Raw genomic sequence first — 72089 nt, 5'->3', positions numbered from 1 at the left:
CAAAGATCATTTGGCTTATAAGTGTGTGGACACTATTTTTAATTAATGGATGAAGGCAGTTGGGAAGGAGGCCTATGCCTCCAATGGGGTCAACAATTGACACACTGAAGAAAAGTGAATAATAAACGGACAAGAAAAAAAAGAATGTTAGCAAATGGCAACAAATGAGTAAAATGACAAGTGGTCCCAACACCTCATCAAAGATATTATGATCAGCAATTTTGTCAGGTTCATAAACCCTAATACCATAGCAATGATGGCTTCATATTCAGGCAATGGCTGCATTGGAATTCTGAGCCATGGATGAAAGGAAAAAGGCAAAAAAAAAACAATGAATCTTTTGAGTACACTATTTAAAAAAATATATGTTTTCAAAGATATAATAGTTACATGGAATCAGGGTCTTCTTTCAAGAGATGTAAGAAGATATAAAGCTAGAAAGTCAAAAAGGGGCCTAAGCTTTCGATCCTAGCAGAATCTTCGTCGGAGGCAAAATGACCATATAAAGCTACTATGTAATAAGAGAGTCATTAACCATCACAAGGTACTCTAATACCGTGTTTACATGTGATCGGCTTTTGGTTCAGAACCAAATTAAAGCCGATGCAGAATTGATTTTTTGTTTTATCTTGCACCGCGTTTACACGCTCATCGGCTCGCGGTGCTTACAAGTAGTACGTCATAATAATAAAGTAAATGAAATGCGCGCCAATTGCCGATGCAAAATCGGCTTTCTGTTTACACATAGAAAAAAGCCGATTCTGCATCGGCTCGCGGTTCTGAACCTACAACTTTGGAGGTGCAAAATTGCTGGTCACCGAGAGCCGATGCAAGTTTATCGCGTTTACACGCAACAAAAAAGCCGATTCTGCATCAGCTCGCTGTTCAGAACCGCGAGCAGATGCAGCGTGTAAATATGGGAGCTGTTGGGAGATCTGGGGAGTGTTTCATCAACATTTTTGTCCGACATGTTGTCAGGTCTGACATCTTTCCTTGATGTTGATTGGCTAAGAAGCACTGTTACTATGGCAACTGTCGGATAAAATGGGACTTGTCGGATAAAACGTCTGACAAGTCCTTTCATGAAACGCTCCCCAGGTAGTCATGCCAACTACCATGGTCACTTGGACACAATTATTAAGAGAGAAGACGAGAAGTTCAGTTGCCCCAAAACAATGTACATGCACTCTGGTGAGAAAAATCAACACTATATAAAAACACTTGGGCAAGTAATTTTGGTGACACACCCACATGTAATAAATAACCAATTTTCATATTCATACTTGATATTTCTATTGGCAAGGAAAAGGTCAATCATTAAATCTAAATTATGAATAAAAATGTCAATAATTAACAAAGGAGTTAATACCACTGATTTTATGAAAAACAAATCAGGTTTAATAATAACTGAGCAAGCATAATTTTCATTTTCAGATAATCTTCATATACTATGATAGATATCCAATCATAATCAAATCTTGTAATGTTAATGAAAAATATGATTGTATTACATAACAATTATCTTTTCTCCTTTTCTCCTTTGACTTCTAATCTCAGAATGAGAACCAAACGTCTGCCCAGTAACACCAGGGCGCTGGTGTCCTTTCTGTCCGAATAGACGACGGCAATCGTTTTCATTTCCAAACTGAAGAATGGGGGAAATGCAGGAATTTTTTCCATAGGTGAGGTAGTAGAAGTAGTCGAAGCGAAGAAAACCCATCAGGCAGAAGTAATCGCCATTTCTGGTAAGAATATGGGAATTTTATTCATTTTGTAGAATCTGTCTTCTACGGGATGGTTGGCAATTGACCAACGCTTAGAAAATTCATTGAATAAATAAATAGAAATAAAAGACATGAACTAACAAAGACAGGAGAAACCTTACAGTGTAATTTCAACTAAACTTGTTAGAGGTGAGAATACAATACTACTCATCAGCTGATACCCAGCTCAGACAATGTAGTGAGTATGACAAGCAATATGATCGCAGTTTGTTATTAAAGGTCAAGTCCACCCCAGAAAAAAATGTTGATTTGCATTTGTTGATTTTTTTGTGTATCTTTTGTAAACATGTATATCAGTAATTTGGTTATTTACACCAACTGTTTCATATTTTTTGTTTGTTTGGTCTCAAAGGTTTTGAATGATTGATAATATGAGTTTATAACATTCTAGTGGCCTATGGCCTACAAGCTAAGCTTCTTAGTAGGTCACCATGATTCATTTCCATCTTGTCTCATGGATGTTGCCCTGTTCCATAATAATGTAGTGCATGTATTATATTATTCTGTAATTATTTACTTTTGTTCTTTGCTATTTACTATTATTGCAATGATTTACTGTTGATGTTGTTTAATCTCGGAAATAAAAAAAATACAGATTCATTCATTCAATAGAGAAAAATCATACAGTCAAGCATAACGTCTGAAAATGTCATCTACTATGTTCTACATGATATATGGACAAGCAATCGCATCATTTTAGGCCTATAAATATAAAAGCCATAGATACTGTAAATACTGATTAACACTATTTTTTCAACAACCAGAGAGTGAACGTGAAATACAGAGGAGGATAAAAGAGGGACTAAGGATGGTGATCCCAAAATCAGAGATTCTTTTGTAGAGAAGACAGAACATGAGGATGCCCCTGAACTTGCAGCGGCCAAGCTAAATGCAACAGTCATTGCCAAGAAGAAGGTTATATTTTTTTATTTTTTTTATAAAACGGTTCATGGATCCTCTTTTTTCTTTATTTCTATTTTTTCTGTCAGCTCCGTGCGGAGCAGATCATGAACTTTCAAGCTTTGGTGTATGTGTCCGGGCTTCAATCATTAACAGGAGGCATTTTGTAATGTAATAGATGTAATGTTTACATTTGTGTTTCATTGTAATGCATATATCTAGATGCTTGCAAAATTCACTCCTTTAGGAACTACATTATTAAAATTCCACATACCAGGATCCATTTGTGCATACTGTAACTTTTACTCAGTTTTGAATAATGGAATATTTCTTCTATTTTAAAATGTTAATTACTTGGGGGGAGGAAATGGGTGGGAGTATTCTCCATAGTACCTCTAGTACAGTGTACATGTGAGGGGATTTGAGTTGGGAACATAAATTTGTGGATGTTGTCATAGCAATTATTCTTTTTGTCCAAGACACATGAGTAGAATACCCCCTTTTTGTTAAAGGTGCAATGAGAGTGATATTTAAAGGGTGTTTCAAAATAAGTTAAGCATACTATGCTACAGCATTCAGTGACTACTGAAGCTATATGGAGAATAATACGAACCACGTTCCTACGAAAAGAGGCAAACACAGTGCAATATCCTGCCAAAGGAAAACTTATCTGTATTGATGCATCAGATGATGATGGAAGTCTTGGACGACTAGTAAACGACAACCATGTTAGTCCAAACAGCAAGATGCAACTAGATGAACCCCATGGAAGAACAGTGGTATTTTATTAATACCGCTGAAATGGGCCATCCTCCATATGATCTGTATGTTATGTTATGTTAAATTGAGCATGTATATATTTTATCTTTTTATATGGAAATAAATACAAACAAACAAACAGACATAACTGGACTCAGATTGGTCTCTTAAATTTGTCTTTTCTGATCGAGGAAAGTGTTATAATTTTGAGATTTTAAACAATTCATATTCTTTGTGGAAACCTGCTGGAGATGCATATGTAGTGAGAAACATATATCAAAACTGTCTATTCTGCCTATTTTTAAGAGTAATTTGTGCTGCTAAATTTGCCATCACAGACAGATAGTGTTTACATAGTCCCATGTACTCTTGTTTTTGCTGTCTTCACATTTATATCACCAAGTCGACTAACGAAGAAAGGAGAAACCTAACTGTGGTCATTTAAACCAAACCTGAAAAAAAATTAGAAACAACTGGAAAGCCAAGTGAAGAAAGAATATATGACAAATGGCAACGAAAGAGGAAAATGACCCGAAGTGGTCCTACTTGGTGAAGCAAATCTTGTTATCAAAGAGATTATCAACCGTCACAAGAACGGCTTTCACATTCAGGCAATGACTCTGGTGAGAAAAATCAACACTACATAACAACACTTGGGCAAGTAATTTTGGTGACACACCAAAATTAATTACCAATTTTCAATTTCGTACTTGATGCTTCTCTTGGCAAGGAATACATGTAGGTCAATTATTCAATCTAAATCATGAATAAAAATGTCAATAAATAACAAAGTAGTTAATACCACTGATTTTATGAAAAAATATAGTACATGTAAAACAAATTAGGTTTAATAATAACAGAGCAAGCATAATTTTCATTTCAGATAATCTTCATACTATGATAGATATCCAATCATAATCAAATCTTGTAATGTTAATGAAAAATATGATTGTATTACATAACAATTTCCTTTTCCCCTTTTCTCCTTTGACTTCCAATCTCAGAATAAGAACAAAACATCTGCCAAGCAACACCAGGGCGCTGGTGTCCTTTCTGTCCGAAAAGACGACGGCAATCGTTTTCATTTCCAAACTGGAGAATGGGGGAAATGCAGGAATTTTTTCCATAGGTGAGGTAGTTGAAGTAGTCGAAGTGAAGAAAACCCATCAGGCAGAAATAATCGCCATTTCTGGTAAGAATATGGGAATTTTATTCATTTTGTAGAATCTGTGGTCTGGGGGATGGGTGGCAATTCACCAACGCCTAGAAATGAATAAATTCATTGAGTAAATAAATAGAAATAAAAGACATGAACTAACAAAGACAGGAGAAACCTAACAGTGTAATTTCAACTAAACTTGTTAGAGGTGAGAATACAATACTACTCATCAGCTGATACCCAGCTCAGACAATGTAGTGAGTATGACAAGCATTACGATCGCAGTTTGTTATTAAAGGTCAAGTCCACCCCAGAAAAAAATGTTGATTTGCATTTGTCAATTTTTAGTGTATCTTTTGTAAACATGTATATCAGTATTCTGGTTATTTACTCCAATTGTTTCATATTTGTTCTCGTAGGTGTTTAAATGATATGATAATGTAAGTTTATAACATTCTGGTGGCCTATGGCCTATAAGCTAAGCTTCTTAGTAGGTCACCACGTTTCATTTCCATCTTGTCTCATGGATGTTGCTATGTTCCATAAAAAGTAGTGCATGTATAATGTATAGTATTGTATATATGTATATAGTATGTTGTTTTATATCAGAATTGAAACAAAATAAAGATTCATTCATTCAATAGAAAAAAAATCATACAAGCATAACGCTGAAAGTTTCATCTACCATGTTCTACATAATAAATGGACAAGCAATCGCATAATTTCAGGCCTATAAATATAAATACACATGTACTGTAAATACTGATTAACACTATTTTTTCAACAACCAGAGAGTGAACATGAAATCCAGATGAGGATCACCAAGGATGGTGATCCCAAAATCAGAGATTCTTCCGTAGAGGAAACTGAAGATGAGGATGCCCCTGAACTTGCCACATCCAAGCGTAATGCAACTGCCATTGCTAAGGAGAAGGTAATAGTTTTTTTTTTTGGGGGGGGGGGTTATGTGTTTTTAATTGCTAGCAAGGTTAAAATAAGAGAGCTATGTCTTATCAAACAATTGGATCCTTTTTCCTTGGTTCTATTTTTTCTGTCAGCTCTGTTACAGCAGTTCTGTGCTGATCAGATGATGAACTTTCAAGTTTTGATGTATGTCCAGGCTTCTATTAACTGGGGGCATTTTGTATTGTAATAGATGTAATGTTTACATTTGTGTTTCATTGTTATGCATATACATGTATCTAGATGCTTGCAAAATTCACTCCTTTTAGGCCCTACACTTTTAAAATTCCACATACCGTGATCAACTTGTACATACTGTCACTTTAACTCAGTTTTGAATAATGGAATGTTTCTTTTATTTCAAAATATTAATTACTTGGGGAGAGGAAATGGGTGGGAGTATTCTCCATAGTACCTCTAGTACAGTGTACATGTGAGGGGATTTGAGTTGGGAACATAAATTTGTGGATGTTGTCATAGCAATTAGTCTTTTTGTCCAAGACACATGAGTAGAATACCCCCCTTTTTGTAAGGTGCAAATGAGTGATATTTAAAGGATGTTTCAAAATAAGTTAAGCATACTATGCTACAGCATTCAGTGACTACTGAAGCTATATGGAGAATAATACGAATCACGTTCCTGTCAAAAGAGGCAAACACAGTGCAATATCCTGCCAAAGGAAAACTTATCTGTATTGATGCGTCAGATGATGATGGAAGTCTTGGACAACTACAACCACGTTAGTCCAAACAGCAAGATGCGACTAGATGAACCTCACTTGTTTACACTCGACACAACTGGACTCAGGTTGGTCTCTTAAATTTGTCTTTTGAGTGATATTTAAAGGATGTTTCAAAATAAATTAAGCATATTTTGCTACATATTTTGCACCCCTACCATCCTTTAAAAAATATAAGTTCCACAATTTCAAATGGTCAAACTTAATTTATTTTTTCATTCCACTTCGCAAGAGTAGTTTCAGTATTTTCTTTTAAATTTACAGGCTTGGCAGCTTGGCATGCTTTGTCAGATTAAATATATCAGGACACCTCCCCCCAAAAAATAAAAATGAAAAATAAATAAATGCAGATTTGGTAAAGTTATATAATTCCATTGCCAAGGAGAAGGTAATAGTTAAAAATAAAAACACATTTGGTAAAGTTATATAATTCAATACTATTATATTCATTGTAACTCAATTTCAGAAAGAACAAAATTCTACAACCCAGAAAGCAACAAAATCTGTGTCAAATGCGATCATTTAACGCAAAAGTTGGCTGCAAAGAGAAAGACCGTGTCGGTAGAAGCATCAGAACTTTCTGCAAATGCCGGACCATCGGTTGAAAAAAAGCTCCGCCTCGAGATTGCAAAGTTGAGAAAGGAAAATCAAGCACTTCATGATCTGAACAGACGATTACAGGAAGATGTACTCAATAAAATTTCAGAAGGTAAAATGAGCAAGAGGACATGTAGCAAAGAATATGTCCCCATGAATTGTTTGATATAAAGCCATGTCACTGATTTCATGATTACTAAAGACATGTTAAGAAAGAAACAGTTTACACAAAATTGCAATATTACAGAGAAGCAGGATTTCAATGTCTTTTAATTCAAGAATCCTTTTTTCACATGTATGACAATAACTATTATTGAAAGAGTGTTCTGTAGAGTCTTGATAATTGTGTTAAACATAAATGGAATCTGATTTGTCTTGTAGATTCTGGTGAAAAAATGGGGGGGGGGGGGTGGGTGACAATAGTCCCACCCCTCCAATTGAATGAATAAATAAATAGAAATAAAAACATCGACTAACGAAGAAAGGAGACACCTAACTGTGGTCATTTCAACCAAACCTGAAGAAAAATGGAAACAAATAGAGAGTCAATTGAAGACAGAATATTATGACAATTGGCAACGAAAGAGGAAAATGACCCGAAGTGGTCCTACTTGGTGTCAGGAAAGAAATTTAGTTTTAGAGTATTTCAGTTAAGTTCGGACATGTGTTTAAAATATTTACTTGGTCCAGCTTATGGTAGGCCTATAGACAATTGTATATGTACATATGTTTTGAATGTTTCAAAAGCAAGCGTTCGAAACGTTTGATACCCCCCCCCCTAGAGTACAAGATCAGGTGGATGCCATTTTTGTTCAAGTGTTAGAAATATTTCGTACTAGCTAAGCATCTTCATACGGGTGTCATAAATAGTTGATACTAGATGTACAGATGCACAGGAAGTCTTTTGTTATTAAGAATGTGTTGCTTTATGCACTCATCTGCTATTAAAATTCTTTGAATTACGTTATAGAAATTGTACAGTTATTCCTAGTAACGGTAGGGTATATTAGGAGGTTAATTTAGGTAATTCAGGGAGAACCACCTAAGCTAGAATATACTACAGATGTTCGTATAGGCAGTCTAAGTTAAAACTGAGGGACTACGTCGGTGACGAGATAACGACCCCAGCTGCCACCAGTTCTCCACCGACATGATTCGACACAATTCATGTCATCATTGGGGGCTCGATCTCGTCCACTAATTCGTTGAAGCCACATCTTTGATCCGAGGGCTACTCATCGAGGGGCAACACAGTCTGCGGAGGCCGAGGCCGAGTGGAAGAGACATCGCTAGCTGCGGAGGCCAGGAACTGGACCGACCACCAGGGCCGAGTGGGGCATGTCAGGCCAGATGAGATGATGGGGGCTAGAATCAACGATTAAGTTTTTTGTTATATCTGTGTATATTTTCATGTACAAATTATTGTAAAACCATCAAAAGAGAACATCAGAAAGATTGAAGAGATATGATTAAATCTTTTTAATAACTGTATTCATCAGTTCTACGTATTCTTTATTTGGTGTCAAGCAGCAGTAAGTAAATAATTAAAAAAAGTCACTTCCCACGTGACACTTGGTGAAGCAAGTCTTGTTATCAAAGAGATTATCAACCCTTACAAGAACGGCTTTCTCATTCAGGCAATGACTCTGGTGAGAAAAATCAACACTATATAAAAACACTTGGGCAAAAAAATTAGGTTTAATAATAACAGAGCAAGCATAATGTTCATTTTCAGATAATCTTCTTACTATGATAGATATCCAATCATAATCAAATCTTGTAATGTTAATGAAAAATATGATTGTATTAATTAACAATTATCTTTTCTCCTTTTCTCCTTTGACTTCTAATCGCGGAATAAGAATGAGAACCAAACGTCTGCCCAGTAACACCAGGGCGCTGGTGTCCTTTCTGTCCGAAAAGACGACGGCGATCGTTTTCATTTCCAAACTGGAGAATGGGGGAAATGCAGGAATTTTTTCTGTAGGTGAAGTAGTTGAAGTAGTCGAAGCGAAGAAAACCCATCAGGCAGAAATAATCGCCATTTCTGATAATATGGGAATTTAATTTATCATGTAGAATCTGTCTTCTACGGGATGGGTGGCAATTGACCAACGCCTAGAAATGAATAAATTCATTGAATAAATAAATAGAAATAAAAGACATGAACTAACAAAGACAGGAGAAACCTAACAGTGTAATTTCAACTAAACTTGTTAGAGGTGAGAATACAATACTACTCATTAGCTGATACCCAGCTCAGACAATGTAGTGAGTATGACAAGCAATATGATGGCAGCTTGATATTGAAGGTCAAGTCCATCCCAGAAAAATGTTGATTTGCATTTGTTGATTTTTTTGTGTATCTTTTGTAAACATGTATATCAGTAATTTGGTTATTTACACCAACTGTTTCATATTTTTTGTTTGTTTGTTCTCATAGGTCACATGATTGATAATGTAAGTTTATAACATTCTGGTGGCCTATGGCCTACAAGCGAAGCTCCTAAGTAGATCACCACATTTCATTTCCATCTTGTCTCATGGATGTTGCTATGTTCCATAAAAAGTAGTGCATGTATTCTGTATATTATTCTGTAATTATTTACTTTTGTTCTTTGCTATTTACTATTATTGCAATGATTTACTGTTGATGTTGTTTAAGCTCGGAATTGAAACAAAATAAAGATTCATTCATTCAATAGAGAAAAATCTTTCAAGCATAACGGCTGAAAATTTAACCTACATCTATACCATGTTCTACAAATATGGACAAGCAAATTACATTATTTTGGGCCTGTAAATATAAATACTGTAAATACTGAACAGAGAGTGAACATGAAATACAGATGAGGATAAAAGAAGGACCAAGGATGGTGATCCCCAAAATAAGAGATTCTTCCGTAGAGGAAACAGAAGATGAGGATGCCCCTGAACTTGGTGCAGCCAAGGTCAATGTAACTGACATTGCCAAGAACAAGGTAATAATTATGGGGGCTTATGCCTTTTCCAATGCTATAGCTAGCAAGGTTAGAATAAGAGAGATATATCTTATAAAACGGTTGATGGATCTGTAGTGATTTGACTTGTCTATTTTTATGCATAACCGTGTAGTTCTTCTGTGTCGTATATTGACCAATCACCATCAACAATTATTGTCAGGCGAACTTTTCACTCGATCGACCAATCAGAGACTTTCTACCATGAAACTCTGTTTTTACACACTCTCTGATTTGGATTCGCAGAACACACACACGATCTGCCACTGATATTCTTTTCGGAACAAATGAAGCATTTTTATCGACTGTTTGCATTTTTTTAGTATTCAATGTTTTGTACGGAACACTGATTCTTTCCTTCACCAAAGCTCTGGCGTTTGGAGCCTCAGTCACCTGTTCACCACTACTGATTTCTTGATAGCTGATGATTGAGCTTCTTCTTCTTCGCCCCGAGCACTAACTTACTTTAGCACTGCCGCTGCACAGTTCCCTATTTATGTTTCGATGGGAATTTTCAATGTTTTTTTAACGATAGTCAGAAAATCGTTGATTTAGTTTGTTCCCAGCTTTCGACATTGTTTTCAATGATAATTTGAGAACCATTGATTTAGTTGCCTTGAACCTTCAACGTTATCTTCTGTAATCATTTGAGGACTGTTGAATTTTACTCATATTCTGAACTTCGCAGTTGTGATTCTACATTTTCTCAACATTAACTTTGGCTTCAAGCGACAGCTCATTTATCGAACCTAACTTGTTTCCATCACCGTTGACCGTTGGTGGGACTACAGTAGTATCAGCCTAACGTTTTAGCTGTGCTCTGCCGGACATCGTTGATCCGTAGGAACGTTCTGGATTCCACAGCGAACGATATTAACACTTATTCATCATTGCATCGAAATACTCTTGAACATTTGGACATTCATCGACCACCATTATGTTGACATAAGATACTGAATTGATATTGTTTTGTGCATTGTTTTTCTGTCATTGCTATGTATCAATCGCTACTTTATTTCATGTCCGCTTATTGAAAGTAGACCTAGATCTTTTGCAGACCTTTGCCATTAGCCTAACCATTGTTTACAAAGAAGGTTTTATCATAGTACAACTTGATATCTTAATTCTTATGCTGATATTTTTTGTTGATTTTAGCTGATTGTGGTAATTTATCGTGTGAATGCTGGTTGTAAAGGATTTCTAGATATTATAGACCAGGATCATTTTAAATCATATCCACTTTCTCTTGCATGTGTTCATTCGTCTGTATGGGAAGAGTAAAAAATAGGAGGTCTCACGTGACAACCCCACCGTTGACGTGACACCCACCAAAGTGGTGACCCCGACGTGATTCACGTGAACGAGTGAACACATACGCTAATATTTTAACACCTTACATTATCACTTAGTTCTATCGCCACCTGCTATTTTATATAGACCCAGCAGGTTTAAACTATCTGACCATTTCTGTATCCGATGTGATATTATTTCTTTTTATTTGTAATTTGTGAGCTTATTTCCAAACACATTTCGCCATTCAACTTTCGGCCAGTGGTCGCGACGTGCCACCATGTCCAATACCGATAATGGGGCTGACTCGAGGCCTGTGGAGAGTAAACCCCAGCTTGCGCAAGGGACTGCGCCGGATTGTCCCTCATCCGTAGGTGAGAGTGCAGTCGGGATCAAGCTCCCGCCTTTCTGGAAGGGTGACCCATAAGTATGGTTTGCGCAAACAGACACGCAGTTTGTTACGCACGGGATAACCAGCGAACATACCAAGTATGCTCACGTAATTGCTTCACTCCCATCCGATGTGGCATTAGAGATCAGAGACATTTTGATCAATCCGCCAGCCATTAATCAATACACGGAGCTGCGAGCAAAGGTGATAAGTCGCATGTCTTCGTCCGAGCAACGAAGAGTACAGATGCTACTTAACGAAGAAGAGCTGGGCGATCGCAAACCATCGCAACTATTGCAAAGGTAGGAACCATCGTGGACTTTCCAGTTCCGGAGGATAAGCAAGCCCTACGTAGCTTTCTGGGGATGTCCGGATTTTATCAGAAATTCTGCAAAAACTTTGCTACTGTTTCTGCACCTCTGACAAACCTGCCGAAGAAAGATGTGCCATAATTTTCATAAGTCTGATACTTTTATTCCTCAATAACCACATTTATTATGTACTATTTGTCATGAAAATTCCTTTATAACTTTCGTGGAGGTGTGACACAACTGAGTCTTGATTGAGACTAGTAATTAAAAGGTGTTCGCGGCTAGAGATTGGAAACACAAGCAAGACCTCTCTGTCTCTGAAATTATGTGTCATCTATTGTGATGGTTGGGGTTGACGTTGGATTTGGAAAGATTCGAGGATGTTGTGTAGTGAGATTTAGAGATGTTTTTGGCCACGTAACAACTTTCTATTTCTAAATATTTGATTGAGAATTATACTACATTTTGGAATTGATTTTTATTTTTTTTGGGGGGAGACTCTCTGTATAGGTTATAAAGAAGATGTGGTTTAATCAGGTCAATATCACTCTTTCCATCAGCCAAGCAAGAACACTGCACTCTTAATGATCAATGTGACCACACATCCACTTAAAATCCAAGGTTTCCATTCTGGGCCCCAACAAAGGTCACATTCTGCATACATGTGGCAATCTTGTCCAGCATCTGTTTTCAAACTTATTCAGCCAATTGGAACTCTCATTTCATGCTATATAGAAATCTTATCTTGTATCATTATGAGTAAAGAAAAGACTTACAGAAACGTTTCAGCTTTATGATATTGATATTATTCAGGCTGGCTCAAGTTTTGCATGATTTTTAAGAGGATACAGGAATAAAATTCTGTTTTGAGGCATCATCTGAAGCCTGAGATTCACTTATTTATCAAAGTAGTTTATACAAAAAAATGATCAGATCAATATACATGTATTAGAGCAACATACATTTTTTTGCAGTGGTGCAATGTTTGTCTTAAGGGTAGGTGAATAAATTCATAGAAAAGTCTTGCAATTCACAATATATGTTGGAATGAATTTTTCCTATTTGCTCATTAGCTTTGGGATCTGCTGTCTATTGTGTAATTTGAACTTTATGCATTGTAAAATATTTATCTTGCATCTGTTTTGTTCTTTTTTATTTTACAGAATGTTTCAAGGAAAGGCTGCAATCGAAAAACATAACAGATGACGAACGAGCACAAGAACTCGGAAGGATGAAGAAATATATTGGGGAAAAAATTCAGGATTTAAACAAAATAAATTAAGTATCAAAGGCAAGAAAATAAAAGCTAAGAAAACAATACACCATGATTAGGAATAATTACTTGAAACAGTTTCACGCTTGTGCTCATGAATGAGCAGATGATATCATTTACCAATTTCATATTCTATAAATTCTTAATCAGGGTTTTAGCCCATGGCTATACATGTACTGGCTAGTACTAATAAAACTCGCTAGCAGCCTGCCAACCTGAATGTTTCATCAATTGTAAACGCAACCGGGATATTGCGTTATGACAACATTCGTCATGGCTTAAAACCATACTTGACAGACGGTAGAACAGACAAAGAGGTCCTTAAGGAACTCACGACCATTATGGGGCATGAGGCTGACAGCAAAAACTGAAGGTAAAGGCAAAGATGATGTGGCAGCCTCGGACGAGCAAGAGAAGGAAACTGATGGGGAAGGAGAACAGGAAGCACAATCCAAAATGCCCCAGTGGAGGGGGTTTGGCTTGCGATAAGGTGATGCCAAGCGCCATTCTACTCTTGACACCAGAATCATCACATCACTTGTTTCTCCCTGTGTTTTATTAAAGCACTCAACACCCTGGGAAAGGTGCTATAGCATAGCTTTAGATACTTTGCTTTTAGTCTTCATGATCACATTTAAGCATGATTTAAATGTCACTTTGAAATTCCTAGTCAGATTATGAGAAGGGGATGTATTACTTTGTTGTCACTTGATATTGTCATTTTGGAATTCTCATTTCATGCTATATAGAAATCTTATCTTGTATCATTATGAGTAAAAGAAAAGACTTGCAGAAACGTTTCAGCTTTATGATATTGATATTATTCAGGCTGGCTCAAGTTTTGCATGATTTTTAAGAGGATACAGGAATAAAATTCTGTTTTGAGGCATCATCTGAAGCCTGAAATTCACTTATATATCAAAATAGTTTATACAAAAAAATGATCAGATCAATGAATTAGAGCAACATACATTTTTTTTTTGCAGTGGTGCAAAAAATGTTTGTCTCAAGGGTAAGTGAATAAATTCATAGAAAAGTCTTGCAATTCACAATATATGTTGGAATGAATTTTTCCTATTTGCTCATTAGCTTTGGGATCTGCTGTCTATTGTGTAATTTGAACTTTATGCATTGTAAAATATTTATCTTGCATCTGTTTTGTTCTTTCTTATTGTACAGAATGTTTCAAGGAAAGGCTGCAATCGAAAAACATAACAGATGACGAACGAGCACAAGAACTCGGAAGGATGAAGAAATATATTGGGGGAAAAATTCAGGATTTAAACAAAAAAAACTAAAAATGCCCCAGTGGAGGGGGTTTGGCTTGCGATAAGGTGATGCCAAGTGCCATTCTACTCTTGACACCAGCATCATCACATCACTTGTTTCTCCCTGTGTTTTATTAAAGCACTCAACACCCTGGGAAAGGTGCTATAGCATAGCTTTAGATACTTTGCTTTTAGTCTTCATTATCACATTTAAGCATGATTTAAATGTCACTTTGAAATTCCTAGTCAGATTATGAGAAGGGGATGTATTACTTTGTTGTCACTTGATATTGTCATGGGGGGGGTCATGTTTAACATCATATTCCTTCAAGCATGACTTTAAAGGGGAAGTTCACCCTGACAAAAAGTTTATTGTAAAAATAGCAGAAAAAATAATAAAAAATATTGCCGAAGGTTTGAGAAAAATTCATCAAATAATTAAAAAGTTATTAGAATGTCAATTATTTGATTTGTGACGTCATGTGCGAGCAGCATTCCTACATAGCGAATGGTAAAAAATCAATGAAATGTCATTTTCTCAGAAAATTGTAAATGGTTTTCACTGTACCTTTTGTATATCAATAGACAAATCATTTCACACCCGATCATGAATAGAAAAAAAACTAGAAATTTAATTCGTCGTAAGGACGAATTAGGTGGTCTGTCAGTCATTTGTTGACCAAGAATACATATGAAATCGACTACAGAGAAATGATGAAATAAAGTCAAAAATCTCAGATCATGACGATGATCACCGATTAAATCGGTGATAATGACAATCATGATAAAAATAATGAAATGGTAAATGAAGTAATAAAAGGAAGTCATGAAAAATAGAAATCAAAGGAAATTTGGTAGTGAAATGACAAGATGAGAAGCAGGAAAGGGAATCAAAGAAATGATATTACAATTCAATTTAATCTAAACTTAAGTCAGAAAATTTACTATCAAATTAAATATTTACAAAATGTTATTGAATTCACTTTCATATTCATAGAAATGTCAATTTGCTTCATTTCATTAATTCATGACGGAATAAAATTTGTTGGATTACTGCAAATTGTAATTGGAAATGACGAATTAGGTAGTCTGTCGTGAATTCTTATGATTCTGATCATGATCATCTTGAAGGAACATTGGAAGGAGTAATGATGTCACTACTAAAATGAATTGCTTGATCATAATGATTATTATTAATTGCTCAATCATGATGATTATTGTGATAAAGATATGATACTGATAATAACACAGGATAATAATAATGAAGTGTTTAATGACAGAAATGAAAGGAAATCTATCAGTTAAATGAGAAGATGCAATGCAAAAGTAATACGAATTGAAGAAATGATGTAATAAAATACATGTAGCAATAAAAATTACCTAATGCACTGCAGTACTGAAAAATTAACACTATGAACATCGTCAATACAATCAGAGATTTGCATCACGACTATGGTGATGTTGATGAACAGATGAAATGTGCGAGAAATGAAGTGATCAAATGAAGCAGTGTAGACAAAATTAGCAATAGAATTGATCATGATCTTCATCATGATCCTTAAGATGAAGATTTAGCATAGATAACAGATAAAAAAGAATTAGAAAAGATCATTAAATATGTACCAGAGATTAGCAACATAACAATCGTCATTATCACCATCAGCGTCATCAACAAGATCATCATGATCACTTTCATAACATATTTCATTAAAAAGGAGCATGAATTCTTATGACCATGATCATCTTAAAGCAACATTGGAAGGAGTAATGATGTCACTACAGTGAAATAAATTGCTTGGTTATAATGATTAATATGATGGTGATATGATAGTGATAATGATAATCATGATAAAATAATGATGTGTTAAATGAAATAATGAAATGAAATCGTGAAAAACAGAAATGAAAGGAAATTTGTTTGTCAAATGATACAATGAAAACCAGTAACGAAAATTGAAGGAATGATGTAACATTTCAACTATAGAAATTTACTATCAAAATTAAGTAGAAATTCTATTAAATTCACTTTTATATCAATACAATATTCAATTGGTTCCATTTCATTAATTTAATAAGATATGTTGGATTAATCAAAATTCTTATTTGAATGCAAGTGGAATCGTTTCTGTTGAAATTGTTGTGGGTATTTATTCGCAACTCCCACCTGAACTTCGTGCGTTCCGCCCTCGCATTTTTCAGGGCCGCCAAAGGCGGCCAATTACTCTTTGATGAGGTCTACGTCCCCCGTCTCCCACCCCTTTTCACAAACCTTGGATCTGCCCCCCCCCCCCAGATCTGCCCCTGTATGTCAGCTACCACCTATAATTAAAGCTGAGTGAAAACGAAGCTATAAAGGCCTAACAATGGAGACAGGGTCAATGGTGTTTTAAATTTTTATTTAAATCATGATTTTTTTTCAGCGATTAAAATTGATTAAAGACAATTAAATAGATTTTTTTCATTTAAATCATGATTTTAATCACCTCTTTAAAAAACACCAATTGTGAATGGAGATACTAGGCCTACTTGAGAAAGATAAGAATTGAGAATTTAGTTTTGAGAAAGAAGTCAGTTTGCATGTATAGAATGAAATACGTAAATTTGGAAATGTATGATGATGTCATATTTTTATTTTTAAAAAAAGGAGAGATTTTCAAGTTATACATAATTTCGATGTTGGAAAATAATATTGTACAATTCTAGAATTCATATTATTTTCAAACGTTCAAATAATATTTAAATTTATAAATGACATCAATGACTTATGTGAAATTAAAGGGGAATCCAATGCAAAAGTAAAGTTGTTTTTAGAGGAAAATGTAAAATCAGACAAGCAGATAACTGAAAATTTGAACAAAATCGGACAAAATATAAGGAAGTTATGAATTTTCAAAAGTTGTAAAAAGTTGTAATCATTATACCCATGGAAACTTCAAATTGGCCGCTTTAATGATGTCACTGTGATGTAAGGTCGGGACTACTCTTCCATATGCTCCATTACACAAAATGGCTAAAATTCATTTTTTCTCGAAAGTTTTACTTCAAATTAATTTTTTCTTTTTATGAGGACATAACACAATATGCCAATTATGCTATATTTTGATTACTGCCCCAGGGGAATAGGTACTTATGAGAAAACCACAAATTCCTGATAATTAAGTACACAGCCAATGGGAAAGTTGTCCCTACCACTTGTCATAGTTTACTTCCTGAGTTGCCAATTTGAAATTTACATAGTCTTAGCGATATCATTCTTAAAACAGCCATAAGTTTCTCATTCCTGGTCCAAATTCTTTCAAACTTTCACCATTCTGCTTTTCTTATTTTTCTTCTCTCTTATATATCCTTTTATCACCATGGTTGGATTCCCCTTTAGAGAGGTATAATATTGGCATGCGCATTAATAATTAAATTGTGCATGTGTGGTCATAAAACAAAATGGCGTCAAACAAAGATTTTAAGCGTCGCAATTTCTATCTACTAGAGAGATTTGTGCAGAAGCATCAGGGAGACCGGATGTTTGTTCAGGGAATGGTAATTTGTCAAAATTACCATGACTCGGTGTTTGAGGTTTTTGTTAATAACATGGATGATAAAGTAAGTGATTTTTTTTTTAGTAAGGTCTAGGCCTAACTGTTATAAGTGTTAGCATGGTGTTAGCTCATGTTCTGCATGATAGTTTCTGGGCCTATTACCATGCTGTGTGGTAACTGTATATTTCACTATAACTAGGCCTAGCCTTATCTACTGTAGATCTAGATGTGGGATTTTAGGGTATATTGGTGAATGCAGTTACCGGACACTTTAAAATTTCACAATCAATATCTTTGTCGATATATTGCAGCAAACAATCATGAAAATAAACTGAAATGTTTTTATATGTCATCATCGTTCAAAGCAATCCACATTTTACGTGGTCTCTGTACTTCAACTTGCAAGCATGTTCTTGTAGGGTAAAACGCCCAGTATCCGGTCACTTAAGGGCAAATCAGTTGTTTCTAGACAAAATATCCAATCAATTTGTTAATTCACCAATTAAAAGAAAGAAAAAACGTTCCTCTAACAGATTTCAGAGTTATGAAAAATATAAATTGCTGCTGAAAAAAATACTCCAGAAAGAATGAAGGGGACTTTTCAGCCTAGTATTCGGTCACCCCGCCCAGAATCCGGTCATATGACATTCTTCAGTATTTTTTTCCAATAAATAGCTTCATCTCAGTCATAAACTCCAATCCTAGTCCCTAGTGCTTTTCCCAGCATGCAACATTCTGCTGAACGCAAACACTTAGTCTTAATAGTAGACCAAGAAAAATTATTACAATTTTTACAACGATATTTTTGCAAATTTTGAGGCATGTATATAACGATTGAATAATAACAAGTACGATCTGAATATATATTTTAAAACGTGAATTATGTATTTCTACCATTGTATTCTATCTGATATAAACATTTTTGTCAATGTGTCTCATGAAATATATACAAGGTATTTTTTCAGACTACGTTCGAATGCGAAAGAAGAGATCTTTTGATGGTTCAGGCGAGTTGCATGTGCACCCGCTGGGCTGTTATAAATACGTTATTAGGTGGCGCTATTGTAAATACATCAACTTAGAGTTATTTACGCGCCAGATTAGTTTGCCTTTAATGACATTTAAACTTCAATTCATGATTGAAAAGTCAAATGAGCGCATTATCGTCGTCATATGCATAATTGAGTCAAGTTTGAAGTTTATCTGTCAATTGTTTTTAGGTTACTGGAAGAATGATCAAAATATTTGTATTTTATTGAATGTTGGAAACCAGTTTCTAAAAAGATATGTTATTTCCTAATAGATGTGCAGGTTTTTTTTTTTTTTTTTTGGGGGGGGGGGTTGTCAAGATATATGAGTAAATGCAAAGAATTCAAAAGACATTAAAATAAAATTGTTAATATGGGGATTTCATCAGAATTAAGAGCAAAGTTAACAAATGAGTGTGTTTTGGCTTCGGAGGGGGGGGGGGTGTGGGCTTGGTATCATTAACTCAAGGCTATAAAGGCAATACCTTGGATGGTTACTTTTATTGATTTGATGCCATAAAAATTTTGCAGTTGAAAATAGTTTGTTGAAGGCAGTTTGTCACAAAATTGTGCTACCCCTATGACAACTTTATTTGAGGGGTGTGGAGGTGGGGGGGGGGGGTAAATGTAGAGCTAAGATGTTTAAGATGTTATTAAGTTAGATTAAAGTGAAATCTAGATATCAGGTATGTCTAAAGGAGAGGAGGTGTTTTTGTTTACAAATACTGTTTTGTTGTTTATTCTTTTGTATGAATATTTTTTACATATAAAATTCAAGGGGCTTGTGTTTTCAACATGCTCTACTTTTTTGCTGGTCTATTTTTTTTTTTTCATTTCTTTCTTAAATTTGAATAATATGGGTTTAATAATTATGTAGATCAATTCAAATAGTTTTATTATCAAAATCAATTGTTTTGAGTAAAATTGTTGCATGTTTAGATTTATACATTATTCATATTGTATGTTCATTTATATCATTGGCTTGTCTGTGCTTGTATGGACATTATTGTTATTTGTATGAAAAAATGAAATGAAAATAAAATAAATCTACATAAATCTAAATCCAAATAACCATGAAATTTTCAACGACAAATATCATTAAAATTTCAGAAGATTATTGATTATTGCCATTATTTCATTTGTGATCTGTTTATGTTCTGTTTATGAATTTATTGTTATTCATTGAAATTATAAATTATTAGTTTATCGTTTATTATTATAATCACCATAGTATTTTCTTGATAATTATTATTATTAGTAGTATTATCATTTATTGTATATTTACCTGATTAAAAACAATGTATATTATGAGTGATACATTTTTTATTTGTTTTTCTTTATTACAGGATGTTAAAGCTTACACAGAGTTAGAGACCCAAAAGTTTTTTGGTGTCAAAGGAGCTATCATTGATACTGTGAAGAACAAGATCATTGTTGGAGCAGGAAGTGTGGTATGTTTTTGTTTTGTTTTGTCAGAGTAACAGAAGAAAAAAATAAGCATTGCTTTTGATGTGGGGAGTGCAGGGTTGGCATATTTCCCATTTTGGAGTCTTTTTCTTCGGATGTTGGGAAATGAGGGATATTTACTGTTTTTTGCCAGTATTTACCACTTTTTAGTAGGAAATATTGGGAAATATATTTTTCCACTCATTTAATTATGATAGGGACCGGAATTTCGATCATGATGAGTGGGGTGGGGGCTAGTTTGCTGTGCAAACCCATTCGCTCGAGGAAAGTGGTCTGAATATGCAGCCTAAAGGCCCTGGGATAGACTTCTGTATTGAGGGCCTCTCTCGCTCATGAAATTGAAACAGCAAGTTGTGTTTGAGCTAGTCTGGTCCCAAGACCCAATTGTTGAGTAAAGTTTCAATCAGGGTCTGTGCCTGCAGACTAGGTGGGGGCACTCACATATACCTATTGTACACATGCGTGTCTATGGGTTTGAAATATACCCCCTAAACCGGTTTTATACTTCAATAAAATAACACCCATAAACAAGGATTTTTTTTTTGTAGACGCTTCTTAACAGATTTTATATGAATATACCACCTTAACAGACTTGTTTCTTTTTCTTTGTTTGTTTTCTGGACATCTTTTCAATAAAAAATTTCAAGATGGAAAATTTAACCCTTAAACGTGTTAAGTCAATAGTCAAAAGCACCCCTTTTCATGAAAAAATCACTGTTTTGGGGACCCTTAACGCGTAACCCGGTGATGTGTCCACCTGGAAAAAACCCCCACCTTCTTAAGTGTTTTCTTCCACGCACATGTGTACAGCCTTTATCTGTGATTGCCCCCCCCCCCTCCCTGCCCTGGGGCAAAGTCTTGTCTACCCCAGTAAAAAATAATCTTGAATAAATGGAGAAAAATCATACAGGCATATTGCTTTAAATTTCACCAAAAGGTATGTAAAATATGAAAGATATGATATTTTAAAGTTTTACTTAATTTTACAGAACAATTATTTGCACATATTGTTCAGTACTTAAATGAGAGAGCTGACAAGGTTACCTACTCGCTATTTCTTTTGGTAATTAATTACATGAAATATGAAATGTCATATGTTTTCTGTATTACAGTATTTATAATGGTTTGATTTTTCTATGAACATATGGGGAATCCAAAAGAGCTGTCTTATTGATAAAATTGGAAAATTTGAAATATTCTATATTTCATATCATAAATTACAAAAGAAATATGAGGGATGATGTCATCAGTTTATGCTGACCTGGATAACTGTTCTGGGAATGAAGCGAAATATCAAAATCTCTATTTGAAATCTGATTTTGATGAAATTTTCAGTAATTTTGGGTGTTTCTAGTCAAATCTGCTTATAGTATTACTACTTGTCTATATTCTGCAGAGTATAAAGATTCCTTTTTTCTTGTTTCTGTTAGATATTTGATATATTAAAGGACCTTTCTATAAAAATCACCTGTTCATAAAGACAATATTTCTTGTGTCTTTTTAGTGCTAATAATAGACAGGTTACTTTGCTTTTGTTGGTTAAACTGTTTATAAACTTTTATTATTAAAAGAGAATTTGCAATATAGAAACATTTTGTGTGATTGATTTGGTTGCATATGTTATAAATGTAGAAGTTAAGAACGAGCAATCTCTAGTACACATGTTTGATACATTGTCATTACAAAAAAGAAAAACCCTTACGTATAGTGGGCCCTATACTATTTTGAGATTTATTCACAATTGAAAATAAGAGTTGTATTCTATTGTAATGAGTACATTCATTAGTTTAACTCCTAGAGAAATGAATTAGAGTTAGTGTACATGCTTCTGTGTTGGTCATGTATGTTTGTTTTGATGTCTATAAATGCAGCAGTGTTGATTTTAAAAATCTGTGTGTGTGTTTCCAGTATGAGTGTTGTACTGTTAAGAAAATAAAAGAAAAGGTTTAGAATATTTCTAGATTTTAATTTAAAATAGTGCCATGATAAAATTGTATGATGCAGGCAAGTCCATGTTAAGAATTTATTACTTTTTTTAAGTTGACAGAATTTTCATTTTGGATTATTGATGTTGATAATTGAATGAAAATTTGTGTATTTATTTTAATATTTCTTATTATTTGTATTTATGTACTTGTTTTTGAAGATCACATAAAGATTTTTTCCTTTTGAATAGATTTGTGAAGAAGTGTCATGGTTATAGTATCAGGTATGATAAAGAAATGTGTGTTCATTGTATTTTCTACTTTGAACTTTAAGACTGTATAAAATGGATTTGTTTTCTATATTTTCATTTCTTACAGCTCTTTGCTGTTGTAAAGAAATTTGATGTCGAAAAAGAACTAATTGAAAAATTTGAGAACCCACCTGAAATTACATTTGAGGAAATTAAGGAGAGCCCCAAGAAGAAGAGGGTTTCAATACATGGACATGTTGGTCAGGTATTTAAAGGATGAGAAGTATAAAGGATGAGAAGTATTATTGTAAATACATGTACATGTACTTAGAATCTTTCAACAGGACTTATCTGAAAGTAAATGTATGACAGAAATTTTTACATTAATCATATACTTTACATGTATTTATCATTTTGAAGTGATAAATTTGTTTAATTTAGTTGTTTCTTTATTTTTGTTAATACAAGATTAATATATGCGATGGATTATTTTAAGGCAGCAATATAAGAGTTTATGTTTTCTGATTTGTTTGTCTTATTTTTTTTTTTTTTTTTGGGGGGGGGGTTATATTTAATAGAGTCAGTGGATTTTGTGAAAGAAGTAGATGCATGTATATATGTAGTTAATGTTTGTTGTAATGGCTGAAATATTGGCTATCGACATATTCGATCAGCACATCAATGATTGAGAATTGAATACTACTGTCTAGAACAACTGATTAGTTAAGATTATGAATCGTAATGTAAACATTGGATTGGTAGAAATATATGATGTAAATATTTGATTTTGGCAATATAATGAGGTAAATGAAAAGAAATGAAAGTTTTTCTTTTTGGTTAATTTATGCCAGTTACAATGTAGGTTGCAAAGAAATTTTTCATAGTGCATTGATGCATGGTGGCAAAGTGGCAAATGTACATGTAGGTTGAAAAGCTAATACAATTGTAAGTTGTGATTTTTAATTAAGAAAACGAATTATTGCATATGAAGATAAAATATAGAGTTTGTTATTTTGTGTTATTAGGTTGGAGAAGTCAATATGATTAGAAATAAACGAGTGAGAAGCATAGAAGTCCATAATGATGAGGGCATGTCAGCAACTATCAGTCTGTGGGAGGAAGCAGCAGACCTACCTGTGAAAAAATCTGCCAAAATGCTTTTCAAAAATGTTGAAGTGTCATCGACCTATGGCAGGATAGAAAGAGCTCTGTGTAGCACACCTTCGATGACAATAATAGTAAGTAATTTTTATATTGTATTTATGAGAAAGAGATATGAAGTATGTTAGTTATTCTGTTGATGTGTCATGTATGTAGTAGGGAGACAGATTTGAATGTTGGTTTTATTGTGTTTATCTGTGTGTGTGTGTGTTTAAAATTTATAGTATAATTTTAAGGGTCGAAATTATATTTAGTATAGACTACTTAAGGTATTTAGTAATGTATTATGCATGATATCATTTTGTATGTTATTATTGCAAAAAGGAATATGAAGAAATCATAAGAAGAGGAAAAAAGAGAAAAAAAATAGAATGAAAAAGAGAAATAGAGATTCATAGAAAGAATAAAATTGAAGATATAAAAATGAAGAGAAAAAACAAGCAACATCAATAAGAAGTAGTTAGGGGAGCCTTCTAATTGTAGTGCGCACATCAAGAGGGATTCAAGTCTAGTAGATAATAGACAAGAAATAGGTTGTTATAAGTTGTGATGTTGCAGCCTTGCAGGTATGATGTGTCATGACCAAATCACTTTATTCTATGGAAACTTTGATAGAAACAGAATGATTAGTACAGAACAATATTTGGGAGATATTTTTTTTTATTTATTAACATAAAGTGTTAAGAATTGTGATTTTAAGTCTCTTTTTACACAATTTTTGTATGCTTTATTTGTAAGGTATATGAATAAGCAGGTGCTTTTAAATTTTGGTTTAATTGGTTTAAATCTTGTGGTTTTCAAAATTTTGATTGATGTTGAAGTGGTACAACAGGGTTAAAGATAGTGTAAAGAAAATAAGTTAAGTCTATAGAAAGGAAAATAACTCTGTTTGAAATTCTATGCAATCAATGGGTGTGTGGAGTAGGTATATGTAAAAAGATGAATCTTAGTTTTTGGTATATTTAATGTATATGAAATAATGAATGGTTAGTATCATTAATTTTTAACAGTCAAAGTATGATATTGGGAATTGCATATGAAAACTCAACTATGATGATTTACATAAAGTCATTATTGTAATGATATCGTTCAAGGTTTTAGTTGGAAGTAATGTTATTTTCAAAGCTTTTATTGTTTATATTATGATTTTTCAGTGTCTGAATCAGGAGGAAACAGTGGTAGGAGATATTGTTGCTGTAACGTCAATGGAGTAAGTATAATTAAAATTACCGTCATTTGCAAAAGTTTAGGACCACTAAAACATGTATAGCTCACAATGTTGATGACTGTGAATGTTCAATATGTCACTTATTTTGTGATAAAACATGCTGAATTATGTTTAATTAGAATAGAAAAAGATATTCTTTGAATCAGATATACTTTCAGAATGTGATCATTCATACATGAAGACTTATTGTCCATTCAGACCTCCCAACTATTATGAATTTAGAGGGATGATATGAATTTGTTTTACTATTTTCAGCTAATGTTTCAAAAGAGTTTCCCTCTTTTTCTTGAGGTTTCTACTGCACAGTCTTATGGGAAATACAGTTTCTCTCCTATTTTACAAACAGACAAATGAAACAATGAGCCATATCACTGATCCATCACAAATTATGCTCAAATGATTACAGATAGGTGTAAAATCCATAAATGGACAATAAGACTTTATGCATGAGTGATCATGTATTGGGAGTATATTGATTTAAAAAAAAATAATTTTTTGTGCCTTCATTCTGACATAAAATTCAGCTTATTCTTTAATAAATTTAGTGACATATTTCATCTTGAACCTTCACCCTCATTGACTTTATTAGCTGGTGGTCCTAAACTTTTGCAAATGATGGTAGATACATGTGAACTTTCAGCCTTCAACTCTACCAGCGTTAGTATTACCCTTTAGGAGAACAGTACCTGGCTTTATACATGTATCTGGTTTATCTTAACTCTGCCAGTACTGTTGCAATGTAGCTCAAAATACTTGTGGAGGTCAGTTACTAAGGCAACCACTGATAGACCATTCACTCTCTGCTATATACATTAAAGAATTAAGTGAGATGGAGCAATTATAAATGAAATCCTTTAACTGAAAGAAACACATATTTATTAATTCACTTTTCTCTCACTTTCTAAACTCTCAAGAAGTAGCCTACCCTGAAATTATAATTTAACAATACTTTCTATACATTACTGGCATGATGTGATTATTGACATGTAAGTGTGAGATTAGCAATTTGGCTTTTGTAACAATTTCAAGAAATATCAATATAAGAAAGTATGAAAAATGTTTCTTACCCAGTGAATAAAAGAATAAAAAAAATAATAATAAAAAGAAGCAGGTTGTGATGTTGCAGGTGTGATGTGGCATGAACAAGTAAGGAGCAGGTCATGGTAGTCCAGTTCAGACATAATACAAACTCTAGAGCACTCAGCTGCTCTAGGGTTTGTACTATGTCTAAACTATGCATTATGCCCCCTCTATTTTGGGCTTTGAGAAAAGTGACTTCTCTCTCACAGAGGCCAAACTGGACTAGTCATATGGTCACAGTATCCTCTCTCTGGGACTTGGGCTAATTCACTTTGTAGAGAGGGTGAATATTTAACTAATTTCAGAAGTAAATGAGTTGCACAAAAAATAAGGGGGGGGGTATTCTATATTCTGTGAGGCATAACATTAAAAATATGAAGAATATGTCAAGTGTGTACAATAAATTATGGATATGATTGGGAATTCATGTCGATTTACATGTACAGCTGTCACTCCTTTTTCATGTTTTCATTTATTTATTTATTTAAATTCATTTCTCGTTTCACATAGACACAGTGTAAAGATTCATGAAATGAAAAGTATTATATAGTGTAATGCAGTAGGATTGCTTGAACATATTAACTACAATAAGTTGAAATATTAAAAGTTTGCAAGAAATAGAAGCAACAAGATAAAATGTAAATTGTTTTAGCTTTGTAAGAGTGTCAGACGGAGGAACTTGTCAAATGTATGATCATGAAATACATCATGAAATCAAGTTTTTATATTACATGTGATCTATAACATCAAAACAGTTTTAAGATACAAATTTATATAAAAACTAGCATCAGTAACTTACAGAATACATTGTGGTATAGATGGGTTTGACATGATCATACTTCTCTATAACAAGGTGAGGAATATAATGAAACCTACAACAGTGCAATAATGAAATATTGTAAACATTTTTTTTCTTATATTTGTTTTTATACAGGTTTTTTTTTTTACTTTATTTCAGTTTATGAAGTAGAACTAATACAAAAGAAGTGTGCTCATTGTCATCTTTTTTCTATATTTTGATTAAATATGTCAAAGACTTCTATTTTTTTAAACAAAATTTATGAATGAACAAGAAGATTAGGTCTTCGTGACAATTAATTCAAGTGTTTCTTATATTTCTATTTAGAAATAGAATTAGATTGTTTCATTATGTGTGGGGAAGAAATGGAAAAAAGAAATTGTAGAATTGTAATTCTATCAAAAAATTTCAATTTTATGAATCAAACAATATATGTACGTGATTCTGCTCAGCATAGATAGTTGCTAGAGGCATTATGTTTTGGTTGTATGTTTGTTCGTTCGGTTGTCTGCCCGTCTTTGTGTCCAAGCTAGTTTTTCCATGTTGTTTGTCCCACTTTCGGTCTCCTTTTAACTTTAAAAGTGGTCAATAGATCTACTTATATTATGATCGAGGATGCGTATGTGGGTGACGATAAGCTTATTTGAACGCGTTCTTGCGACAACTTTCAAATGTTTCGACAGATGTGACACACATATGTCAAGTTCAAACTTGACACATGTCTGCATGTACAAGTGATGATGAGTTGATTAGTTGTGAAATCTGAAGGTCAAAGTTCATGGTCATAAAATTGAACAAAATATTTTGAAAAATAGATTGTTCTTCTGATAATTTAAAAACCCTTTGATAGATGAATTTCAAACTTGATTCGTGTATGCATATACAAGTAACAATGATCTTTTCAGAATTTGGGGTCTAAAGATCAAAGGTAAAGATAATTTGTTTTGAAGAAATAAAGTTTTGGATGTATCATGTTACCAAATTTAAAATGCCTTGGAAATTGAAGTACATGTATTTTGGATTTACATTTAAATGAACACTGTAGAATAATGGTCATTTCAAAATAATAGAGTAGAATGTATCAATAAATGATTATGTTTAAGAATAAGTTATTTTAGTTTGAATTAAATGAATAACAAATGATGTCGTTTTTGAATTGCATAGTGAAATTTGTTTGAAAGGCTTTAATTAATTGTCACATCGTATTGAGATTGAAGTACTTTATGTGATGATTACTCTTAAATGGTTGTTCTTTATTATTAGATTGTCGTTACCATACGAACTGATCATTGAAGTGGATGATAAAGAAGAAGACATCTGTGTGGACGAGGATTCAGTAATTGAAGTTGACCCAACCGAACTTCCACAAAACGTGACAATCGAGGTCACGGTAAAAGATATGAGAAAATATGTCAAGAAATTATATCAAAAATGAAATGATGGAGAAAAAGGAAAAAAAAAGTATTTTAGATGTATTAAAATACTTGAGATAAAAAAGATAATGTTTCATCAATAGTTTTCTTTGTTTTACCTTTTCCAATAGGTTAGTGACTTGTTTTTTTATACTTAAAGTTATTGACAGATAAGAGTGAAAGCTTTGTTTGTTTGTCTCTCTTTTGTCTATTCAGTTGTTTGTATTTTCTTTTGTTTGTTTACGGCTCTGATTTTTCTTAACTCTGTACCGTACAAAAAGCTTTAATGTACTATTCCATTCTCACATTTTTTAACAAATAGAATGCTTTTAGAGTAGTTACATGACAAAAATGTGGTAAAATTGACAGGTTTATGTTAACGTTGAAATTATGTAACGTCCGAAACAGTTCTAAAGTCCTAGCTAGGTATTTATCAACAAATGATGGGTATGACTGACTGAATATGGGACTAGATTTATTTCAGAGTTGACATGTTTCAATTTGATGATTTTTTATTAGCTTCAGGCACTATTTCACAAAAGTTATTAGCAATCAAATCATTTTTTTGTCTAGTTCGCTAAGGCCGCTTGCAAAATTATTGAATACATGTAAATGCACATATTGAAAATTTGTGTTGGTCGGGTATTTTGGGCAGAAGTAAAAAAAAAAAAAAGTGGATCATCCCCCCCCCCCCCGTACTTTCCAAAGTGGATTTACGCCTCTGGCTGTATTAGATGTTTTATCAGAAAATTGACATATTTTGTGTATGATATTATTCTTTAATGAGGTTATAAAATCATTTTTGTTTTTTATGATCATATGGAGAATATTATATTTTATTAGTACAATGATCATTTGTTACAAAAATATGTCTGGCGAGTGTGTCTGGCGAGTATACTGGGCGCTTGTAGGTTCCACTGAAAAGAAGTTAGCTGAGTGTGCAAACTCCCGAATTGTAATAGTCAAAGAATAACTGGGGATATGTTTTACCACCAACTTTTCTCTCGTTTTTTTTTTTTTGGAAGGGGGGGGGGCAATATTCAGTACTCCATCGTTGTCATCTGTTCAGATACACTTTCTTTAGGATATATTGAAATCAAATCATGAGAAAATGCCAATATGTTACATCAATCATTTAGTGTGCCATTTACAGCAGTAATACATTAAAAAAAACTATGATAGTGACATGGAAATTTTTCATTTGTAATAGGGAGGAGGGGAGGGAGATCCGTCTTCTATACTTTGATCAATATTCATTCCCCTCTACAGTACCATGAACCAAGCAATTTCCTGTACTGCTCTTTTTATTATTGGTAGGCCTCAGAACATTAATGTTTTCAGAATATTTTTGGACTGTTAAGTAATAACTAAAAGTACTGTTTCGAATGTCACATTTTGTGATTTCCTATTGATTGTTCAACATTTTGAAGTACATAATAGTTGAATTGTGCAAAATTGTTGAATAGTGCATACATGTAAGTTGAATGATGCTTTGCTATTTCCTGAAGATGGTTTTAGATGTACCATATTTGTTTTTGTTTCAAATGATGTTTTTCTTTCTATAAAAAAAAAACAAACTTACAACAAACTAAAGCCCTGCAGGCTGAAAGTAAAAAGAAAGTTAACCTCTTAACATTGTGTAATATTCGGAATGTAACAAAGCAAGATAGTTTTATGTGTCATGTAGCTTAATGTATGCTGTTCAAAGCATTTTTATATTTCTAAATTGGAATCTAACCATGGCGATGAATGGTTTGTAAGAAGGAAGAAAAATAAGAAAAAAAGAAAGGTGAAAGTTAGAAACAATTTTGGACCAGAAATAAGAAATTCATGGCTATTTTAAAAATGAGATCACTGAGACTATGTAAATTTCAAATGGGCAACTCAGGAAGTAATGTATGACATTGATAGGGCCAACCATTTTTGCATAGGCTGTCATAGCTGTATATCATGAATTTGTGGTTTTCTCACAAGTGCCCATTCTCCTGAGACAGTAATCAAGATCAAAGCTGGCATATTTTGTTATTTCTTCATAAAAGAAAAAAAAAGAAAACAAATAATTGGAAGTAAAACTTTTGGAAAGAATGAATTTTATCCATTTTGTGTATTTGAAGATATGGAAGAGTAGTCCCAACCCTACATCACAGTGAAATTACTAAAGCTGCCAAATTGAAGTTCTCATGGGTGTAGTGATAACAACTTTTTACAACTTTTGAAAATTCATATTAAAGTTTTTTATTTTCTGTCAAATCTTGTTCAAATTTTCACCTATCTGCATGTCTGATATTATTCTTTCTTCTAAAAACAATTTTTCTTTTGGGTTGAGTTCTCCTTTAAAACATGTTTTACTTCTACAAAATTTGTATGTTGGGACTTTCTGTTAGAAAGCATTTTCGAGGTGTATAAAAGATTCAGTTCTGAGACTATAAGGTTTGGTCTATTACTGGGTATTCTGATATGATCTCTTTGTCCTTTTCTTCATTTTGAAAATAAATCTTAAAATTTAGAATCATAAATTAATAAAGGTTACTATATAAAGTTTCTGAAAAAAAAAATGCATAAGTAATGATCATCAAAAGTATTGTAATATTTAAATGATCACACAAGATTGCACTTGCACACAAGATATCAACTTGCATAATTAGTCTTTTATAGGGTTATTCTATAAAATACTCAACCTTTTTGTACGTCCGACCCCCATATTAATTCATATAACTCCAATATTACTTCATAAACTGCTCAAGCCATGATTATTCAAGAGCATTGCAACGTTTTATATGAACTAGAAAATAGGGAGACATCATTTCAGGAAGGCAGCAAACATAGGGGATCGGACTCACATATTTTATGGAATTGGCCATGTATGAATAGGCACATCCTGATAGTTGATAGAAAGTTATGTCTATACTTTCCTTGTTGATGTGAATTATAATTCAACAATTTTTACTAGGTCATATATATTTTTTTATTTAAAGCATAGTGACATGCCATATTTTAATGCTGAAGACATAAGAGATTGCATGACAGTTCTGCCAACCTCTGTTACTGTATCATATCATCATGTTTCTTGGCTGAAAAACCAAAGAATGCCATATACATTGTATGCATTATACTGAATAATTTACCTACATTCCATACATGTGTAGGAAATAGCCTAGGGCAACAGATAGTTATGGCTTAAAAGCTTAATCACTGGGGCAGATATTTGCTTGCAAATTCTGCCACACTGCAAAAGGTTTTCACAAATTTTCACAATAATTTCTTTTTACATTATTTATCACTTGAATTTGAGATGTATTTGAAAAAGTAGCCTCTCAAAAACATAATAGCCCCATAAATTCAAGTTTTAACCTAAAACTATGATAGAGATAGTCTCTAAAAATCAATACTGAATAATAAATTCTTTACTATTTAAATATTGAAGGGAATAAATATCTGAAAGAGGAGAGAAGGGTACTATAGTGGACTCTCAAAGTAAAAAGCACAAATATAAGAAGGTTTAGTCATAACTATTTTTCTAATACAAAGTTTTAAGTTCCTTTGTTCAGTGGAAACTCTATAAAAAGAAGTCCTTGGAATGCTGGTACCTGACATTTGGCCATGATTATGAAATTATGATTATGTACATACTACAATATTTGTGTTTCTGTGGGGAAGCATTGTGTAGTACACGTTCAATTACTCATTTCTGGCAGCAATTTAAAAAAAAGCAAAATATCTTCTGATTAACAATGAGAAAGAGAAGTACTTTCTTTATAGATATAATAAGATTTTTATGGTAAAATTATACGATTTTTGACAAATAAGGTTGCTAATTCTGCACTTTTAACTTTTTGGTCTAAAATTTGTTTAATTTGACATTAATTTTGTATATATTTCTTTATATTTCTTTTCACAACTACACTTTGATTAAAATTATTAGCAGCATTTATATAAAAAATTGTGAAATTTACTGATTTTGTTAGAGCAAAAAGTTTACAACCTATCTTTTTGTTTCTTGCAGAATAATTTGTTATTAGAACAATTGTAATTCTGATACCACAAAGCAATAGATCAGCATAATTTTTGCATTTCAAACTTCATTCTATATCTACTATGTTTTTTAGCTGTGAATTTGATTTTATCAGAAAGTTGTGGGAAGTTTATTTTTTCCTTATGATTCACACAATTGATAAATTAAAATGAAACATTAACTCAAATTTAAAAGCATTTATTGTTAATACTGTACCATAGGAGATGGTGACATTATGATGTTTTGATGAGACTAGTTTAAGTTAAAGGTAGTATTTAGTTTTGGTAAATGTCAGAAAAAGTATCTTTCTCTATTTCAGTTCATTACCCACAATCCAATTTTTGAAAGTTTACCTAAACTAAACGCTACCTTTAATGATAGAGCTGATGGTGATGATGATAATGATAATAATAATTATAATTATAAAGATGATGTGATGGTGATGAACAGGGTGATGATAGTGGTCATAAAGATAATTATGAAGATGATAATAATAATGATGATACTGATGATTGTGTGATGATAATGATGATGGTGATGATGATTATGATGATGAAGATGATAATGATTATAATGATGATCTAGAAGAAAATTAAGATGATGATAACGATGATGGTTGTGGTGATGTTGAAGATAATTATGATTGTGATGAGGATGATGGTGATGATGATAAGAATGATAATAATGATGAAAACCAAAAGTAGGACTTCAAACACAAAAACAATACACATAAATTTAAAGTAAGCACTCTTAGAGAGCAAAATCACGAAGATATAATTATCTCAATAAAAGGAAAAAATGAAAGGATAAAATTATTAAATCAAAAAAGAAAAGAAAAGAAAGGCAGGGGAAGTTGAGAGTTAATACGATGATGGTCGAAATGATGTCAAAAATAAGAAAGAGAAAGCATTGTCTTATAACGTTTCTCTCCTATATTTCCTTTCATTCCTTCTTTTTTTTTGGGGGGGGGGGGCTGGGGATTCGTTCTTTTTTATCACTAAAGTGTACTTGATATTTCATGCGAGGTGGTTCCCCATTGCTGTTGGTAAATTGTAATGATGATCATGCTAATGACGATGATAACAGTTATTTAATATTATATTGTAATCCTCTTTCCCCCTTTTCCTTTCTTTCTCTTTTTTTCCAAAAAAGCTAGACAGTCATTTCACAAAGAACAATTAACATGGGATAATATTTTTGTTCCTGAAAGAGCGAAGAACAATTTCCCTGCGATAAGTAGTATAGCGCCATCTTGAGACGTGATCATCACAACTGGGCGTTGTGGCGTGCGCCTGTACTGTAATCCAAGCTGCATTTCAAAGTTTCAAATTGATGCAGCAGCGCAGGGGTTCGAAGTTCGGCACACGTATATGGTTGACGCTCCCACATCGCTGCGAAGCACATCGATGAGAAGTACATTGGCTATAGGCCGATATTTCATTGAAATCTTCAAAATATGAAAAATCTGGTAAGTCCCTTGTTATTATTACATATCATTTTAGATATACAAATCCTCTTTTTATGTTCTGCGGAGTTAAATTTTGAATGCCAGTGTCGGGTGAGGTACCTCACCCCGCCTCACCCGCTTTCCTATAGCAGTGCTTAAGGCCTTCACTACAGCGGTGCGTATTGGAGACTTCGGTCTATGTAGGGACTCGGGAGGGATTCCGTGAGGCCAGACGAAGTCTCAGCGGAACATATCGTGACCAAAATAGACAGATTTTTCGGTCTAATTTTTGCAAGCCTAGGCCCTATAAAAGGCTATGTTATTTGCTGTATTTGCAAGGCCCCCTAGAATTGAAAACTCATTGCCAAACACAAAAAATATTTTCAAAATTAAAGATTTGAGTAGGGCCCTACTCTCTCTGGTGATAGTCTCTAAATGGAAGACGGATCATTCATCTGTTTTAATATTTTTTGTTACGGTACAGTAGATTCTATGCCTAGACTAGAGTCTAGACTCCTAATCATATTTTAATTTAAGAATTATTTTTACTATTTGTTCTTGTGTGCTGTCATCATCGGCCTAGTTTTACTAGTTTTGTTATAATAATAATATTTTAAGACCTTTTTTTACAATTTGTGTTGTGTACTGCTAAGTTTCACTTCACAGCAGGTCTTATTTACATGCTATTTAGTCTGTTTCTGTCTGGGGCATGTAAACAAACAACTATTCTACTAGTATTTTGTAATAAATCTAGAGGTACTCTACACATTTATCCAAAAGAAAATAGAGGGGTTAAAACATTGTACTAATGACAGAACAGCTCTTGCGTGGGTGGATCTAGCTTTAAGAGCGTCGTGATGAGAAAATTTGTATATCATTTTTGATATGGTCTTCATGACACTTTAAAGTCTTGGTTAAAATTTCTTGCGGGCTCATGTAAAGAAACGGCTATTCTAACATTTTATAAAAAATCTACACATTTTACAAAAAACTAGAGGGGTTAAAATATTTTACTTAACTTCCGAACACTTTTTGCGTGGGTGGATCACATTTTTCATTCGGTGAAAAGATGAAAAATAAGTAACAATTCTTATTCAGTGCTATGGTTTTCGCTTCAATATCCACGTGTCACCATGTTTTCATGTGTTAATTCTTGCCGTCGCAATACTGCCATTTGCACAACAAAGAAAGCCAATCTCGCCCATCACATGCACTAGTCTCGATCTTCGCGTACACGTGCAGAATATTTCGTTAGGAAAAACGTAATGGTTACACGTGGGGTTTTCTAAGCAAATATTTTGCACACCTTCAGATCAAGACTAGTGCGTGTGATCGGGTAAGATCGGCTTTCTTTGTTGTGCAAATTGCAGTATTTTACAGCACAAATTAACACATGAAAACATTTGTAGATTTTTTACAAAATGTAAGAATAGTTGTTTGATTCATGACCCGGGCAGGAAATTTTAACCAAAGTGTTAAAGGGTCTTGATCATCATTTCAAGAATCATATAAAAAATTTCATCATCACGATGCTTTTAAATGCTAGGGTGGATCGCATTATTCATTCGGTAAAAAGATGAAAAGAAAGCAACAATTCTTACCCAGCGCTGTGATTTTCACTTCGGTACCCACATATCGCCATGACTTCATGTGTTAATTTGTGATGTCACAATACTGCCTTTTGCACAACAAAGAAAGCCGATCTCACACGATCGCACGTACTAGTCTTGATCTTCGCGTGTGCAGAATATTTGTTCTGAAAAACCCAATGTCGAGTTTTCCAAGCAAATATTTTGCACACCTTCGATGATACTTATCTGGGCGACAAAGAGCTGATTAGTTTTTGTTCCCAAGGTAGAAGGTCAAAGGTCATAGAATTCAATAAAGTACATAAGAAATAGATCATTTTCGCGATAAATCAATAATTCTTTGATGGATCAATTGCAAACTTGGCTCATTTGGCACATACAAGTGGTGATGAACTGATTAGTTTTGGGGGTCTCAAGGTTAAAGGTCAAGGTCATAAGAAAGAGACCGCTCTTGCGTTAACTAAAAAAAATTGATTGATCAACTTCAAACTTGGCTCATGTGTACATATGCAAGTGATGATTAGCTGATGATTTTTTTTATTTCAAGGTTAAAGGTCGAGATCATACAATTAGAAAGAATACATCAAAAATAGACCGTTCTTGCAATAACTTTAAAACCCTTTGACAGATTAATTTCAAACTTGGTTCATATTAGCATATACAAATGACAATGATCTTAAGATTTTTGGTCTCATGGTAACATGGTTCGATCAACTTTACATGTTTGATTTTTGGGGAAATAGTTATTTGACAAGACTTCATAGTCACAAGATCAAAGGTTTAGTATTTTTTTAAACTTTATTTGAACAGAAACTAGGATATATTTCTGGTCTTGCACTGGCGGAGGCATGCATTTCGACCGCACACGGTTGAAGATTCGTCAATTTTTTGTTTACCATAACTTGGAAACTATTTTACTCATATTTGAAACTTGAATCATGGACTCGTTACCAAATGACAATGATCTGATTCATTTTGAGGGTAAAAAGTTAGGGTTACAAATTCAATACATAATATGAGAAATAGATTGTTTTGCAATAACCTGAAAATCATTCCAAGGATCAATTTGGAAGTTTGATTACATGTGCCCAGGGATATGACATTTTTAAAATTAGTTTTCAGTTCATTGGGTCAAAGATCATGATTATGAATTCAATATAATACATAATAAATAGATTGTTTTTATAATATTACATTTACTTTTTCATGCATCTAATTGAAAGTTAATTCAAAATTGATAAGAGGGTGACAATGACTTGAAGGTTACATGTTTGAAAAAATTGCTTTATCAATAATAAAACATTATTGGAACACTCGAAAACAAGAAGCTTGGGAAATTTATGTTTCTTTCTATTTTCTCTACAGCTACCCGTAAACAGACAAGAACAGGTGCAAGCTCTATGTAAAAAAAAATAATTAAAAAAAAAAGAAGAGCAGTGGGTTTGAGTATGTATGTGTTATAAAAGCATTTATTTTTCTCTCATTTTTTTTCCCCATTATAGACTACCTAAGTTACGGCATAGACTGTTCGTTCCTGTATTTTGCTGGACATTAGAGTAAGTATGCATGTACAGTCAAAATTCATAAAAAGATCTGATATAATAATATTCCTGATAAAAGAAGATAATATTTTGGTCTTGGCTCTTTATATTCTTTTGTTTTTTAACCCTGATATAACAAGACTTGTGCTATTATTTCTCTTTCTCCCCCTGTTTTTCTTTAATCTCTCTATCTCGTTTCTCTCTTGGTTAAAATGTATACATGTAGATAGCCTATCGAACCAACTTTGAAATAATAGTTTAAATAAAAGAGATTAATTCATACATGAACAAGCAATACACTCTTCTGAAAATGGTATGAATTTGTATTTAATATTGTGAGTGGCAAGTCACGACTTGAAAAGCATTCTACTGATCAATTTTCGAAAGTTTGATCATATGTGATAAGGGAGTGTCAATTATGTAATTACAGTGGAAATTTGGTATAATGAGGTCCTTGGGTACATCAAAATTTCCTTGTTGTAGCGGGAATGTCATTATATCAGGATTAAAAAAAACAACAGAGTAATAAGAGTTGAGACCAAAATATTACCTTGTTATATCAGGAATATTATTTTATCAGATCTCTTTCTAACAAGTTTCTACTGAACTTTTGGGAGTGATGGGTCAAAGGTTCAAAGTAAAAAAATCTATAAAATGCATAAGAATGGACTTTTTATGCTTTCACCCATTAAAAGTGGATGCTGGAAGCATTATGTATTTGGGTTGTCCGTCCGTCCATCTCTCCCATTTTCACTCTCACGATAACTTAAAAATTGGTCAACTGATCAACTTCATACTTGGCTCGATATTTATCTTGGTGACAAAGAGCTGATTCGTTTTTGGTTCGCAAGGTAAAAGGTCAAAGGTCATAGAATTCATTAAAATACATAAGATATGGACAATTTTCACGATAAATCTGAATTCCTTTCAGAGATCAATTGCAAGCTTGGCTTGTGTGTGCACATACAAGTGATGATGAGCTGATTGGTTATAGGGATCTCAAGGTTAAATGGTCATGATCATAGAATACATAAGACTGTTCTCACGATAACTCAAAAAAATCTGACGATCAACTTCAAATTTGGCTCATGTCTGCATATGGAAGTGATGATGAACTGATTATAATTTGTTTTCAAGGTCAAGGGTTGAGGTCATACAATTCAATAAAATACATTAAAAAATAGACCGTTCTTGAAATACATGTAACTCTCAAACCCTTTGACAGATTAACTTTATACTTGACTCGAGTATGCATATACCAGTGATGATGATCTGATTAGTTTTGGAGTCTCAAGTTCATAAGTCAAGGTCATAGAATTCAATTAAATACCTAAGAAATAGACCGTACTTGCAATAAGTACAATATCTTTTGATGGATCAACTTCAAACTTGGCTCATTTTAGCATATACAAATGACAATGATCTATTAAGATTTTGGGTTTCGAGGTAACACGATGCGATCAAGATTACATGTATGAATTTAGAGCAATAGTTATTTGACTAGATTTCATAGTTACATAGTTGATATTTTTTTTAATTATTATTTATTTCTTTAATTTTTTTTAAAATTATTTTTTATTTAATATATTATTTATTTTTATTTTTTTAATTGTTTTTTATTTTATTTATTTATGTTTTTTAATATTTTGTTATTTTATTTGTTTGTTTGTTTTCATTTTCATTTTTTTATGACCCAAGATATATTGCGATTGTTTATATGTGCATCTGTCGTATAGTTTGTATCAATGGTGTGTTATTATTGTTGTTTTATGTTGTATGTAATTATTTGTAATAACTTCTATATACATGTATTAAAATATAAATGAAAAAAAGAAGAAAAAAATTTTATAGTTACAAGATCAAAGGTTTATTTTTATTTTTTTTTATTGAAACAGAACTAGGATATACATGTATTTCTTGTCTCTCACTGCTGGACGCATGGATTTCGACCATGCAGGGTTGAAGAATCGTCTATTTTTTTTTTAACCATAACTTGAATACTATTTTACTCATATTTGAAACTTGGATTATGTGGGCTATTTCATGATAAATGAGACATATGAAAATACAGCTTTTATCATATCTGATTTATTTAATTATCAATGTAATACAAAGTAATTGAGTTTATGTGATGGGCATAATTATGTGGAAGCTACACAAGCTTTTTTGTAGAATTCAGTTTTTATTTCATATTAAAATTTTGCCAAAATGATCATGTTTAACACATTTTTTGAGTCTCATTTCTCTTAGTGTGTGTATTCTGAAAGAATTTTTAGAAAAATAGTGCAAGATAATTTGATAATTTCTTACCAAAGGAACAATTAGAAATATGTGGAACATGGCATAAGTTGAATGATGAATATCGGTGCAAAATTGTGAAAGTTACTTACATTCTTGTAAGATCTGTATTTTGTGTTAATAACAAATTCTTATGTCATCTCTAGGATATGTCTCTATTTTGGTTTTGATAAAAGAGGAGAATGTGTACTCTGTCTATACCTATAGTATCTTTATGACATCTCCAACATATAACATGTAACACTTAATTTAACAACATCTTCATTTTAAGGTAATTGTGCAATCAATTGTTGTATGTCACTTTCGTGTTAAAATCGTGTCCTCTCCAGAATAATAATTACTTGAGATTTTTCGGACTAATAAGGATGTCATCGTTTTATGTTCCAGTGATACAGCACAAACACCCTTCCTTCTACTGAAATGGTATATCATTCGGTAATCATTACATTGCGTCAATTCTGTATTCATGAACATGCATTTTATTTAACATGTGTCCTCTAAAAGAAAAGTATGCTATATGTTTAAAAGTGGAAACAACAACTGAATTACATTAAGAAATGTAATATTTGTAAATCATTTTATTCACTTTATCATCAACTACATGTAGCATTTTGATGTACTTCATATAAATTACTGCTCACTTGTTGTTTTTTAGTGGTTTCCTTCATGCAGGATGCTGAAGTTGAGTTTATACAGCAGTAATACTCCATATCAATTGGTATATTGCATGTGTTTGAAGTTGATTTCCAGTGCTTTGCGATCATTATTTATAAAGGAAAAAAAATAATATTTTAACAGCAGTATTGCAGATACATGTAACTGTCATAAACAAATAGAGCACATACATGTACTCCTGGATGGGACAAATATTTTTAACATTATTGTTAAAAGGTCACTGGATAGCTGAAATTTAGCTTTTGTGATAAACATATTGAAAATTGAATCACTCCTGCAAATCCTGCTATTTAAAAATATTTTTTAAATTTAATATTTTGGTCTTTATTCAAGTAAAAATGTATAGGTGTTATATGGTCAATCACTCCTTGGGGAGGACTAAAAGATTATCATTTGTAACATTGTTTTGAGTGAGAGTTGATAAGACCATGGATATACAATACTCTAAGCATGGCTATGATTCTGATGACTCACAATACCTGCTGTACACTGCAGAAAATCTCATCTCTACCAGATACATGTAGATGACATCTTTTTGCATACGACTTTTAAATAAATTGTTAAGGCAAGCTAATTATTATTTTTTTTTTCAATCTTTACAGTATCTTATTTTATGTAGTAAATATTAAGTTCATTCCAATTCATTTAAAGGTTCAAAGAGCAAAGCATATAAATGGCACAGTGTTCAGCATCAACCAGAAGTTCTTGAAAAGCCTGTTGTAAACGCTCACCTGAGATGTAAAATAAGACACGTTTGTGTTACCCTTTTATGTACAATATTTGAAAATGTTTTGTTTGAACCATAGAAATAATTTTCGATTTAATTTCTAATAGTCTCTGTGTCATGCATTATTAACACTCATCATTCTTCATTTAATCTTTTCTACCCTTGATGAAATAGGTTGATTTAACATTTGTTCATCTAATATTTCTTACCCTGTCAACATTTTGTAAATGTTAGTAAAATGCTATAAATATTTTCAAAGCAACAATATAATGAAAAAATAGACATTCTATTTTTCTGTGATATTAGTTTGAAATTTCTATCGTTACTATTGTTTCTATTGTCGTAATTCAAACAACAATCCCTTCTGTGTAGTATGTCTCTCCTTGGTTGGAATATCATTTGTACCTTCTTTGCAACAAGCCAAGGTAAGGGACCAATTGATGGCAAAGGCAGAGCAACAAAGAGATCTGTGGTCACAGAAATAATGAATGGAAAAGTGGAGGTGAGGTCCTCAAAAAAAATTGTAGATGTTGCCTGGGCCAAATGCCCAAATATCACCATACTACATGTACTGTACATGCTAGACAGATGACATTTCGAAAAGTACGGTGGATTTTGAAAAGGATGTTCAAGATATCATGGTACATTATACATGTTAATTCCAAACACAAAACAAATGCACTGATTTAATGTTCTACTGTCCTACAAAATAAATGTCCAGAAACATGCAAAGTCAGCATTATCAATGAACAACTCTTTCAGAGATAGGTGCAGTAACCTTGATGACCCTACAAATGAATAAGGTACAAAGAAGGGAGATGCCCTGGAAGGAGAGGATGCTGGTACCGAGTCTTGTGTAGAGAGCAACAACAAAACCGCTGAAAGGCAATCAAAGACGAACTCGAAGTTAAACTTTATTTGAAATGGGTTGAAGTAAAGTATTCCGATGGAAAAAAGTGCCAAGAAAATCGAAGAACAGGTCATAACTACATGTACATGTATAACAGATGATAAAATCGCTGCAAAGTTTCTCAAAGTGTCATTTGGAAAATACAGTCTTCAGTCGTCAGTGAGCCACAGATGGTTAGAAGGGAAATCCTTACCGCTCAAGAGGATTATAATAATTAGGGCAATCAAATGAATCCAAAGAACCAGGCATCTGGGGGTTTTCCAGAGCCTTATTTTCAAAATGTGAATGTTAATACAATTTCTTAAGGTTTTTTTTAAACACTGTTTCTCAATATCATTACATGTTTTAGATAGCAGCACTAATTAAAACAGAGTTTTGAGCTTCGGTATTTTTATTTTGTTGCCAATTATAAGTGAAATTGTATCTCTAATAGCTTTTAATTGCTTAACATTTGCATACGTTTTTACAAAACATGCATATGCTGCCCTCACTTTTTTGTTTAATACCGATGCACGCATGAGTAGCTGAAGTCAGTGTTATTCTGTTACCATGGTATTTGAAAATATTCTTGTAAGTGCACATTTATTTTTCATCAGTGGAGGAGAGAAAAAGTAGTTAAATGATTCAGGACCAGGGTATTTTTTGGCCTTTTTTTAAATCTCCTTTTGTTATTCAAATTTGCAACATCAATTATTTCATTTTTATATTCATAATTTCAGATTTAATGTTTTAATTATGAATAGACATTGAAAGAAAACATCTTTTCAAGTCAAGATTTTGTCAATTTGTAAGTGAAAAACACTGATTTTAAAGATTCACTCGCATTGTCAATTTAGAGATTTTAGTGATTTTTTTCTTTCAAGAAAATTCTAATCAACGAATGCACGGAATAGATGAATTCAAAATGGATTCAACGTGTGCAGAATATTTTTGTCTTTCTTCTGATGCATAATTCATGATTTTTAAGCCTCTGGATCAAAAGTTATTTGGCCGAACCACAAAATATGGTCAGTAGGCGTGAATGGGTTAAATTGTCAAAATAAACCTGGAGTTGAAAAATAAACTGAGATTTGATTCTCACTTACCTTTTTTTTCTTGAAAAATTATATTTGTTTGTAATGCCACTTATTATGTTTTTATACTATATTTTATTTCATTTTACAGCTTTCAGGTGCTTAGTTTAGGTATAGTTTAAGAGAAGAATGTATCAAGTAGCTTAACAATGGTTTTTTTAAAGTCACCAATCTCTTGAAATATTATTTTCATTCATAAATGTCAGAGTAATTCCGTTACCATTACATGTACATGTAATTCCGTTACCATGTACTTGAGAATAAGAAAGATCAATCATAAAAAATTGTTAATGATACTTGTGAAAAATTTGCTTTCAAAATAATGGTGACATGACAATTAACCAAAATGAATATTAACTTTAAGCTGGTGTGTTCTAGATTTCAGAGAACCTTAAGGTTCTCTGAAATCTTACGGTTCCTGAACTTAAGGTTCCTGAAAGACTAATTTATCTGGTAATTCCGTAACAGATGCGCATGTTATTCATTTACATATGAATGGATGAGAGATTTTCAAAAAAGTGTGTTTCAGAATGTAGTAATGTTTGCCATACGAAGTACAGAAATTTTGAAAATGTAAACATGTCTGTGTGCTGTGAGCATAAATAACGGTCAAAAATCGCTGATTTGTAATTCCATTACCTTGGAATTGCCCATTCACACTGCCCTCTCCACAGCTAATGCATGCAACTGCAGTGTAGAGGGTAGAGAGAGAGAGAGAGAGAGTCTACTCGTTCAATGCCAAATATAATTGTGTTTAAGCAGTTTGTGTAATAAATGGAATACACTCTGTACATAATCATTTGTGGAAACTAACAAAGGGGGCATCATTTTATGATAGTTTACAGTTTTTATCAATTTAATGAAGTTAAAAATGTTTGGATATTTCCTTATATACATGTGTTTGACATTTATTTTTAAAACTAATAGTGGTGTTTTAAAAGTAGAAAATTTAAAGTTTCTCTTGTGTTATTCTGTTTCTTAAAAAATGTCCTATCTAGAGCAAATAGAGCTTAGCTTCTTAATTGGCTTAAATTATTCTTGTTTACCATAATGAGCACAAGAAACTGGTGTGGTACCTTAATCCTTGCACATAATAGTAGCCACTGGTTATAATGTGTGGCATTTTATGTGTACTTTCAACATATTACTGGATTTGAAGCACCAAACATGTGCTTTGTGGATTAGATATTTTAATTTCAATTTTAATTTTTCAATTACAATTTATTTATTTAATTTAAATAAATTTAATGTTAGAGATGTTTCCAAATTTTCTTATATATTCTACATTTACTGTGCAATCTAATAGTGGTGTTCTGTTTGTTTGAAAAAGTCTTATCGAGAGCAAATAGAGCTTGGCTTCTTAATTGGTGTCAGTTATTCATGTTTACAAGTATAAGCACAGGCAACTGGTGTGGTACGATTCTTGCACATAAGAATAGCCACTGGTTATGAAATACTGTATGTTTCATCATTTGAAATGATTAAAATAAAGCTTAAATTGTGGTAGTTTACATACATTTTCAACATTTATCTGCCTATGAAGTACCAAACATGTCTTTTGTAGATTATATATTGTGTATGTTTATTAGAAATGTTTAGACATTTTCTTATATCTAGCATTCACTGATATAACTAATAGTAGTGTTTTAAAAGTACGAAAATTTAAGGCTTACCATGTGTTATTCTGTTCGTTATAAAAATTGTCCTTTCTAGAGCACTATTGCTTGGCTTCTTAATTTGCTTCAATTATTTAATAAGCACAATCAACTGGTGTGGTACAATACTGGCACACAAAAATTATCACTTATGAAATACTGTATATTTTATCAATTAAATGATAAAAATATAGCTTAATGTGGTACTTTATATACCTTTTCAATATTAATCTGGATTTGAAGCACCAAACATGTCTTTTGTTGATTAGATACTGTGTATTTAAGGCTTCTGATGTGTAAAACAATACTGTAAGACCTCCCCAACTCAATAAGAAGTATTATGACTCTTTTCTTTTTATCATATCAAAGTATCAAGTTTACTTACATGTAGTCAAGTGTTAAATGAACCTCTCCAGAAAGCAGATTTTACACTCCTAATTCAATCAGAAAATCATGAAGGTTGTTGACAATGTCACACTTTTAAATTTTCTAAATTAATGAGGTACTATCTAAGCTTTAAATTGAGAATAATTTCATACAATAAAAATGAGTTAGAATTTTGACCCTATTTTGGACTCGTTGTCTTCGTTTCTCTTGAAATAGCCCACATACTCATTGCAAAATGACAATGATCTGATTGATTTGGGGTAAAAAGTTATGTTTACAAATTCAATAGATAACATAAGAAATAGATTGTTTTTGCAAAAACTTGAAAATAATTTTAAGGATCAATTTGGAAATTTTATTACATATGCACTGGGATGTGACATTGATGAAATTAGTTTTCAGGGCCATTGGGTCAAAGATCATGATCATGAATTCAATATAATACATTATATATAGACTGGTTTTATAATAACATTTACTTTTTCATGCATCTAATTGAAAGTTAATTGAAAATTAATTAGAGGGTGACAATGACCTGAAGGTTACATGTTGTGAAAAATACTTCATCAATAATAAAACATTATTGGAACACTACAAAAAATTTATGTTTCTTTTTATTTTCGATACAGCTACCCGTAAACAAACAAGAACGGGTGCTAGCTCTGTGTAAAGAAAAATAATAATTGTTTTAAAAAAAGGAGAGCAGTGGGTTTGAGTATGTATGTGTTATAAAAGAATTTATTTTTCTCTCATTTTTTTTCCCAATGTAGATTACCAAAGTTACAGCATAGCTTGTTCGTTCCTGTATTTTGCTTGAAGTTAGAGTAAGTATGCATGTACAGTTGAAACTCATAAAAAGATCTGATATAACAATATTCCTGATAAAACAAGGTAATATTTCGGTCTCGGCTCTTTATATTCTTTTGTTTTTTAACCCTGATATAACAAGATTTGTGCTATGTTTTTTCTTTCTCCCCGTTTGTCTTTATCTCTGTATCTCGTTTCTTTCTTGGCTAAAATGTATACACGTAGATAGCCTATCGAACCAGCTTTGAAATAATAGTTTAAATAAAAAAGATTAATTCATAATGAACAAGCAATACACTCTTCTGAAAATGGTATGAATTTGCATTTCATATTGTGAGTGGCAAGTCACTACTTGAAAAACATTCTACTGATCAATTTTTGAAAGTTTGATCATATGTGATAAGGGAGTGACAATTATGTAATTACAGTGGAAATTCAGAATAACGAGGTCCTTGGGTACATCAAAATTTCTTTGTTATAGCAGGAATGTCATAATATGAGGGTTAAAAAAACAAGAGAATTTAAGAGCTTAGTCCAAAATATTACCTTGTTATATCAGGAGTATTATTTTATCAGATCTCTTTCTAACGAGTTTCTATTGTACTTATGGGGGTGATGGATCAAAGGTTCAAAGCAAAAAATCTATGACATGCATAAGAATGGACTCTTTAATGCCTCTATCCATTAAAAGTGGATGCTGGAAGTATTACGTATTCGGGTTGTCCGTCCGTCCATCTCTCCCATTTTCGTTCTCACGCTAACTTAAAAACCAGTCAACCAATCAACTTCATACTTGGCTCGATACTTCTCTGAACTGATTAGTTTTTGGTTTGCAAGGTAAAAGGTCAAATGTCATAAAATTCATTAAAATACATAAGTACTAGACCATTTTTGCGATAAGTCTGAATTCTTGTGCCGGATCATATGCAAACTTGGCTCGTGTGCACATACAAGTGACGATGAGCTGATTAGTTATGGGGATCTCAAGGTTAAAGGGTCAAGGTCATAGAATACATAAGAAAGAGACTGTTCTCGCTATAACTCGAAAAAATCTGACGATCAACTTCAAACTTTGCTCATGTGTGCATATGGAAGTAATGATGAACTGATTTTTTTTTTTTTCAAGGTCAAAGATCAAGGTCATACAATTCAATAAAAGACATAAAAAATAGATTGTTCTTGCAATAAGTATCAAACCCTTTGACAGATTAACTTTAAACTTGACTCACGTATGCATATACAAGTGACGATGATCTGATTAGATTTGGGGTCTCAAGGTCAAAAGTCAAGCTCATGGAATTCAATAAAATACCTAAGAAATAGACCGGTCTTGTTATAACTAAAATATCCTTTGATGGATCAACTTCAAACTTGGCTCATTTTAGCATATACAAATGACAATGATCTATTAAGATTTTTGGTCTCAAGGTCACATGATTCGATCAGGTTTACAATATACATGTTTGATTTTTGGAGTAATAATTATTTATTTATCGATTTCATAGTCAAAAGATCAAAGGTTTAGTATTTGTTTACTTTAATTGAAACAGAAGCTGAGATATATTTCTGGTCTCGCACTGGCGAAACATTGTTGCAACACTTGAAACAGGAAGGTGGGGAAATTCATGTTTCTTTCTCTTCTCTCTACAGCTTCCCGTAAACAAAGAAGAACAGGTGCAAGCCCGGTATTAAAAAAAAAAAATTTAAAAAAAATTAAAAAAAAAAAAATTAAGAAAAGGAGAGCAGGTGAAACCCCTGGAAAAGGAGAACAGGTGAAACCCTTGAACAGGAGATTAGGTGAAACCCCTAAAAAAAAAAATTGTTCAAAAAAAAGGAGAGCAGGTGAAACCCCTGGAAAAAAAAAAAGATAAAAAATTTAAAAAAAGGAGAGCAGGTGAAACCCCTGAAAAAAAATAATAAAAAAATTTTTAAAAAAGGAGAGCAGGTGAAACCCCTGGAAAAAGAAAACAGGTGAAAAAGAAAAAAAAATTGTTCAAAAAAAAAAGGAGAGCAGGTGAAACCCCTGGATAGGGAGAACAGGTAAAACCCCTGAACAGGAGATCAGGTGAAACCCCTGAAACAAATCAGTCTATCACACAATTCAAGACAGTAGACCTTGCACCTTGCACGAAAGCTTGGTTGAGTCAAAAAGAATTGTGGGTAGCAAATTAAAAAATTTTAAAAAGGAGAACAGGTGAAACCCCTGAACAGGAGATCAGGTGAAACCCCTGGAAAAGGAGAACGGGTGAGACCCCTGAACAGGAGATCAAGTGAAACCCCTGAAACAAATCAGTCTATCACACAATTCAAGACAGTAGACCTTGCACCTTGCACCTTGCCCGAAAGCTTGGTTGAGTAAAAAAGAATTGTGGGTAGCAAACTAAAAAATTTTAAAAAGGAGAACAGGTGAAACCCCTGAACAGGAGATCAGGTGAAACCCCTGAAACAAATCCGTCTATCACACAATTCAAGACAGTAGACCTTGCACCTTGCACGAAAGCTTGGTTGAGTAAAAAAGAATTGTGGGTAGCAAACTAAAAAATTTTTAAAAGGAGAACAGGTGAAACCCCTGAACAGGAGATCAGGTGAAACCCCTGAAACAAATCAGTCTATCACACAATTCAAGACAGTAGACCTTGCACCTTGCACGAAAGCTTGGTTGAGTAAAAAAGAATTGTGGGTAGCAAACTAAAAAATTTTAAAAAGGAGAACAGGTGAAACCCCTGAACAGGAGATCAGGTGAAACCCCTGAAACAAATCAGTCTATCACACAATTCAAGACAGTAGACCTTGCACCTTGCACGAAAGCTTGGTTGAGTCAAAAAGAATTGTGGGTAGCAAACGGAAAAAATAAAAAAAAGGAGAACAGGTGAGACCCCTGAACAGGAGATCAGGTGAAACCCCTGAAACAAATCAGTCTATCACACAATTCAAGACAGTAGACCTTGCACCTTGCACCTTGCACGAAAGCTTGGTTGAGTAAAAAAGAATTGTGGGTAGCAAACTAAAAAATTTAAAAAAGGAGAACAGGTGAAACCCCTGAACAGGAGATCAGGTGAAACCCCTGAAACAAATCAGTCTATCACACAATTCAAGACAGTAGACCTTGCACCTTGCACGAAAGCTTGGTTGAGTCAAAAAGAATTGTGGGTAGCAAACGAAAAAAATAAAAAAAGGAGAACAGGTGAGACCCCTGAACAGGAGATCAGGTGAAACCCCTGAAACAAATCAGTCTATCACACAATTCAAGACAGTAGACCTTGCACCTTGCACGAAAGCTTGGTTGAGTCAAAAAGAATTGTGGGTAGCAAACGAAAAAAATAAAAAAAAGGAGAACAGGTGAGACCCCTGAACAGGCGCACAGGTGAAACCCACTGTAAAACCGGCGAAGAGGTGAAACCCCTCAACAAGCACACAGGTGAAACTCCTGTTAAGTTAGTAAAAAAAGGAGAACAGGTGAAACCCCTGAAACCAAGAAAGTCTACCCCACAATTCACGACAGTAGACCTTGCACCTTGCACGAAAGCTTGGTTGAGTCAAAGAGAATTGTGAGGACTGGTAGCAAAAAACTAGTTAACGAGATAAACGAGATAACGAGATTAACGAGATAACGAGATTAACAAGAATAACGATAAAAACAAATAAAATAACAAGAAAAACAAAAACAAAAAAAATTAAAAAAGAAAGCGGAGAACAGGTGAAACCCCTGAAAAGGAGATGAGGTGAAACCCCCCAAACAAAGCAAAAACAAAAACAAAACAGAAGAAAAAAGAGAAAATAAAGACATGTACTTCATTATTTGACTGTAAAGTGTTTCTTTCTTATGAGTTTGAAAAATTACAAAGAGAGTGAATAAAATTGGAGTCAAGAGGACAAGTGGTGTTGAGTAATCTGAAAGAGTTTATTTTACTAAGGTTATTTTTCTTTTAGGATAGCAGAGTGAGGAATATATAATTAAGAGAATAACATTCAGAAGTTTAGAGACTCTCAAGAGAAAGAAGTGAGTAATAAATTATATATACTGAAAAAGGAGACGAGAATTTATATCCAATTAAGTCTAGAGATACAGCTGGGCTTGAATCGTTGAGGAAAGAGTATTTGATTATTTACAGAGTTTTTAGAGGGAAAAAAAGGTGAGGAGAATTGAAGTAATAGGAGTAAGTTGTAATTACAAGTTAGCTTGAGTGGTTGTGAAGAAAATATTGATTAAAAAGTGTTTAGATTGAAAGTAAAGATGTGAGCTTGATTAGGTAGAGTATTGTGAATAAAATTGAAGTCTAGGAAACAAGGTTGAGAAGTACTAGTGGACTTAATAATTTCAGAGGATATTTGATCAAATATATTTCTTATTTAAGGAAGAAATAAGGCTGGTTAATCAGAAAATAAGTGATCAAAATTGTGCTAAGAGACAAAAGGCTAGAGGTTTACAACTTTTGCAAACAAGAAAAAAAGTGGCCTTGATATATTATAAACACAGTTTGTAAATTGAGAATAATTGAAGCTTATGAGATCCAGATAAACAAGTAGGCTCGAGTAGTTCCAGAGAGGGTATTTTATCATTTGCAGAGTTTGATGAAAAGAAGCACACCTGATATAAAAGAATAAGGCTCAGAAGTTCATAGATTCATAAGAAAGAAGTGACTGATGAACTATACTGAAAAAAGGTAAGGAAAATTGAATAGAATAAAATCGAGAGATAAAACATAGTTTGAGTAATTAAAGTAAGAGTTTTTGGTTGTATACAGAGGATTGAAGAAAAAACAAACAAAAAAGGGTTAAAAAACAGTTTGAGTAATCAAAGTAAAAGAGTTTTTGGTTATATACAGAGGTTTGAAAAAAAAAGAAACAAAGGGTAAAAAACATAGTTTTAATAATTAAAGTAAAAGAGTTTACAGACATTTGAAGGAAAAAAAAGAAACAAAAAAGGGTAAATATTATTTGAGTAATTAAAGTAAAAGAGTTTTTGGTTATGTACAGAGGTTTGAAGAAATAACAAAAACAAAAAAGGGTAAAAAAACATAGTTTGAATAATTAAAGTAAAAGAGTTTTTGGTTATATACAAACGTTTGAAGAAAAAACACACAAAAAAGGTAGAAAATATTGTTTGAGTAATTAAAATAAAAGGGTTTTTGGTTATATACAGAGGTTTGAAAAAAAAAAAAAAGGGTAAAAAACATAGTTTGAATAATTAAATAAAAGAGTTTTTGGTTATATACAGACGTTTGAAGAAAAAAACAAAAAGGGTAGAAAATATTGTTTGGGTAATTAAAATAAAAGGGTTTTTGGTTATATACAGAAGTTTGAAGAAAAAACAAACAAAAAAGGGTAAAAACATAGTTTGAGTAATTAAAGTAAAAGAGTTTTTGGTTATATACAGAGGTTTGAAGAAAAAACAAACAAAAAAGGGTTTTAAAAAATTGATTAATAAGATAAAGTTAAATATCCAAGTGAGCTTGAGTAGTTCGAAGAAATATTTCATAAAAAAGTTTCTAGATTGCAAAAAAGGCTTGAACTTGATAAATTAGAAAAAGAAAATTCAAATCGAGATAACAAGACTGGGAAGTACTAGTGGCTTTCAAATTAGAAAGAGAATATTTGATAAGAGAATTTGTTTTTATCTAAAAAAGAATTGAGCTTGGTTTATTGATAAAAAGTGAGCGAAGTTGAAGGAAGAAAATAAAATTCAGAAGTTAACAGAGCTTGGAAAAGGGAAATTGACCTTGATAAATCACCTGTACATTAAAAAAAGGAAATATTGAAGAGAATAAGATCAAGATACACTGTTATAAAGAGGATATTTTATCATTTACAAATTTTTGGAGAAAGAGCTAAGCTTGATAAATCAAGTATCGAAAAGAGTAAGAAAAATTGAAGTAAAAGAAGAAGGCTTAAGTAAAACAAATTGGTTTAAGTGGCTGGAAAAAATTAAATCACAGATTTTCCATTTTTGTTAAAGCGAGCTTGATATATAACAAAAGTAGAAAAATTGAAGTAAGAGAACAAGGTACAAGAAATACAACAAGGCTTATATAATTTAATAGCCAAAACCCATAAATTCATCCAATAGGAAACCAACGTTTGTTGAGAAAAAAAAAAATATTGGATAAGAGTATTTTGTGAAATACAAGGAGGCTTATATAATTTCATAGCCAAAACCCGTATATTCATCCAATATTCCAGTTGTAAACCAACGTTTGTTGAAAAAAAAAAAGTTATTGGATACGAGTATTTTACGTGTTGAAAACACATCAAGGCATTCATTTGGAATTAACTAGTTGAACTGTAAAATTATAATATTGAGCATTTTATGTCTATTGCAGAAGAGAAATTGAAAATGGCTGTCGATCATTTCAGCTCAGTTGTTCATGAAATTTTGAGCACACTCTCTAATTATACATCGATGATCAATACAGATGTTGATGAATGTTATCTGTGCATGGATAAGATCAATGAATATGAAACCTACGTAACGTGTGAATCTTGCAACAATGATTTCCATGTGACATGTAAGGAATACGTGAACAATAACAAATTTGCTGACCAGAGATTGATATGGATTTGTTCATGTTGTGGTTATAGCAACATTGGTGATCGCATATTTGACAGAGAGTGTATTCCATCTCATTATAACAGATATGAGCCTCTAATGGAAGCAGATGATGATGATGATGATGATGATGACAATAGCAATAAGAACATCAAAACCTTCAAGCAGACAAGGCAAGTTAAGGGAGCAAGGAAGAGGTATGTCAAAGAAAAAAAGAGCACAGTGCTTACAGATCAATGTAGCAGATATGAAAATGGTGTAACAGACAATCTGTCTCAAAACTTGCTCAGTGAAGAATTTGACAATAGCTGGGTGAAAGTAAAATGCACGAGAGCAAAACTAATGGCAAGAAAAAGGGAAGAAAGGTTGCAATCAAATTCAGAACAAAGAAATGATCAGGGCAAAAGGCAGGAAAGATCAGTCAATGGTGTATTGTTGGAACCAGGTGTAACGTACATTGGCACAGCATTCAAGACATTTTATGGAAGTCGTAAGAGGAAAAACACAGTACAGAAAAAAGAGAATGATGAGAACCACAAAATGAAAAATGAAGAAAAACATGTTGGTGTCCAATCCTATGCAGAAACTCTATTGAGCATTTATGCTTGCAGTGTGAAATCTCCGCTTTCCATGAAATTTTGTAATGATGCCAGTAAGGAATTTGAGAAAATGCAAAATCGATCCTATGCTAATGTAACTACTAAGTTGTCTCCATTGTCGAAACCAGATTCTGCTAAGCACTCCAACCGAAGAACGTGTAATATTCTGGGAAAGATGAAGGATTTGAGACGGTACAGAGTTCATGCAGGAGGCAAACAAAGGAACAAGAAAGGTCAGTTTATCAAAGTGAAAAAAAGGGTAGATGATGTCGATTGCACTTTTTCAAAATCGTCAAAGAAGGAAGTAAAAGAGTTGAACACAGATATGATCCACAATGAAGTGACAAATTCTTCAGAGAAAGAAAAAGTTTCTAATCAATCAAACAATTCTGATAAATCGATCACAGTAGGCAAAGATAAAGGAGAATCAAGAGGCAGTAATGACGGTCATCCTCCAAACATGCCATTAAATGAGAATGGAACAGGTGAAATTAGAAAACAAAGTATCGGTAGTGCAGAAAACATGAATGTCACCAATGGAGTAAGGCAAGTCGATTTGCAGGATGATATTGAAGAGAATGAGGAAAGCGGTAGCGACATTGACATTGATACACCTATCAAACGTAATCGTAGGAATTACATCGATTCAGATTCAGACACCAGCATTGAAACTGTTGCAGTTATACCTTGTAGTTCAATTAAAAGTGAAGAGTCATGTCAGGGTATTGGTACACAGCATGTACTTGATGAAACGTGTCACATTGAAATTGTTCCAGATGCAAGACTGAACGAAAATACAAGCAATGCAATTTTGAATACGGGAGATGAGTGTATTGATTACTCTCATGTGCAAATTTCCTTGGAATCTGATATCAAAGCAGACATTGTTGAAGAAGAAAATGAAGTTGAAATCTGTTCGAATGAATCAGGAGACGAAGTAGAGTTTGTATCAGATCTTGGAATGTGCGATAGACCAGACAAGTCTTTCAAATTTGTACCCCTCGAGATGAATGAGAAACAAGCGATTTGTAAAAAAATGAATATTAATTGTGCACAGAAGAGCTGGCTTGAAAGTTTTAATAAAGACGAGAATATTGGGATTCCTTCGTGCATAAAAATTATAATTAGAGATGGCAACTGTTTCTTTCGTGCAATTTCGTATGGAATTTCCGGTACTGAACGTCATCATGCGATTCTGCGGAGACTTACCGTTAATCATTTATTAGAAACTAACGATATGTTCAGGAATACATTGAGAAGTGAGTTCAGAAGTGTCAGAGAATATGTTGTTGAAAAGAGAATATCGGAAGATGGAACTTGGGCTACGGACACGGAGATGAGTGCATTGGCCAACTTAATTGATACTGATATCTATTCTTATAATGACCAAGTACCGTGTTGGCAGTTGTACTCTGCTAAGAAACCTGGCAGCATAAATGTTATTACAACTGAGAGAGGCATTTTTCTACAATACACAGATAATAATCATTTCAATGTAGTTGAATCTGTTAAGAGTCTTGGTAGTGATTCATCAAAGACCACAAAAACAAAACAAGATGTGAGTACAGCAGTAGATACACGAGTCAAACCAGTTGCACAGGGAAGATTCAATCAAGGTCATGAAAGATTTGGTTGTTCATCTGGAAAGCAATGTGTTGCTAATTCATTATCAGCTCTGTTGTACAGCAAAGTGAAAAATGCGGCTGATTGGAATAATGATGATTTGGATAGGATTTTGATCAACGGGGATGAATTGTATCGTAACATAAGGCAGTTTGTTTCACGCCAAGACGAATATTTATTGATTTCTGATCTACCAAAACTCTTGGAAGCCTATGATGAATTGTTCGAGATTGAATATCGTGAATCGATTCCTGGTTTGCTAGAAGGAGATGAATCAACTTTGGTGGACTCAATTTCATTGCCACTGAAACAAGCACTAGAGCAAGAGTTATGCAGTGATGTCAATGCTAGCTTTGTAACATTTTCTGGGAACACTTTTGTTGTCATATCTGCATTTGAATCTTTTTTTGTATTTGATTCTCATTCAAGAAACTCAAGAGGCTTACTCATAGATGATGGCTTTAGTGTAGTACTAGAAAGTCCAAGCTGGCAAGGTGTTCACAAGCATTGTATGAGGTTGGCAAGGACGTTGGGTTGCTCTGAATATACGCAATATGAAATCACAGGTGTTATTGCAAGAACAATTTCCGGCAAGAATGAGACATTGAATGGTCGCTTTCAGTTACCTGGCATTTCATTGCCCCAAGATCCATTACCGAGTGACAATGCAATACACGTAGAGAATGATATCTGTGATAATGTGGGAACAATAGAACAAAGTGTTTTTTCTGACAAATTAATTGATGAAGACGAGTTATTAAGTCCAGTTGATGAAGTGGATAACATAATCTTTTGTGATGAAAGCAATATGATAAAAGAAGCTTCAGAATCGACAACATGGACTATGAAAAGCTCCCCTGCAGACAAAGACATTAGTATGGAAAGTACTGATGCTAATGATTTTAATCGGTGTGCCAATGAGCCACAGAATTTAGAAAAAAATGGAAGTTGTAATCTGACAAGAAAACGAAAACTGGATACTTTGGAGCAAGAAATAGAAGCTAACATAGATGTTTGCCAAGTAACAAAGAAATTTAGATCGCAGGACATAAACAGAGACAGTTCTGTCCTTAAAGATGGAAATTCTAAGAGAACGGAAAATATCAATGAAAGAAATATTACTGACATGAAAAGTGATAGAAGCAGTACGAAAATGCAGAAAAGACGTAAAAGAAGTTGTACACAAAGAATGAAATACAAAAAGGAGTTTATGAGAAAAATTCGTGGTAGGGTATATGAAAACAAAGTAGAGGCTTGTGTCAAAGATGCAAATACACCTAAGAAAGGAAAAAAAGAGAGCAAAAAATCAAGATATCATGAAGATATTATCTGGAGAATGGAAAAAATTAACAAGGTCAAAGGAAACTACAAATACACATCTGATTCTGATTTTAAGGTAAAACAATGTGCTACCATGAAAAATCTGTATCAATCTAATTTGAAATATAAAACACGTCGACTTAATGCAAATAAAACAAGATATATGACAGATAAAGACTTCCAACAAAAAGTGAAAGAGACTATGAAAACCAGATATCAGAATGAAGAAAATTACAAGCAGAAAAAGAAAAATACCATGAGACACATGATTAAAGAAAAGTATGCAAAAGATTTGAAGTTCAGATATAAACAAAAGAATATCATGAGAAATAGATACCAGAATGAAGAAATGTACAAACAAAAACAAAAGAATATCATTAGAAATAGATACCAGAATGAGGAAATCTACAAACAAAAACAAAAGAATATCATGAGACACATGCTTAAAGAAAAGTATGCAAAAGATGAGCAGTTCAGACAAAAACAAAGGAATATTATGAGAAATAAATACCAGAATGAAGAAATGTACAAACAAAAACAAAAGAATATCATTAGAAATAGATACCAGAATGAGGAAATCTACAAACAAAAACAAAAGAATATCATGAGACACATGCTTAAAGAAAAGTATGCAAAAGATGAGCAGTTCAGACAAAAACAAAGGAATATTATGAGAAATAAATACCAGAATGAAGAAATGTACAAACAAAAACAAAAGAATATCATTAGAAATAGATACCAGAATGAGGAAATCTACAAACAAAAACAAAAGAATATCATGAGACACATGCTTAAAGAAAAGTATGCAAAAGATGAGCAGTTCAGACAAAAACAAAAGAATATCATGAGAAATAGATACCAGAATGAAGAAATGTACAAACAAAAACAAAAGAATATCATTAGAAATAGATACCAGAATGAGGAAATCTACAAACAAAAACAAAAGAATATCATGAAACACATTTTTAAAGAGAAGTATGCAAAAGATGCGCAGTTCAGACAAAATAAAAGGAATACCATGAAATTCATGTCTTTAAGGAGATATAAAAATAGACAATATAGACAAAGGAAATTGGCAATGTCAAAAGAGAAATATAGAAAAATCAAAAAGTTTAGAGAAAGTGTAATAAAACGAAATACTAAAAGAACTATTGCTAAAAAGGAAAAATTGTGTAAATTTAACAATGTAATCAAAGAATTTAGAGAAATTGTATCTCATGGTCCAGAATATGTATGTGCTGTATGCTTTAAACTTCTTTTTGAAAATCAAGTCAAGAAATGTGTAATTGATGATTATAAGTTTCAGATCTGTATTAGTACAAAGTATTTGCATGTTTGTAATTCAGAATGTAGAGGAGATTGTCCAGTAAAAACCTCAGCTAGATCATCTTTATGGATATGCTTTACTTGCCATAGAAAGTTGAAATCTGACAGAGTACCTGCAGAAGCAAACCTAAATAACTTGCAATTACATGAAATTCCAAAAGAACTTGCGAACTTAAACACATTGGAACAGCATTTAATAGCACTAAATATTCCCTTCATGAAATTGATGGCATTGCCTAAAGGTGGTCAAAACGGAGTTCATGGTCCAGTCGTGTGTGTCCCTTCAAATTCTTATGAAACTGCAGATATTTTACCAAGAGCACAATCAGAAGATCAATTGATTCGTGTTAAACTGAAAAGAAAATTGTCTTACAAAGGTCATTACGAGTATAAATTTGTAAATAAAGAAAAACTGCTTTGTGCTTTGCATTATCTAAAACTAAATAACAAATATTATTCAAATATCACTGTGAATGAGGGATGGAAAAATTCAATGGAACGAAATGAAAATGATGATGAAACTGAAGAAGAACAGGAAAGCGAAATGAGTGCTCAGACTCAATTAAGAAATTATTGGAAAAATTATTGGAAAAAATGGAATGAAGATATTGACAGTATTTTGTCTAAGGACAAGAAAAATGATGAAAACTTCAGACAGAGTGCCAACGTGCCAAATACAAAATCAAACAAAAATGACATCAATGATGAAAAAAAAGACATCACTGACGAGGAAGACCGTTTCCATGGTTTGCATCTAGATTCATGTCTTCAACCAGTTGATATTGGACAGGAAATTCTTGATCAATATTTTGATGAAATAATATGCTGTGCCCCTTGTGAAGGAAAAAATCCTGTATCCGTTCTGCAAGATGAAACTAATGAAGCTAAATGTTTTCCTATATTGTTTCCCAAAGGTCAGCCGACGTACCATGATAGAAGGGAAGAGAGGATAACATTAGGACGTTATCTGCTGAACCGATTGATGCATGTTGACAACAGGTTTGCTCAAAATACAGATTTTATTTTTTATGCTCAGTATATCTATGAAATTCAACAAGTTTTGTCACAAGTGTCTATTGCATTGAGACAAAGTTGCAACAAAAAAGATGATTCCTCACCAATTACTGCCTCAGATTTGAGATGTCCTGAAAAAATTAAAAATGTTTTAAAATCAGACAAAGGATATAAATTTCTTAAGCAGATTCGAGGGACACCTCCTTACTGGCAGAAAACACAAAAAGATATTCTAGCAATGGTTCGACAGCTTGGAAAACCAACCTGGTTTGCTTCATTTTCTTGTGCTGATATGAGATGGCCAGAGATTATGAACACATTACTAAAACAGCGAGGAGATAGCAGAAAGTCAAGTACCTTAGATTGGGCACAAAAATGCAAGCTGATGAACTCAAATCCAGTAACATTAGCAAGGATGTTTGAGAAAAGATTTCATACTTTTCTTCATAAAGTCATTTTATCACCATCTGCTCCTATTGGGAACATCCAAGACTTTGCATACAGATATGAGTTTCAACAAAGAGGAAGTCCACATTGCCATATTTTGTTCTGGGTTGACGCCCCACAATTAGGAAAAGACAAAGATGAAGATGTTGTACAATTTATAGATAAGTATATTTCTTGTGTGACGCCTGATAAGGAAGACGATCCAGAATTGCATGAAATTGTTCGTTCTGTACAGCAACACAGTAAAACGCATTCTAAATCGTGCAGAAAAAAAGGAACGACTTGTAGATTTAATTTCCCGAGACCACCTTCAGAAGACACGTTTATCATTAAAGTTAAAGATAGAAAAACAAACAAAAAGAAAAAGGGTGAAAATGGAGAAGATGATAGAAAAACAAACAAAAAGAAAAAGGGTGAAAATAATGAAGATGCTGAGAAAAAGGCTACAGAAAATGCAAAAGAATTGTTGAATTCTGTTAAAAATGCCTTGTCGGATGGAACTGAATATAATAGTACTAAAGAACTTTTTGATAAACTTGAAATTACACAAAGCCAGTTTCAAGAGGCACATCACGAGATTGCATCACAGGAAAGTGTGGTAATCAGAAGAAAGCCTGGCGATGTATGGATAAATCAGTATAACCCTAACTTATTGAGGTGTTGGAATGCTAACATGGACTTACAATATGTGACAAATGCCTATGCCTGTGTTATTTACATTGTGTCCTACATGTCAAAGGCAGAAAGAGAAATGGGAATGCTTTTAGAGCAAACAGTTTCTGAGATGAAAGATGGAAATAAAGATGCTAAAGAAAGTATGAAATCAGTCGGGCAAGTGTACATGCACAACCGCGAAGTATCGGCTCAAGAAAGTGTATTCCGTGTTTGCAGTCTAAGACTGAAAGAATGTTCTCGGAAAGTTGAATTTATATCTGTTGGTCCTGATCCCATAAGAATGAGTTTACCGTTAAATGTCATAAGAAACAGACCTGATTGTGATGATGATGAAGAAAATATTTGGTTTCCTAGCAAAATTGAGAGATACAAAGCTCGACCTAAAGATGCAATGTTCAAAAAGATGTGTCTTGCAACTTTTTGTTCTCAATATAGGATATTGACCGCTTGCCATATGAAAAGCAAAGTGCACAAAAACATCTTTAAACTCAGAAATAATTTGGGATACATTCAAAGACGAACTCGTTCCAAAGATGCAGTCGTAAGATATCCACGATTCTCGTCCACCAGATCACCTGAAACGTATTTCATGAGTATATTGCAACTTTTTTTGCCACATTATATCGATGAGCAGTTGAAGCCTCCTGGGTTCAAAAGTTATGAAGAGTTCTATGAGACAGGTTGTGTAAAATTATCTGGAAATGACTTGCAAAGGGTTAGCTCAGTTATCAGTAATAACATGAAAAAATTTGAAATCAAAGCAGATTCTATCGAACTGGCACAAGAGCATTTAGATCGTTTTGGTGTACCAGAAGATGCATGGGGCCTATTATGTCCTGAAAGTGAAGTACAGAGACTTGAACATCCAAACGTGTATGTTGATGCCGAAGACCAGGATGAAGAACTTGCTATGCCTGATCTAAAAGAATCCAAAAATAAAGAAAACTTTGCAGTGGAAATTAGGACTCATAAAATTTCAAAAGAAGATAGGCATTGTATCATTAGGTCATTGAATGAGAAGCAGAAAATTGTGTTTTATAAGATACGGCAGTGGTGTCTCGATAAAATAAATGGAAAACAAGTTGAACCCTTTCATGTATTTATCACAGGTGGAGCTGGCACTGGAAAAAGCCATTTAGTCAAATGCATATACTATGAATCAACACGTATATTAGCCAGAATGATGCATAATCCTGATGATGTCTCAGTGTTGAAAATGGCTCCCACTGGAGTAGCAGCTTATAATATAGATGGTCATACTATTCACAGTATTTTGTCTATTCCAGCTAATGCACAGATGCCTTACCAGCCATTAAGTGAAGAAAAAATAAGCATTCTTCGCAACAAGCTAATTCAGTTGCAAATTCTAATCATTGATGAAGTGTCCATGGTAAATCAAAAATTGATGTTTTATGTCCACAGTCGTCTACGGCAAATAAAACAATCACGAGATCAGACTGCTTTTGCTGGTGTTTCCGTTATTGCTGTTGGAGATATGTATCAATTACCTCCTGTCTTTGGAAGCCCTTTATATAAAGATACACTTGAAGGAGTGTTATGGAATGACAATTTTAAAAAAGTAGAACTTCAAGAAATTATGAGACAAAAAGACGATGCAAAATTTGCTCTTTTACTGAACAGATTAAGAGTAAAAAAACGAGATGATATTCTTTCTGATGAAGACCTGGCAGTGCTAAAATCCTGTGAAACTGGTGAAGAAAATGAAGACGCTCTTCATATTTATTCATGTAATAAGGAAGTAGATGAATGGAACAGGAAATTGTTGCATAAGAAATGTTCCAATGTGATATGCTTGAAAGCCGAAGACACAGAAAGAGACTCGAAGAAGGGAAGTACAGTTCGCGAAAAACCTGTCACACGTTGTAGAAGCCAATTACCCAGTTATTTATGGATTGCCCTCGATGCAAGAGTCATGTTGGTCAAGAACATTGATGTTAGCAAAGGCCTTACAAATGGATGCTTTGGAAATGTTTGTGAAATAATTATGGACCAAACAAATTCTAAATATGTTTGCATCAGAGTAAAATTTGACAAGGAAAATGTTGGTATACATTCCATTGAAAAATGTAACGAATTTCTGGGTAAGAAGTATTCAAGGAGACAGTTTCCATTGAAACTTGCGTATGCATGTACAATACATAAAGTACAAGGTTTGACCTTAGACAAAGCTGTGGTATCATTGAAAAGGACATTTGAGTCTGGTCAAGCATATGTTGGGCTTAGTCGTGTTTCTTCATTATCTGGCCTTACTATAGAAAATTTTGAATCTAAAAGCATACATTGTAATCCTGAAATCAAAGAAAGATTGGATAACATGAAACCATTTATTGAAAATTTGGAAGCTGAAAAGAGTGATAGTGATAAGTTCACTTTAATTTTGCACAATATACAAGGATTAAGACAACATTTTTTAGATCTTCGTTCCCAACAACAATTTATGAATGCAAACATAATTTGTTTGACTGAGACATGGATTAATGATGACAACATTTTAAATATTTTTATGGAGGAACATAAATTCTACCATCAGCCACGTAGTCTTTCATACAATGAATCTGGAAATTCAGGCAAATTTAAAGACCTAGCACACGGCGGCGTTGGAATGTATGTGAAGAAAGTTGACACGAGCAGATTAAACATAAATGTGGATAATTTGGAGTTTATTGCAGTTCTTATTAGTAGATCTCCTTCTCTTGTTGTTTCAGTCGTATATCGACCTCCTTCTTATGATATTAATCATTTTTGTCAAAATTTGACTGATTTGATAAATGAACTGAATAAAAGATGCACAAGATGTATTATAACAGGTGATTTTAATGAAAATTTGATGAAAGGATCATCAAAGATACATCAGTTAATGTCTATGAATGGTTACAAACAGCATGTTATGAATCCTACAACAGAGAGTGGAACATTAATAGATCATGTTTACAGTAAGGGATTAGACTCATTAGAAGCTGAAGTCATTCCTGTGTATTATAGTTATCATGAAGCAATTCAAGTAATATTTTAGTTGACGTGAAATGAAATAAAAATACTCATGTACCCGTTTTCTATTGAATTTTGGAAGTGTTTACTTAAGATACATTATAGTAACATCCTAAATCAAGAAGCATTAATTTTGAGGCATGTAAAAAAAAATCATATTGAGTGTAATATGATTGTGAATGCAGTTTGTTAATGTATTAAAATATCTTGAATTTTATTTATCGTACGATACAGATGTCAAAAGGGAGGAGAATGTTTATCTGATATCTTAGAAAAGCAAAAAGGAAAGAATAAAGGGTAAGTGTAGATTTAATTTTGTATTGATCAAATAGTTATGATTGCAAAATGAAAAATTTAACATATTTTGATAAATGAAAGTCTGCATAGATTATGAATAAAGGCAATTTTCAAAAGAGCTCTGCATTTATGAATACATTAATTTAAAAAAAGGATATTCAACCAAGTATATTTAAATCAAGTTCAAAACATTACATTTCATGTAAAGGACATTATGACAATGCCTCCACCCACCAAAGGTGCTGCCAGAGACATTATGTTTTCGGGTTGTCCGTCCGTCCGTCCCACTTTCGTTCTCGCGATAACTTAAAAACCAGTCAACTAATCAACTTCATACTCGGCTCGAGGACACCTGTCTGGGTGACGATGAGCTGAGTAGTTTTTGGGTCCAAAGGTCAAAGGTCAAAGGTCATAGAATTCAATAAAATACATAAGAAATAGACCTTTCTCACAAAAAATCAAAAACCCTTTGACAGATCAATTTCAAACTTGGCTCATGTGTGCATATACAAGTGACAATGAGCTGATAAGTTTTGGGGTCTCAAGGTCAAAGGTCAAGGTCATAAAATTCAATAAAATACATAAAAAATAGACTATTCTTGTAATAACTCTAAAACCTTTTGACAGATCAACTTTAAACTTGGCTCATGTGTACATATACAATAGACGATGAGCTGATTAAATTTTTTGAATGTCAAGGTCAAAGGTCAAGGTCATAAAATTCAATAAAATACATAAAAAATAGACCGATCTCATGATAACTCCAAAACCCTTTAACAGATCAACTTCAAAACTGGCTCATGTGTGCATATACAGCTGACAATGATCTGAGTAGATTTTGGGTCTCAAGGTCAAAGGTGAAGGTCATAAAATTCAATAAAATGCATAAGAAATAGATTGTTCTAATGATAACTTTTAAACCCCTTGAAGGATCAACTTCCAACTTCTTTCATGTGTGCATATACAAGTGACAGTGATCTGTTCAGATTTTTGGTCTCAAGGTCACAGGATTCAGTGAAGTTTATATGTTATCTGACTAGATTCTGCAGTTGCAAGATCAAAGGTCTACTATTTCATACTTTATGGAAAGAGAAACTAGGATATATATTTCTCGTCTGGCAGTGGCGGAGGCGTACATTTCGACCGTGCGCAGTCAAAGATTCGTCTGGTTTCAAAATGCAATTACTACTGCAAAGATATTTTATTTTACAATACATGGTGTCATAAGAAGCATCAGTTTATTATTGCAACAGCAATTATCAAAAAGAAATGAAACAGAATTTGAATCTAGTTTGGAAGTGAAAGAAATGAAAACTTTCTACTAAGAATGTGCTTTTATTTTCAATGAATACAAAAATCTTGTAATTTATAATGACTACATGGTATACATCGACTCAGAAAAAAGGTAGTCCAAGGGGGAGGGGGTTATGGGACAAAGATATATAAGTGTATTGTGTAATAGTTCTTAATTTTCTTTACATACCATTTGCAGTTTCTGTAATACACTGTGTAATAATGTTGTTCTCTCAATGTTACTATTAAGTACAGGTACCAACAAGAACCCAAACACCAACAATGTGATAACTCCTCTTGGGGATTACTGCCTGACTTGCGGTTATTAGACCGCTTTTCATCTAATGATTTGGGACCATGTAGGAGTGTGCATAGTGTACAAAGCCATTCATTTATGCAGTTTCACTCCATTGGTTTGTATTGATGAAATTTATATCCAATCCCAATCGGTGCCATACAAGCCTGGTGTCTGTAAATGCTCCTGTGAGTAATGTGCTGACCAGGTTTATCCCTGAAATTGTTAGTGAACGGAGCAGCTGGAGGATCCCAGCCCTTGGTGATAAATGCTGGGTATTGTGGTGAATAATAATGTTTAATATCATCAAAACACTTGTCTACAAACAGGAAAAACAATTTAGAAATTTGTTTTATTGACAAGATTTGATGATGATAACTTATGAAATTTAGATAATTGAAAATGTGTCACAGATATGTAATCCCCTCTCACCCATATTTAGTGTTTGTCGTCCAGTTAATCATTTGTCGTCCAGTTTATCATTACTCTAAACAAAAGACTTTAATGAAGAGCACACCTTCAAGACAAGGATTGACTAACTCCTCACTACTTGCGCACTTATTTCAAAGAAAAACGTTTATCAACCATAATCTGTCAGTCTCATTGGCTACCAGACAAATCGCCTGCCCACAAATGCTACAGGTCCTTGAAATTGTCAAAGAAAAGACCACTTAGAGGACATTGGCTCGTCTAAAATGTAACTGGACTCTGTGATGGGTCACTTTCTATAAATTTGTTTATTATCATCTGAACAATTTCAGCTTTCTTATCATTGCAGAATTTTTGTTTATTTTGATTTTCAACAGTTTTTTTAAATTATAGTTCACAATCTGCTTCATATGTAAACCCCAACTGAGATGTGCAATACAAAAAGAAATCAAAAGTAAATCAATGATTCAAGACTTATAAAAGCCATGTCCACCCCAAGAACAAATGGATTTGGACGAAAAGGGAAAAATCAAACGAACATGCTTTATGCTGAAAATTTCATCAAAATTGAATGTTATGTCAGTTCAAAGTTTTTCTGTATTCAGCAAAACAGTTATATACACATCATGCTTTGTATGCAATTTAGAAAGTGATGACATCAAGTCACTATTTCTTTTGTATTTTTATTAAATAAAATATGAAATATTTCATTTTTTCCTCCTTAGGAAACAAACCAAGTTTGATTCTATTCTCACATTCTTCATAAACCATTGATAAAACCTGTTGTGAAGAAATTAAGTGTATCTGTGTTATCATATTTTCAAAAACATGAAATTTGGTATGATTTAAGTAATAACATGCAAAAGAAGTAGTGAGTATGTGACATCATCAACTCATTGATTTGGACATGACCACGATTTGGTTATAACTGTTTTGTATAAGATAACCAATATTTTAAAATTACATTACTTTCTTATTTTCCATGCAATTTGTATTAAGTGTGTGACATAATGTTTCCTAGATTGTCCTCTTTTGGTTCAAATCAATTTTTGTTGGGGGTGGACTACTCCTTTAAGGAAAGTGTCTTAAATTGGTTACTTATGTTACATTTATGTATTGTTTTATATTATCCATTTACTACTGTTTTATTTGTCACTGCACTTGAGTGTTTCGTGATTACCAATGTATTCAGATAATTGGAAATTCAGTTTTGCTGTTGTGATTCTTTTGTGAAATGGTGATTGAATGTAAAAAAGAAAATTTGCATCCATTTTAGATTTCAGTTCATATGTCTGCCTTTTGGAGAAACAGTTACCTGACTAGATTTCAAAGTGTGAAGATTGAAGGTCTATAGTGTTTTTTTGTTCATGGAAATAGAAAGTAAGAAATATTTTTCTGGTCGGGCAGTGGCGGAGGCATACATTTTGACCGTGCACAGTCGAGATTTATCTAGTTTTCAATGAGAATTGTGGCAACATCATTTTAATCACCAAAAAACATAGATTGTTTTGACTGAGTAAAAGTAGAAATAATGACACATTCATGAATTTTGGGAGAAAAGTTTATTTGATTTGTTTTGATCATTACAGCATTTTAAAGCCTGACAGTCATTTACATAATATTGCATAACTTGAGAACCACATATATGAATTTGATATGGAACAATGTGCAAAGCTTGTATGTAAATTGTGTTGAACCACTGTGTTGATTATTATGAATTATTTGTTGATCATTGTTATTGTATTTATATTTTCTTTTTTATGTTCAGAAATCTGTCATTATCTTTTATGGCTTTTGATTGTACAAATAAAGATAGAAAATAACAATACTAAAGAGTATTTTCTTTTAGTGTGATGCAGTAAATTCAATTTTTCCTTAAATTTTGAAATTATTTCCTCTTATCATTGTACTTAAAGTAATAACCACACCATAAGCCTGAAAAAAAAAACAGTGAAAGAGATTAGGTAATAATAGCAAAGAAGGTCATGGTGGTTTAATGGTGAATGATGATTATGGTAGTGGTAATGATAATGGCGATGTTGATGATCATAATTTACAAGTCTAGTGTCTGTAAATGCTATAGCCCCTGTGAGTAATGTGCTGACCATGTTTATCCCTGAAATTGTTAGTGAACGGAGCAGCTGGAGGATACCAGCCCTTGGTGATAAATGCTGGGTATTGTAATGAATAATAATGTTTAATATCATCAAAACACTTGTCTACAAACAGGAAAAACAATTTAGAAATTTTATTTGATTAAAGACAATATGATGATGAATATGTTGATAATCATGGCAATAATGAAAAAAAAAGGGATTGTGATGATGATAACAATACATTAGATATGCTGAAACAGGAAAGTCAACCATGATCTATCATTTCTATTTTCCTCTTTTATTTGTTTCTTTTCTCTCTTTTTCAACGGACTTCATTGGTGGTTGGTAGGAGGCTTTTGCCCCAAACATTTGATAATGGCAAATATATCATAAAATGATACGGCGATGAATATTTTCGAGAATAAATTGATAGTGATTATGTTACGAATGAAAGTAATCAACAAATCGGAATAAACTAAGATCAATGCAGCTTGTGACCATGATAAAATAGAGAATGATGGTGATGATGGTAATGTTAAAAAACGATGAGAAAGAGAGAAAGAAAATCTTTCCTCTTTTTTTAACCTCTCTCTCTCTGTCTCTCTCGTATTGGTTTTCTTTCTTTTCTTTTTCTTTTTTATCTTCTTTTTTTTTAAGCATACATGAATAGTCATTAAAAACGTCATCATAATTGATGTCATCATCATCATGATCATCAATATGTTCGTGACCATTAAATATGTACCAGAGATGAGCAATATAACAATAATGATCATGAATATCATCATTATCATCATGGTCATCAACAGCATTATCATTATCATTATCCTTTTCCTAAAAGAAAAGAGCATAGGAAATGGAAATAATCTGTGATAATGATAATCATGATTATAATAGTGAAGTATTAAATGAAGTAATAAAATTTGGTTGATGTTTGAATTGATAATAATTAAGATGATAATGGTGATGATAATGATAATGTTGATGATGATGGTGATAGTGATGATGATCATGATCATTATCATGATCCTTTTGCTAAAAAAAAGTGCATAGGAAATGGAAATAATCTGTGATAATGATAATCATGATTATAATAGTGAAGTATTAAATGAAGTAATAAAATTCAGTTGATGTTTGAATTGATAATTAAGAAGATAATGGTGATGATAATGATAATGATGGTGATGATGATGATGATGATGATGGTGATAGTGATGATGATGATAATGATTATGATGATGATAATGATTATGATGATAATGATTATGATGATGATAATGATAATTTAGAAATTTTATTTTATTGACAACTTTGATCATGAGAACTAAATAAGCACTCTTGAAATTTAAATAATTGAACATGTGTCAAAGCTATGTAAAGCTCCCTCCCCAAATTAGTCTTTGATGTCAAGTTTATCATCACTCTAAACAAAAGACTTCCAAGAATTGAGTGACTCCTCACCACTCGTGCACTTATTTGAAAGAGAAAGGTTTATGAACCATTGCCTGTCAGTCTCATTGTCTACCACGCAAATCCCTGCCCATGAATGCTTCAGACCCTTTAATTTGTTGACTGTGAATCAGTACCTTTGTCAGAGAAGAGACCACCTGGAGGACATTAGCACCCGTAAATAATGTAATTAAAGTCTGTCCTGGGTCACTTTGAATAAAGTTGTTTATTATCATCCGAACAATTTTATTGTTATCATGGCAAATCATTTGAATAATAGAAAAAATATGGAAAAAATCCAAGGATAATTAAAAAAAAAAAAAGTGGGGAAGGTCGAGACTTGATACAATGAGGGACAAAATGATGTCAAAAATGGGAAAAATGAAGTACTTGTCCTTTAACGCACCTCTTTTACGTTTCCTTTTTCCCCGCTTTTATTGGGGGGGGCGGAGGAGTACTTTCTTTTTTTATCACTAAAGTGTAAAGGCGGTGCTCCCTTGCCTTTAATCACTTATAATGATGATCATGATAATGACAGCGATGACAATTATTTTAGACCATGTACCTGATCCTCTGTTCCCCTTTCCCCCTTTTTTTCCTTTCTTTTCCAAAAAAAAATCTACTGTTGTTTTACAACTGATGGAAGAACATAAACTATGAATTTTTCTTTAAAAAGCAACGAACAATTCCATTGTGATTAGTGGTATACCGCCATCTTGAGACGTCATCACCACTTATATCAGAAGTTAATTGCATGGGCGTTGTGACGTGCGCCTGTAATCTAAGCTACATTGAGGAAGTTATAAATTGCTGCAGATGTTCGAGGTTCGGGCCCTAGTCACGTCTATCGGACGTTGACGTTAAAGGTCAGTCTCGGGCGTAAATAATCATATCTGATTGATACACGTCTGTATAAACTTAATTACACACGCACACACATAATGATAAGCTGGAATGTTGAGATATTTGCGCTACCTTGATAAACATACTTGGAAAATGAGAACCATATTAAAGACAATTATGATGATGAATATGTTGATAATCATGGCAATAATGAAAAAAGGGATTGTGATGATGATAAAAATACAGAAGATATGCTGAAAGAGGAAAGTCGACCATGATCAATCATTTCTATTTTCCTCTTTTATTTGTTTCTTTTCTCTCTTTTTCAACGGACTTCATTGGTGGTTGGTAGGAGGCTTTTGCCCCAAACCTTTGATGATGGCAAAAATATCATAAAATGATACGGCGATGATAATTTTCGGGAAAAATTGATAGTGACAGATCAGAATAAACTAAGATTAATGATAAATACAACGCAGCTTGTGACCATGATAAAATTGGTAATGATGGTGATGATGGTAATGTTAAAAACAAAGAGAAACAGAGAAAGAAAAATCTTTCCTCTTTTAACCCCTCTCTCTCTGTCTGTCTCTCTTTCTCTCTCTCTATCTCTCTGTCTCTCTCTCTCTCTCTCTGTAATATGTTTATTATGATGATCATGATCATTAATATGCTCATGACCATTTGATATTACCAGAGATAAGCAACATAACGATCATCATTAAGATCATACATAACATCATTATTATCAGCATGGTCATCAACAGCATCATCAGGATCACTATCATAATCCATGTGATTAAAATGAACATAGGAAATGAACATAATCAAGAAAGATGGTGGTATAGGCATTAGATACGTAAAAAAGGCTTGATACTGAGAAATTATATGAAAAACATGGAAAATGACCTTTAAAATGGTTATTTATTGCAATATGTGTACCTATATACATTCCAATGGACATAAGAAATAAGGTGAAAAAAAGAATAACAAAGAAAAAAAAAGTTGCAGGAGTCGGACTCGAACCCCTGCCTGCATGATGGAATGAGAAGTAAGTCTGACGCCTAACCGATTGAGCTAGAATATTTCCCATAGACTTAACACGTAAGCAAAACACCAGAATCTCAAATCCAATCTTGCAAGTGAATTACGGGCATGATCCCGACATCTGATCGGAAAATGAAGGAAACGCAACCGAAAGCTTAGAATCTCAGCTACAACATACTAAAAGCTCAGGGATAACTAGTAACAAAAATTGGAGATATGGCTTACGAAATAGAAGAATGTAGAATCTAGTTTTGAGAAAAAGTAATGTCCCATAGAGATTACACGCAAAATGAGTAAAAATGACATGCCATTATTATTTGCAATTTTTCAGGATGATTTGTCTATCAAAATGAAAAATAAAGGCAATAATTCAGAAAGAGTAAGAACTAAGCTACAACATATCAAAAATTGGGTGAAAATTGACCAATATTCACGGAGTTAGAGCAAGATTTGCATAATTATAATGACGTCATAATAGGCAAAATGGATTTTTTGAATTCCGACGCCATTTTGATGACGTCATAATATAATTGAGGGTCAAATGAGACATGAAATTATATCTCTAGTTCATACTCTATCAAAATATGAAAAAAAAATTGGGGGTCCCCATGCGTTCTGAAGAGCTACAGCGGATTTTCTATAGGCATGTTTTTGCCCATATATGGCCTATAGTGAGAGCTCGCGCGCACACGTGCTGCAAACTTTAACGGGTGTTAATTTCCTTATTAATGGTCGTAGAAGGTTGATCAAGGTATCAAATTGCTCAAAATTATATGATCAAGGCAATGAAATAAAAAAAACGGTGTTTCTGAGTTGCATTCAAGGCGGTACGCGCGGAAACGCGCGCGCATACGTTTGCACGCGCAATTTTTTGAAATGCTTAAAATGACCTAAAACGTACTCTGTTATGGTCAAAAAGTGATTTTTAGCATTTTAAAATTTTGACGCGCGCGTACGCGCGCGTCGTGACCTTCAGGTGACCTTTGATGACATGACCTGATGACCCTTGATCTGAAGTTCATGTCATGTGAATTTGATTTATTTTTGATAATTGATAATGGAGATATGATTGATAATGTGATTTTACAAAATGGCGTCTAGATGACGTCATGATGACGTCATGACATTAAGATTCTTGCAGAATTGAGGGCTTATTGATGTTGATATGTGGTGATATTTTGATGATTATTGAATATGAACTTTCTGAGATTTGCTGTCCACAAGAAATGGAGGAAATAAAAATAAGAAATAAAAATAAATAAAAATAAATAAAAATAAATAAAAATAAAGAAAGAAAATTCGGACAAACATAAGAGGTGATCTGTCATAGACAGACCACCTAATTAAGTCATCAGGAACCATACAAAATTTGAAATTCATGCATTTTATATTACATAACACATGGGGCAGCTGCTCGTTTATGACGTCACAAATCCAAAACTTTGAACTCTAATAACTTTCTTACTCTTTAACGGATTTTCATCAAACCTTCAATATTTTTTACTATTTTTTCTGCTATTTTTACAACAAAGTTTTCTTCAGGGTGAACTTCCCCTTTAAGTCAAACATAACTCATTGCCAAACAACTCAGACTGTATTTTTCCTTTTCAATTTTTTAAACACAGTGCAATGGAACCGAGAAAATATCATTTGAAGAAAAACAATTATTTGGGCTTTTAATTTTAAGATGGATGTATGTAGTTAGGTACCTTGAACAATGAATTTGTCATCCTTCCAAGGTAGTTTGCCACTTAGATTACAGGACCTATGGTATTTACTATTTATGTATTCACTTTCGTTTCAGAAGCATGTTGTGTACTGATGCTGATGCAAGCAAGGAACAGTATTGAACATTGATTTGTGTAGGCATTAGCCTGGTTTGATATACTGTACATCATGTATTTTCAAAGGAAAATCTAATGCTAGGTGAACCACAATAGCTTCCTATTTGAATATGGTGCACAATCAGATTTTATTAATGTTTAGTATTCTTTTTTTTTTTGTCTTGCCATGCTCAAACTTACCTTGGCAAAAGTATAATTTCTCCATTGAGCCATGGATGAAAGGAAAATGGTTAATATAACACTCTTGTAATATGGTTAGTACAATTTTTTCAGAATATTTTTTAGGATATGTTTCGAAAGATAAGATTTCCACTTTAAATGTTGTGTCATAAAGCTTTTCTTATGCTCTCTTGATTTGTGATAATATTGTTCTTTTCGCATTTTACACCATCACTGTTTTCTACATATAATTTGACTTAAGAATCTATTTGGTCAGCTTTGATGTTGATTGCTTTCATTAGTTATATCTGTGAAAGGAGAAAAGCAGTGTTTTCAAG

The 72089-nt window shown here is 33.0% G+C and overlaps 1 protein-coding gene across 4 annotated transcripts; it reads left to right on the top strand.

Moving 5' to 3' along the window:
- Positions 1-33600: 33600 nt before the first annotated feature.
- On the top strand, positions 33601-66016 carry LOC129284015 (uncharacterized). 4 transcript variants are annotated; one of them, XM_064104452.1, is made up of 9 exons: positions 33601-33798; positions 36869-36922; positions 45403-45456; positions 47090-47124; positions 52073-52183; positions 52714-52818; positions 57769-57853; positions 62234-62296; positions 63845-66016. In XM_064104452.1, the coding sequence occupies exons 5-9, from the start codon at positions 52096-52098 to the stop codon at positions 64011-64013; spliced, it is 510 nt and encodes a 169-aa protein (XP_063960522.1). In that variant the 5' UTR covers positions 33601-33798; positions 36869-36922; positions 45403-45456; positions 47090-47124; positions 52073-52095; the 3' UTR covers positions 64014-66016. The 4 variants fall into 4 exon arrangements, 3 of the variants coding, with proteins under 3 accessions (XP_063960522.1, XP_063960523.1, XP_063960521.1); XM_064104453.1 differs by lacking the exon at positions 47090-47124 and having other exon boundaries at positions 52073-52159; XM_064104451.1 differs by lacking the exon at positions 47090-47124.
- Positions 66017-72089: the final 6073 nt, after the last annotated feature.

The sequence above is a fragment of the Lytechinus pictus genome, chromosome 9 (assembly GCF_037042905.1).
Source record: "Lytechinus pictus isolate F3 Inbred chromosome 9, Lp3.0, whole genome shotgun sequence".
Lineage (NCBI taxonomy): Eukaryota > Metazoa > Echinodermata > Echinoidea > Temnopleuroida > Toxopneustidae > Lytechinus > Lytechinus pictus.
The sequence above is the reverse complement of the archived record's forward strand: the minus strand, read 5'-3'. Positions and strand labels throughout refer to the sequence as shown.

Excerpts from the sequence above, each read along its gene's own strand:
- LOC129284015 (XM_064104451.1), top strand. The coding sequence starts at position 52,096 with ATGATGATGATGATGATGATGATGACAATAGCAATAAGAACATCAAAA. Across the intron at positions 52,184-52,713 it reads GTTAAGGGAGCAAGGAAGAG|ATTCTGCTAAGCACTCCAAC; the intron begins GTATGTCAAAGA and ends TGTCGAAACCAG. Across the intron at positions 52,819-57,768 it reads CAAACAAAGGAACAAGAAAG|GTCAGCCGACGTACCATGAT; the intron begins GTCAGTTTATCA and ends TGTTTCCCAAAG.